The sequence below is a fragment of the Neltuma alba genome, unplaced genomic scaffold (genome assembly GCF_004799145.2).
Source record: "Neltuma alba isolate B1F8T4 unplaced genomic scaffold, ASM479914v2 tig00010505_pilon, whole genome shotgun sequence".
Taxonomy (NCBI): Eukaryota; Viridiplantae; Streptophyta; class Magnoliopsida; order Fabales; family Fabaceae; genus Neltuma; species Neltuma alba.
The window spans coordinates 450,490-522,578 of NW_021635382.1; the positions used below are offsets into that span (position 1 = coordinate 450,490).

Below are 72,089 nucleotides of genomic sequence, written 5' to 3' on the forward strand. Positions count from 1 at the left end.
AGAACTAAAGATAACATTTGCATTCATTTGAAGCAAGGATTTAATTACATTAGATCAAATAACTAGGTGGCAATCCTTACAACAACTGGATCCAATCCCTATGATGTCTTGATTTAGGGAGAAAGAAGTCTCTTTTCCTTCCTATGAGGTCTCATGCGTGTGAAGTCAATTATTACACGTTTAAAAGCCCAATTCAGATATAATTGATCTACAAGATCTGTAACAATATATAAACGGTGTCATTCCTATATTGATATTGTGCATTAAGTTATATTTGAATATCATAAAACTATCAAATGAAGAGTAATTCTGCAGCAAAATCTTTTTTAATCTCCAAGATTTGTATTTTTAATGAAAGGTCAACATGTAAGATTTTTAATTCAGCGATTCTTACGGATCTTTGTCCAACAGAGAAGTGACAAGCTAAGACAAAACAGGTCTTTGTAATTTTGAGAAATTATTGGCTGGCGAGACATGATGTTTCTGCTAAATAAAGCTTTCAATTAAGATTTCACACCACACGCAATTAGTGAGGATTCCTAAGATTGCCTATTTTAAAGTTGTCGAATTTGAAGATGAATATCAGTGGACAGCCAAAAGCTGTTGAATTTGATGAAAAATTAAATTGTGCGAGGTTTTATAATAAATTATTTTAAATGGGTATACTGGAACATTGGAAAACGAGTAACAAATGTAAGCCTGTTTGATATGGTTTTTAACCAAGAAAAAAGTTAAATATTAGCTTCAACCATTTGACATTAAAAAAACATTAAGTAGTTATAATTTTAAGAATTTTTTATGGAACAATAAAACTATTTGGTAGTTTGTTTTGAATAACTACTTCATCTAGTCCTATATATCTATAATCTTCAAATTTGGAGAGAGATGTCGTCTATTTATAATTTTTAATTGGGAACATTGTAATTAGGTCCCACCCAAGGAAATTAAATATAAAAAGGTCTCCTAAAATCATGAAATTATTCTAAAATCCAAGAGACTTTTTTGCAATAAATTTTATTTGTTTAATTATCAAATTACCCTTCTTCTTTTCTTCCAGTTTGCATTGACAACTGATAGAGCATGAGTTGACAACTTATGGTGCAAATATTAACAACTATCACGGCTGGTTTGATAACTTAAGATGTGATATGCTGAGAAAATGTGTTGTCAAACCAGCCACGATAGTTGTCAATCCTTGCATTCTAAGTTGTCAATCACTGCTCTTTCAATTGTTAATGCAAACTTCTTTTTAAAAAAAAAAGAAGAAGGGTAATTTGGTAATTAAACAAATAAAATTTATTGCAAAAAGTCCCTTGGGACTTCAAAATAATTTCATAATTTCAAGGAACTTTTTTATATTTAATTCCCTTGGGTGGGACCTAATTGCAATTCTCCCTTTTTAATTTGTGTTTGTTTTCACCATTAAATGCATTTTTTTTTCAATTTTTGTATTAACTATTTATTCTCTCTCATTTGCTACACTTTTTCTCATTTATTGTTTCTCTCACTTATCATGTTTATAAGTAAGGCCATACGTGTGTTATCAAAAAAAAAAAAAAAAGGGCACATGTGAAAGAAGAAGCACATTTCTTATCTATTTATTGTTTTTGATTAAATTTAAATGTATTTTTGTTAAATCCAAATTGGTTATGCGAAGCTTATTAAAAGAACTAGAGGGAATATCAAATATTTGCCTATATTTATTTGACAATCAAGATAATAACTATCAAAATTAGTCCTTGCTCGACCTATGCCTTTATTTGCTTGATACTTTTCTATTTAACTGGCAAGTACTAAGAGTTGTCATTGCGTAGAGTTTTAGTTCTGATCCACTGTTATAATAGTTAATAGAATATTCACTTGACTTGATTAATTAACCTCTCATTGGCATTTAGTGAAGGTGTGCATTCAATCAAAACCCTTTAGAGGAATACAGCGTAGATTATGCTTGCTCACTATACATTATAGTGTTTAGCTTAGTTTTAATTTAGGTGCATGAGCGATAGTCCATATCAAAAGCATTGATGAAATACAACACATAAAACATTATTGTCTATCCAAACCTCACACTTAAACTCTACTTTCCTATTACTTAACCTTTAATTCTTATTCTTACATTTTGGATTTTTGATCCAAGGACTTTAAATTTAATTCCACATGCTATTCCTATAATTTTGCATGCAAAATTTATTTCCAATATTGGATTTTGCAAAAACAAATCGTATCCCCACTACCTCTCTTGGCCCAAAGGTAGGGCTTACTATCTCATGTCTTTAAGATAAGACCTGGTTAACTAATTTGGGGGGATTTAAAAAGTTAAATAAATTACTTTAAAGTACTATGTTCATTGTTTTTCTCCAAATTAATGTGTTCAACTTATAAACTGATATATAATCTAATAATATATACAAGTATTTTAAGGAGATCATATAACATATACTATGATTAAGTAATTTTTTAGCTTTCTTAATTTTCTCAAATTAACTAGGTCTTATATTAAAGACCGGATGTAGTATTAGATATAAATGCTAATTTATTTTCCAACTCATTGGTGTATTGTTTACATTTTTAAACACTAAATTTCATTCTAAACTTATTGGAAGTATGAAATTAAGCAAATTTCATCTAACTTGTTCATCTACCTATTCTTGATTGAAAATAGGAAAAATTGTAAAATAATGTGGACTTTTTTCCCGTCCAATTTAACACTTGATTTGATGTTATTAACCTCCTAGTATTTGTTTAATCATCAAATCATAATTCTAAACAATTTTACAGAATTTCCAAACAACAAGGACACAACAACTACTTAATAACTTCCTTGTTCCCTTTGTTTCTCACTCTAATTCCTCCTTTTTCTCTCTCCTCCTCTTTTGAACAACCCTTTTAAGAGAGGTTAAAACAAGCTCCAAACAAGAAAACAAAGCTTAGATGGTTATTTAGAGATAGGGAATTATCTACTACAAGTTGTTCTTCCTTTTCCCCTTTCCCATTTCGTATTCCTCTCCTTCACATTCTCTCTTTGTTTTTCTGCTGAAAATGACTAAAATTAAAGGAAGATGAAGGGATAAGGGAAATTATTAAAGTAGTACAATATATTTAATATTTTAATAATACCATGAATTCTTAACCACACTTTTTTCTTCTTGAATTTGGTTCAAATAATTTTTAATAGAGAAAATTCCATATAAATACCATTTGAATTTTAAGATTCCAAATTAGCCATTCTAATTTCGCAAAGGACACATAAATCTACAGGTATTAAATTTGGATTCTCAAGTTCTGATAAATTACCTCCATGCCCTTTCAATCATTCCTTTTTTGTCTTCTTCCTCCCCTATAGGTTTCTTGGCAGAAAGCTGAAACTCCTACTACCCTCTCTCTCTTCCCCTCGAACGTGCAATCAAACTCTGATTGCAAGAAAGCGAGCAAAGTATTTGTGTTAACGACACTACTAAAGTTGTGAAAATGGCTTTAATAATGCAAAAGAATATAATTAGCTATTAATGGTGTTGCTAAAGTAGTGAAAATGGCTAGAGGTGCAATTTCATTGCAAGTGTGTGAAATGACCTAAATAATGACCTCCTTATTGAATTTTCCCTAAGTTTTGAAATAACTAAGAACAACTGTAAATGACATTACCAAAGTTGTCAAAATTGTTAGAGGTGTTGTCAATTTTATTGTAAGTGTAGAAAATAGCTTAATGACGCCCTGATTGAATTCCCTCTAAGTTTTGAAATGATTAAAAACAATTATAAATGACATTACCAAAGTTGTGAAAATGGATGGAGGTGTTGTTAATTTTGTTGCAAGTGTAGAAGATAACTTAAATAATGACTCTTTGATTGAATTTCCCCTAAGTTTTGAAATAATTAAAAACAATTGTAAATGAGATTACCGAAATTGTGAAAATAATTAGGGATGTTGTTAATATCATTGCAAGCACATGAAATGACTTAAATAATGACTTTTTGATTGAATTCCTCCTAAGTTTTGAAATGATTAAAAACATTTGTAAATGTTGTTATCAAAGTTATCAGATTACCTAGAGATTTTGTCAGTTTCATTACCAAAGAAGACAAAATCGGAATGAGAGAAAGGGCATGTAAGCAATTTATCACTATTTGTAAATCCTAATTTAATACTTCTATACTTATTTATCTTTTGTAAAATTAGAATGACTATTTGAGATTTTAAAATCAAATGACATTTGTATCATTTTATGGGATTTTCCCTTTTTAATCATTTCCCCTTGTAATCAGACCTCTCGACATGCCCTTCTTTTATTGGCCCTTGGCTTGATTTATTTGAAGTTTTAGGGCTAATGGTAAGAGATCTTGGTAATTTCTTGACACATATGGAATTTCATAATTAATTCCTCTCACAAAAAACTTAGATAACTCATCAGGAATTCATTATTCTCATAAAAGAATTTTCCTAAAATTCTAGAGTCCAAATTTGGACTCTTACTTCTATTCGTTGAGTTTTTTTTTTCAAATTATACTAATTAAGCCCAAAAAATAGTTTTAAGCTTGGAAGTTATTTTTTTAAAATAATTCCATGAATAAAAAAATTATTCTCCATATTTCTTCCATTTTTTTTGGCTCACTACATAATTTTTAATTATCTATTTTGGCTAAATTTCACCTTAATTAGCCACAAACAAACTTTTATTTCTCTAAATTCTACTTTATTGCTTGTTGAGGGATACCTAGCCTAGATATTCTTTTTTGGCTGCAAATATATTTCAGAAACACCTGAACTATTTTTCTTGAATTTATAAAATTTTCCTAAATTTTTATGTATATTAGCTGTAATTACTCTGCTGCTCAAAACTTTTCAAGATTTTGCGCCATCATGACTTTTCCTCTCAAATTTCCTTAGATTGACTTCTAATATCTATTTTAGCCCATAGATGCTATAAAATTTCCCTGTTTAGTCAATATTCAAAATACTATACATGATAAAGGATTAAAGGGCATGTAAATGATTTTGGTTCATAATTTAATTATATATTAGTTCCTACTGCAACTTCATTTATACACCAACCAAATAATAAAATATGTGTATGATCATTCTAGAGAAAACAAGTAATCTTGTAAGTTCGATCGATCTTCAAAAGACTGTTGAAATTACAAATACCGAAAAACATGTGGTGCTTTTCCATTTAAAGAGATGCAGTTTTTTTAATAGACATGTAATATGAGAAACTAAAGATCCTTTTTTAATTATAAAATTATAAAAATAGAAAGACTAAATATAGACAAAGATAACAATAACAAAGCCGCCCTTGAAAAAACATGCATGATTTACATTAACAAACAAAGGCCAATTTCCTTTCATCATTCAAGGTCTCTTATTGGCTTGTGCTGCTGCTTGGTACTTGGCTGCATATTTGTGAAATATGGCAAGTGCATTACTGGTGACTTGAGCAACGTTCAAGACCTTACCCCTTATTGTAGCCTTCATCTTACTCATCCTATGACCTGGGAAGTAATCCACACAAGTTCTCGCATCAGTAAGGGCAGTGCTCACCCACGTCTCGACATTACTTATGTGCCACAAGACGCCATCATTGATCAAAGTGTTTGGGATCTTATTCAACCGCTCAAGCTCTTTTATTGAAAACCCAAGCTGGTCCACACTATCATTGATCTGCTTCAAGCAATCTTGCAGAACTACATAGTCTCTACGATTGTTACTGTTCTTGAGGGCCTTGAATTGTTTCCCCACTTGGAGCAAGTAATCTCTTGTGTATAGTGCTCGTGAGAAACTCACAGATAAAGCCACATGAGCCAAGTGTTGTGGGCTTTGAATATTTGATTTGGCAAATTTATATAAGCAGCGAAGGCACAGATTTGGGTACAAAGTGGTTTGACAAGAGGCTTTTATGTAAACGATGGTTTGAGGATTATATCGACGTTGAGGTCTGTTGATTGATGGCTTAGCCGCAGCATCCATTGAGAAGAGAGATAAGAGGAGAATCATCACTAGCAACAATGTGAGGTTGACGAGTTGTGCCATCTTTCTCCGTTGATTGTTGAAGCCTACAATATTAGCTCTCTCTCTCTCTCTCTCTCTATATATATATATATATATATTCTACGAGGGAGGTGGGGTGAAGAGGGAATTTCAAAGTTCCAAAGAAGGTTGTAGTTGGAGAAAAGGCAAGAAGCTAGGGTGATTAAATAGAAGTTCGGGGATGGTGCATGCATCTTCTAGACCGTCCAAATGATATCTTATCAATGGTCCAGCTTTCGATTTAATTTTTAAATTTTTTTGATGCTAGAATAATGATTTTAAGATAACATAATGATATCATACATATTATATTACATGTTATGCTTTGTTTAAGACAAACCATCTAAGTGGCGTTTAAAATAAGTGTTTACCATGTAATTAATCTACTGGGAGAATTAAAGATAACATTTGCATTAATTTGAAGCAAGGATTAAATTACATTAGATTAAATAATTACGTACGTGGCAATCCTTATAACAATTGGATCCAATCTCTATAAAGTCTTGATTTTAGAGAGAAAGAAATCAGCTGTTTTAATTCCTATATGGTCTCATGGCATGTGCATTAAGAGCCCTTTAAGATTTAATTAATCTACAGGATTTGTAATAATATATAGAGGGCGTCATTCCTAGATTAACATTATATTCACTAATTTATATTTGAATATCATATAACTATTAAATGAAGAGCAATTCTTCAGCAGGGGGCGAAGCGGTCCAATTCAATGTGTTACTGTTACGCATAGTGAGAGACAAGCTCTCCTGTTAGGAATCGTAGAGGATTGGGAAGGTTACTAATCTTTCTTTCGGTGGAAAGCTTTCCAAAAAGCCTACCGTACTTGAAGTCCACCCGGTATTCTTGCCCAAAGAGTACTTTTAATAGGGTGTTGGCGTAGGCCGTTCCCGTTTCCGCAGCGGAGGTGATGTACCTCCCCCTCCTCTGAAACTCATCAAAGACCCACATATCATAGTAGTTGTCTGCCTCAGTGAAATCATTCCTTCTGGAGCTAGCAAAATATATGCGCAAGACCCTCGCTAGGAAGCTAAAAATGAGGGTTTTCTGCGTGCTTGGCGGCCCATACAGAAAGATCTGCCAAGATTTGTATTTTGAATGAAAGCCCAACATGGAGACTTTTTATTCAGCGATTCTCACGGGTCAAGGTCCAACAGAGAAGTGACAAGCTAAGACAAAAAACAAATGGTTGTAGCTTTGAGCAATTATTTGTTGGCAAGACACACTGTTTCTGCTAGATCAATAAGTTTTAAGATTCCAGAGCACGATTGAATAGGGTTCCTACGACTACAATTAACTAAAGTTGTCGAATTCGAAGATAAATATCAGTAGACAGCCAAAAGCTGTCGAATCTGATGAAAAATGAAATTGCTCAAGGGTTTATACTACATAATTTTACATGAGTATACTGTAATGACCTGAAAACAAGTAGCAAACATAAGCCTGTACGATGATTTTGAACAATAGAAAAAATGTTAAATATTAGCATCCACTATTTGACATTTAAAACAGCCATTAAGTAGTTATAAATTTTAGGAAATTTTAAAAAATACAACTATTTGATTTTTTTTTTAAAATAAGTACTACCTCTAGTCCTATTTCTACTATTTATAAGCTTTAAATTTAAGATATAGTGTCGTCTATTTTATAAGCTTTAATTTATGTTTGCTTTAACATCAAATGTGACTAATGTTTACATCATTATATGTGGGCGACACTATTGAGTGCCGCATAAGCTTCTCTACTAGTGTTTCTTTCCTTACCTCATTTTTGAGGGTTTCTTTCCTTTTTGTGGGAGTTTTCGTCCATGTCTCTGTGGTGTGATTATAGCTAGGACCTTCTCCCTCTTAGTCTAACAAGTGGGAGTGCATTCTCATTAGTACTAAAAAAGCTTTTACGATGCTAATTTATGGTGGTCATCAGGCAAAACACTAAAAAATAAAAAGCAATGGCGTTTTTGTAATTACATAGAAGTAAATTTTACTTTTCAGGACCCTAAAATATTCTCGTTAAAAAATCACTATAAAAGGTTTTTTTTTTACGATGGTATTTTAAAAAATTGTCTTGAAAAGTTTATCGGAATTTTAAAACCCTATCTATCATGTGATAGTTTTTAACTTTTCACAGTTAGAGCTCATAGTGAGCTCATAGTCCTCCATTGCCATCCCTACTTGATTTTCTCCCTCCTCTTACCTTTACTGGTGTTTATCCCTTACTTCTATCATCTCCAAGTTCTTCTGTTGTTGTCACTATTATCATCATGTCATCTTCTTCATCCTTATTTGTGACTTTTTTGCCCTTTCTCCTCCATTCTTTTTGTGAGTTTCACAGTTTTTGTTGTTTGATTGTTTTCTTTGATTAAAAATATGATATTTATTCTGAGTTTAAGTAGATCCAATTTTTGTTTCTCTCTTCGCGTAAACATACTTTGATACTTAAATGCTTGAATAGATCTAATTTTTGTTTTCCTTATTTTGTAGATTAGATTTTGACAGCTTGAAATTCACAAATTTATCAAATATGAATATTTGATTTTACCTTTATTAAATCTTAGTGGCTTTGATCTGGTGGTTTAAAGCCAAGCTAAGTGGTGCTATTATGGTGGGGGAAGGGCCCACTTTTGCTCTATCATAATGCTTTTGACTAGTGGCAAGTTATTGGTCAATTGATTCTCAAATCCCTTCCCTTAGGGCTTTGTTCTCCCATTCCATCCTAATTAGTTGGATGAAAGGGAAACTTTAAAAAAAACTTTTCATAGCAATTATTCATATAACTGCTGTGAAAGTCACACACCATAGTGGTTCTTAAACTGTCGTGAAATCCTCTATATGTTACAATGATGGCATAGATGTCACTCTCAAAAGCGCTATGAAAAGCTCATGTTAACCACCATAAAATGTCTTTTTTGCAGTAGTGTCTCTACTCAACTATGTGGATTGTTTTGATTGAGGGAGTCAATTAAATCATGAAGTGGTGGCGGAGATATAGGGTAAAGCTAATTGGCAAAATTAGGATCCTTCTTGAAAGATGAAAGCAAGGGAGAATATCGATCTGGAATGCTTTTAGCAAGCAGAACTATCACACCTTACTTTTATACACTTTAACGCATTATATGGAAGCATTCGGAACCACATTCGTTGGCCTTAAGGTTAGAAAATCAAGTTTTAGAGTTAGACTTGTACGATCATGGTTCACTGCACATTCCGAAATTTGAGGGGTCAACTTTGAAAAATCATAACTAATTCTAGAAAAATTGAAACGGAGTGGTTCCAATTTTCACATAAAGCTCTTTCAATTCTCTATAAGAAAAAAATAACAATATGGACTTAGATCTTTCCAATTCATATAATTTATTCATCAAAGATTACTGTTTATTTGGTCAAAACAGTGTTTTCCAGAAGTCTTGCCTCAACTTTGAACAGCCATAACACTTAGCATGCACATCCATTTCATGTGACCTACCACTTGTTTTAAAGCTCAAGATGTGCTCTAAATACTCACCATATTTCATGGAAAAATTCATTCATTTGCTCTATCTCATCATTGGCACCAGTTTGTGGCTTATTTAGGGACTCTCTAACTCCCTAACTTAATTCACATTTTCAAATAAATTCATTTCTTGCATTTCCTATGTTGTCATTGCATATACTATTTCCATACATAATCTCATGCCATCTTACATACCATAAACATTTTAAACATCATCAAATATACATGACATGATTATAACATCAACTAACATAATAGTTACATAACATAGCATGTTATGGAAACATAAGACATGCTTGGCTTCTTCCCTTTATCTTGCACTTCCACGTCTTGGCTTTTCCTTCAAGCTTGTAGCACCTATTAGGGGTTGTTAAGGGAGGGTGAGATTTGAGAGAATCTCAGTAGCAAACATTACCTATAAGCATGCAAGACATAATGCAAATGCATGACATGTTATCATAACATTAACATATGGATGCCATAGAAAGTAAGCCAAACATCACATGCTTTCATAACATATTGCCAAGGCACAATATAACATAAGTTTGCACTTAACTTTGCAAACATTTCATTATGGCTTAGTCACATTATGGCATCACAAGCATACCATGCAAGCATACATATCAAGCACACAATATAGGTAAGTTTCACTATCTTGTAACACAGCTTTCCTCTTGCTTTTCCTTTGATTCCCTTGTCTTTTCAACCCTATAGATTTTTGGTCAACACCATTAAACATCCTTATGGATTTTCCAAGGTCCTAAACACATCAATACATTATGCAAAACAATTATTAGAATCAAGTCATCAACTTATCTCTACTTGATTCTTTCTTGAACGTACTTAAACTCTATTTTTGAGTTTCAATTCCAGTCTTCCTAAAATTATTTTCACATGCAATTCCCACATAATTTTACATGTAGAATCCATTTCCAAGCTCAAAACAATCAAAATCCAATCCTAACCATTTAGAACAGTCAAGGCCGAACAAAATCACAAATTAAGAAAAATTTGTGCAGAACCTCCCATATTTTTCCAGATTTTTGCATGAATTTTGGGAGAATTATGGGGGTATTTATAGGCAACAATTTCTACTGGTTTTTCCCCCTTTGGGAAGAATTTTCAAGTGCCAAACATGGCCTAAAATTAAAGTTAAGCTATCAGCAAATCCTAACCATCCACTTGCATCTTGCTTTCCAAGTCATTTTTCATCAATGGTTGAAAATTTGCCCAGCACATAAGCCAGCTGTTCTGGTCATGATGAGCATGAATTTGGACCTTGCTGGATGCTAACTAAATGGTAAAAACTGATTAGGAAGTAATGGAATTGGTTAGGGTACTTTAAAAAATCATTTGGTTACATAATACCCGATTTCTTGCCCCCTATTAGGAAAAATACCTAAGGGCTTCAAAAATTCTATTTATTTTTATGATAAATCCCTATTTATTCCAAAAGTGTTATCTGGAAGTTTTGGGAATTTTTCAAGACCTTTAGGTATTTATTTCATATTTTCTCTGAAATCGGGTCTTTATTGATAGGAATTCGAAAGTAAATTCCCCATAAATTATTTCCTTCATTTCCAATGCTTGGAAAAAATTTTATAAATTCATATATATTCCCAAGGAACTTACCCATTTTTTTCTTGAATTATTGGAGTCCTTAGGTAATTAAAATAATTATATCACTTTAATTCCCCTTTATTTTTCCTATTTTTCCAAAAATAATTATTTTTGGGAATTTTCGCCAAAATTTATTTTGGGTCATTCTCACTCCCAAAACATCATATGGGCCTCAAAAACCTCTTGTTTGCATCTTTCCATATTTAGGGAATTTTTGAGAGTTTTGGGCATAATTTTCATTTTTGGTCCTTACTGGCCCGAAACTTTGCAAAAATTACGATTTTGCTCCTAGGTTGGCTTAGTCTCATAATTCATCTCATTGGGGGCTCCAATATAACTGTTGGTCTACATTCATTTCTATTTCTCATTCTTGGGCCTTGAGACTTCACTAGAGTCTCTAACTTTCTCTTGTCTCAGTCCTAGAAAACTTTCCTTTTGTGATTAAGTCCCTGAGAATCTCTTTATCCTTCCAGGGAAACTCTGGGACTCCTGACATAAGGGGTCTAGTAGTCTGTCCAATTCAAGTTAATTTTGTTACTTCTAGGCCCAAAAGTCAGGATGTTACAAGAAATTTTGGGATGGTGAGTTTAATGGTAATGTTTTGGAAATCCACAGATCTAGCGGCTTGGCTTGGGCGATGGATATGTGATAGGTGCCTCCAGGTTTTGTCAAGTTAAAATCAGTTTTGTTTTTATAGGTTCTAAGTTTATCAATAAGTCTTATGCCACATCCTATAAATTTTAACCCTGATAATAGGAATAAAAAATTAAGTTAAGGACCAATAGGGAAAGTGGATTGACTAACGAAGGCATGCATCACATAAAATCCAGATAGGGTCTAGACTGATATTTTCATAATATCCGGTATAAGTAGAGGAGACAACAAGAGGGTATTAAAAAAATTAAAAAATTTCCCAAAAATAGGAAAAATGGAGAATTGAGGATTTAGAATAGTATATGAGGTCCCAGAGGTGAAAAATCAGTGAAAATAATTTATTATAGAATTTCTAAAATTTATTAGTATTTTATGATCGGACAGGGATTTTTTACTATAATTAATTATTTGAGCTACTTTGGGGCCTCAATAAATTTGGAAAAAATATGAAAAAATTATTTATTATATTATTATGAATTTTAAAATTATCTTTAGCCTCTGGATGTGAGGGAAATTATTTTTAGATAATTATGATGAAACTTTATCAGTAAGACCCGATTTCAGAGAAAATTCAATACACGAGGATAGAGGTGGAAATAAATTCCAAAACAATTTATAAGACCTTTTTATATCAAAAGAGATTTTTTTTAATGGAGAGAAATAAATTTTTGGAGGACCAGAATTATTTTTGAAAATAGTAACTAATTTTTTTTTTTTTTTACCAAGAAAATAGTAACTAATATAGAGAGTTTTAACTTGAAATTGATAATTTTTTATTGGGCCATATTTTCCTTTCCTTTCCAACCAGTTTTGGACTCATTTTAGGCCAAGAAAACACAAAAATTTCGTACAGCCCATGGAACCTCATGTAAGAAGAGCTCAAACCCAAGAAAACTAAGAAAACTAACAAGAGAAGGGACACTTGGCATGATCTAAACTTGAAGGGTTGTAAGGAGGGACACATATCCCTTGAGATGGCAGAATTTTAGGCCATTTAGGAAGGGATTTAGCCAGCTTAAGAGCTCTATAAATGCCCCCTCTCAGGAGCAATATTTTGGCTAAAATTAAAGAAAACAAGGTTAAACTCTCCTACACTAAAAACTCAACCAAAATAGCACCTAACACCATGAAAAATTATCAAGCTTCAATTAAGGTTTTATTAAGGTACGTTAAGCTTGATTTTGGTTAGGTTTAAGGGTTGTTTTGGCTAAAGTTTCATGACAAAATCTTAAGCTACCATGCTGCCAAAATTTTGGTTAATATGAGAAAGGATTGGGGAAGGATAGAAACCTTGAATATGAGCTTGGAATGGTGTGTTTGATTGAATTTTGGAAGAAATCCTAAGCTATGCTATTAAGAGAACCTTTTAGCCATTTCTTGTTCTTGAGGTTAGAAATTGTTTCAATGTGATTTGATGATTCCAATGAGCTTAAAAGGTGATTTGGTGTAGGGAAACACTAAGAAAAAGTGTTTAAAATCATTAGAATCAAAAATAAAAACTAAGGATCGCTAAAACACACTATTCGACCAACATGAGTTAAAGGGGAAGGAGTGTGATTTTGTTAAATATGAATTGATATTTGGATTCTATGTGAAAAATTATGTAGAATAGCCCAAGAGATTGATTGAAACAAAGAGGAAATAATAATGTTACAAATCAAGGAAAAAAGGGTTTATATGAGTATGTTATTGAGTAATAGTATCTATACCTTGAATTATTGGTAATATGGAATGTGTTTATACTTGGATTGATAGGCATTGTGCAAGAAAACAAGGAGGAGCATTGAGAACTTGAAGAGGCCGAAATACACATCTAAGTAAGAGATAGTATTGAACTCACAATTTGATTGCTATCTTACTTGTTTGAATGCACATGTGTTACTTGTTCTATGTTGCCATGATGTGATTGAGCAAGCTACGTGATTGTGTATAAATTTCTATGTATAATATGCCTTGGTAATGTGCAATGTGGAATGGCTTAATGATATTATGTGTGTCTCTCTTTCCATGGCAATGAAAAGCATATGAAAAGTTGCATAATAATTTTAGTTTCATGGTAACATGTCACATTTTTACATAGCATGACTAGCATGATACTTGTGATTCATTACTACTGAGATTTCCTATAAAATCTCATCCTTTTATGTTCAAATATTCATCAACTAGGGGTTAGACCAAGCAAGGAGAAAGGCAAGGAGATTGTCTTGGGAGAAAATTCATTTTTATGCCTTTTGGAAGAATATATTGTAATTATATGTGAATTATTTTGGATTATTGTAATGATGAACCAAGATGTTATGCACATAAATATTTGATTAAGGAATCATGTTTAAACATATGATATGTACAAGAAATAGTCCTATGGGGTTAAAAGAGGAGAAAAGTTAAGAAAAAGCATAACAAGGGGATAAAATAATCCTAATAATGCCCCATTTTCACACCAATGTGATTCTAGACAAATGATTGAGATTTTGGCTGAAACTTGGTAGATGTATAGATTTTTTTTAGCTTTAAAACAAGTGATATTTCATCAAATTTGGATTTTTGTACAAAAAGTTATGTTGATCCAAAGTTAGGCATAAATTCTAAAAAGTAAAAAATTTATCATATGAATAGTATCGTTTTGCGTTAATTCTAGGATTGATTGATAAAAGCTATATACCAGTGAGTATTTTTTCTTTGAGGGCCATATTACGAGCTTTAAATAGAGCTTGGAATTATCTTATTTTGATTTTTTTATAATTAGTTATGATTTTTCAAAATTTGGCCTTGGTTAGGGTTATATAATAGTAATCCGAATTTAATGATTTTTAAATTTTAAATTTTTCTAGGGAAAATTACTGTAGAGTCCCACAGAAGACAATTTACTACCAGAAGGTCCCATGAAATCCCCAAATTCCTCATAAGTCCCCAGGGACCTCTGGGTAAATAATTTGAGTTGTGATATTACGTACTTGCCCTCAGTCATTGATAAAGGAAAGAAAAGAGGGAGAGACGCTGATTGGCTTCATTTAGTGCGGTTGTTTGTTATGCATGCACAAGGAAGAGAAGCTTTTGAAAGAAAGAAGGGAGTTATGCGCTGGTACTCCATCGCAGGCAAGCGACATTATTTCTTCATCTTCTTGGTACGTCTCATCATTAACAACATTTCTCTTCTTCTGTACACAACTAGTGTCAAGTTTAATGTTGGTCTGAAAAGTTGATTGTGTGTTGATATGTGGGTATTAAAGATGTGATTCAACTCACTAGAAATATTAAGGGAGGCTCATTTTAGTCATATGTGGTTTTAATCATGTTAGGTGTGGTTTTACTATGTGTGGCTAGGGTTAGAAAGCAATGCTTTGTTTTTCGGTGAATGAGGCTCTGTTTTTCGGTCACTGATGCTGTGTTGCTGATGAAGATGAGTGGAAAATAACAGATATTTATTATTGTAACCCCTCAAATGCGATGGTTAAATGTGTTGTTAATGGGTACATCGAAGGTTGTTAACATAACTGTATGACTTGTTATTAACAACCAGTCGCAGCTTTAATGCTGGTCTGAAAAGTTGATTGGGTGTTTATACATTGGTATTAAGCATGTGATTCAGCTCTCTAGAAATATAAAGGGAGGCTCATTTTAGTATGCTGGTCTGAAAAGTTGATTGGGTGTTTATACATTGGTATTAAGCATGTGATTCAACTCTCTAGAAATATAAAGGGAGGCTCATTTTAGTCATATGTGGTTTTAATCATGTTAGGTGTGGTTTTACTATGTGTGGCTATGGTTAGAAAGCAATGCTCTGTTTTTCGGTGAATGATGCTCTGTTTTTCGGGCAATGATGCTGTGTTGCTGATGGAAATGAGTGGAAAATCACAGATATTTATTATTGTAACCCCTTAAATGCGATGGTTAAATGTGTTGTTAATGGGTACATCGAAGGTTGTTAACATAACTGTATGAGTTGTTATTAACAAGTGATTGTGGCAGGTTGATATCCAGGATGGCAACTTCCAGTGCAAAGCAATTGTTTTGCTACCTCCATATAGGAGGACAATTTTTAATGGTGTAGAAGGTGAAACGCAGTATGTTGGAGGTGGTGTGAGAACAAGAATGATAAAGGAAGGGACATCATATGGAGAATTTAGAACAATGGTGGCATCAATTGTGGGAAAAGAAAGTAATGGAATGGTTATGAAATTCACAGTAACCTTTGATGAGTGTACATTTGTGGACCTTGTAGATGATGAAGGAGTAGAACATTTGATTAACTTCAATGGCGACAGTGGTCATGTATATATAGGAGAAAATGGAGATCAAAATTCACAACTAACAAGGGATGTTGTAATAGAAGAGCAACATGTGTAAGTTGTGTTATTTAAATTTTGAAGTAATATTAGCTATTGTCAACTGTTGTGCATAAGTTGTTATTATAGTGATCGAAGGTTGTCATTAACGACCCCTTGACCTGTTCTGTTATGTAGGATGGAAGACTTATTCGGAGGTTCAGATACATTGTCCATGTCTCCACCTAATGTGGTTAGTGAAGACCCACTATTGTTGCCATGTGGTTCAGAAATGATGCCAACCCCAATTCCGGAAATGAATTCAATAAAGTGGAAGGGTTTGCTTATCGGAGAAGGACAGATTTTTCCTAATGCAGTGGCTCTTAGGCAAGCACTGTATAGGTACAGTATTGCTGTGAAGTTTTCATACAAGTTTGTGAAGAACAATCAACAAAAGATCATTGTGAAGTGTATGGCGGAGGGATGCCCGTGGTATATGGGTGCATACTCAATGGGACAAAGACAAGATTCTGAGTTGTTAATAATTAGAACCTTAAGAAGTGAGCATGTGCATTATGCACAGGACAGCTTGGTTGTATCTCACTCTAGAGGGTCAAACTTAACATCATCAATCATGATAGATTCTTTCAGGTGTAATATAGACAAGAATGCTAATGAACTTAGAAGAGATCTGTATAGAGAATATGGGGTGCGACTGAATTATAGTCAAGCATACAGGGGTAGAGAAAGAGCGTTGAGGGAAATACATGGTCGTGCACAGGATTCATACATGGCGATTCCCTGGATTTGTGAAAGGCTCATTGAAACTGATCCAAACACAAGTGCTCGATGGGAAGGGTTGGATAGTAACAGATTTCAGAGGGTGTTCATTGCTTATGGATGCTCAATTAATGGATTTTTAGAAGGGTGTCGACATATACTTTATATAGACGGCTGTCATCTAAGTGGTCCTTACAGGGGGACATTGATTTCAGCTAATGCATATGATGCAGACAATGAACTATTTCCATTAGCATATGCTATAGTTAGTGGGGAGACATATGATGATTGGGCTTGGTTTCTCCAGAACATCAAAGACATCACAAGATCAGTGGAGACAACGATAGTTTCAGATCGGAATAATGCCATTATAGGTGCTGTGCGAACAATATTTGGTGGCGAGAGACATGCTTTTTGTTATAGGCATGTGAAAGAAAATTTTAGTGCACATTATTTAAAAATTAACCGAGGCAGGGGACGAGTTTCAGGTACTTCAAAGGACGTTGCATTGAAAATGCTGGATGGAATCGCCTATGCAAGGATTGAGGATGAATATGTTGCTGCAATGGGGAAACTTAGATCATTCTGTCCACAATTGGCTGATTGGGTTGACACTCAAGGAGATGTAGATCGGTGGGCTTTAAGCAAATTCCCGTTTAAGCGATGGGATAACATCACCACTAATGTTGCGGAGTCGTTTAATGCCTGGATTTTGAAGGAGAGGAAGCACAATGTGTCAGTTCTCATACATGAGCATATGGAGAAATTAGCCAAGAAGATGGTTGCAAGCAAAATGGCAATGGAAAATTGGACAAATGGCGTTGGGCCAAATATTGAGTCCAAGTTGCAAGAAAAAGTAGCAAGAGCGGAGAATATGCATACTGTATATTATGGAGATAACCGAGTTCAAGTTGATACTACATCTCCTACTGGAATAATTTGTGTCACTGTTGATCTCACAGCTCAGAAATGCACTTGTTTAGCATGGCAAATGAGCGGAGTACCTTGTGCTCATGCCTGTGCAGCGATAAAGCTACTTCATGGTAGTGTTTATGAATTTGTAGATGATTGCTATAAGCTGTCAGCCCAAGAGAAGATATATGCAAGTAGTATGAGGCCAATTGCGACACATGATTGTCCTCGTCCCGAAGCTCTCACCGTTATGCAGATGATGACGGGAACATTTTTACAGCCACCAATCACTAAAAGACCCTCAGGGAGGCCAAAGAAAAGAAGGATTGAATCTCAATTTCAAAGTAAAAAACTTTACCACTGTGGAAGATGCCATGAGCCAGGCCACACTGTGAAGACTTGCCAGAACCCCAATCCAAGTTGAGCTTTGCTGGTGGCTTGCTGATATTTCGTTTTGTGAATGCTTGTGACAGCATTTTTTTTGTAAATGTCATAACCAACACCTCAAGTTGTCCGTCATTATCCACACATGCAACACGTATGCTTTTTTGAATAGGTTGTAAATTTGGTGTAGTTATGTTGTACATATATATATATCAAATGGTAAATGACACCTGGTTGTAATCTGATATAACATCATTTCTGTATTTTTGATGTACTGGTGAATAGGTTGTAATGGACTTGTTATCAGACGCCATGCAGGTTGTCATTAGCAGTCTCAATTATGTTACTGATATAAAGTGACAATTTCTCCTACTTCCAGTGTTCAGTGATTTCTTAAGACATTCGAGCTGTGTTAAAGTCATAATATGATATGATTTGGTTAGAATTAGATCTCATATGGAGGTTGTGGTATCCCCAGCGTCAGTTGTCAGGGGCAATGCGAAGGTTGTTAACCAATTCTATTCGGGTTGTCAACAATCCCTGTTGAGGTTGTAAATGAATTGCTGGAATAAAAATCTGCTGTAATATGATTTGGTTCTTTTAAAGCTGTTAATGACTTTAAAATGCTCTCAATTTTTGCTATTAAGGTCGTTATATGTGCTCATAATATAATTAAGTTAACAGCTGTGTTATACCCCGAGTGAGTTGTTAACCAATTCTGTTCGGGTTGTCAACAATCCCTTTTGAGGTTGTGAACAACCCCTGTTGAGGTTGTAAACAGATGTGGCAGAGAGGACTCTGATATATGCCTATCATGTCACCGTGGTTACCATTTGTTTATCCAGTCTTATTCAGTCTGCATTTGTGGCCATGATGAAAACACATGAATGCCTTTACAAAAACTTGATAACCAGTAAAGGATATCAAAACACATTAACATATCTTAACATCCAGGATTCATACATGCTCAAAGAAAAGAATAAAATGTGAACTTGACGTTCAGATGTCACTATGCTGTCAAATAAATAAATGTAAATACAATATATGCTTGTCATTTATTTCTTCCTCTTGCTTTGGGGGTTTCCTCGCAGCAAAGACAGCACTTCATCGCCATGCAGGTTGTTCCGATGAGTCACGAGCCACCACAAGCATCCAACCTTCAAGTCATGGATTTCTTCAGGGGAGTACTTAGGCATTGTGTAGCCGTCATCACCATACTCAGTGCCGTCCCATGTTTGTAACCAGCTCAACACATGCACCCCACAAGAGTCCCTACAAAGGAAAAACAAGTACTTTAGTGAATGAACATTAGCTCCCAAAAGTTGAGACACAAGTACTTGTTGTGCTGAAAAATAACTCACGTGTCAGATTGCACATGAACTTTTGCCCATGTGACTTCCTCGTCAATCTTGTCCTCCTCCGCAAACAGTGATGGCTTCAGCACACGAAGCACTTGGCAGAAACAATCTCTCTGCAAAAAAGGGACAAACAGAAGAAACAAGTTTGACAGTTGTGAATGACAAGTTATCAGGAAGCATTAACAACCTTCGCTGTAGCCAATGACAAGTAATCAGCAGGCATTAACAACCAGGACAGTTAAGCAGACAAGCAACCATAACGCATTAACAAGTTATAGAATGAATGTAAAGTTGTGCATACAATCCCTCTCGCCATGAATTGCTTAGGATCTATCTGTCCTCTCTTCTTCCCTTGCTTCCTTTGTGGTTTCTTCCCTGTTTTCATTGCTTCTTCTTCCTCTCTTTGTAATCTCAACATCGTCAAATTGTCCACCAACGAGTCAAGGGCATAGAAACGCATGGTTCTTACATCCATCACGTAACAGAACCAATGGTAATTGAAAAGGGTGGGGCCAAATATGAAGTCACAGTCTCCAATGTTATATCCTATGTGCTCCGGTAAGATTTCATGTTCATGTTTTTCCAGGCTCCACCTAAGAGGATTAGCGGCCATTGTTTGCATTAACTCTGGTGAAAAAATGTGCCTATTGACACGACCGTGGTTCTCTTTTTCATCTCCCACCAAGGTTCTCACCACCATAGACATGAACTATATCACACATACAAACAGTTAGTCATGATCATAATGACATTCGCAGTTCTCTATCTATATAAACAACTGTCTTACCCTGTCGTTCATCCATTTCCTGTCTTGTAGGCAGCAAAGCTCGGCACGTGTCAAGAAGTACCCATACATCTCTACAATGTACCTGCAGCAAAAGGAACAATGAGCACAAGGGTTGTATGTGTAAAATTGTTGTCAATCAGTTGTCCCAATTACAATCAGTCCCAACACTTACTTGGCACCTTCATCTTGATCACATCTTCTCGTGCACATCTGGAATAATTCCTCTTTCTCGTCAGCTTTTCTCTTGCCACGGCCTTTTTTCACCTCCTCTAACCAGGGAGATTTGATTGCACGGCTTCTCACCCGTGTTGATCTTCTTACATCCATTTGCCCTTGTGCTTGCTGGTCCATTTCATCCTTTTCCTCCATTTCATCGCCTACACCCTTATCCTCTTCTGCTGTTGTATCACTAGACTTGTCTTGTGTTTTTTCTTCTCCATCATCCTCTGATCCAGAGTGACTCCCTTCTCCTTTCTCCTCAGGTTGAGATTGACTCTCTTCTTCACGCGAAGCACTTTTGCCCTCTTCTTTATCATCTCCTTCTGGTTCACTCTGTTGTTCCTCTTGTGACAGAATTGAATCTTTTGGGCTTCCTTTACCTTCTTCACCGATTTCTTCATCTTCAGTTGCCTTCTCTTTGTCATCTTCGCTACTTACTGCTTCCACCACATCTTCCTTGTCAATCTCATCCGTCAACCTCAACTGCAGGGAAACCAACTCTTCTCCAATTGTCGACACCAACCCTTCAACCATGGTCATCAACCTTTCATACGTTCTCTTGATTTCCTGCAAAACAACAGTAATGAAAGTTATCATTACTCCAAATTCTACACAGCACCAAAATAAGCTTCACATGATTTACTTACAGGGTGGGTTAGCTTTATTCCTGTGTTGGATGCACTTGTTGAAGCCCCACCGACACTCGGAACGCCATGCAGTATGCCTCTGTCGCTATTCTTTTCTGATTTCACTCTTGCCTTCACTTTTTCCTCATCCCAATAAGTAATGGCATTTTCATTTTTTGCTGCCTTTTCTTTTCTGAGAGGAAAGTGTTGTAGGCAATAAATCTGCATGTGAAGTTAATGATAACTTAGATATACAACAACATCATCCAAACAGGCCACTGACAACATAAACAGCGGAAAATCACAACCTACACACTGCCCAATAACAACATACACAGTGACCAATCACATACACACTGCCCAATAACAACATACACAGTGACCAATCACAACCTACACATAAGCCTGTCACAACATACATTTGCGCCATTCACAACATGTACAGCATCCAGTGACAACCCATACTCAACAGAATGACAACACCAACAGATTGCAATTACAACCTATACATAACCAGGTGACAAACCAACACATCCTAATGACAACCTGAACACAGGAAAATAACAACCTCCACACCAGCCAGTCACAACATATCCATAACCAGTTCACAGCGTACATTTCTCCAACTGACGACATAGAGTAGTAAATAACAACATACACAGTGACCAATCACAACCTACACATAACCTTGTCACAACATACATTTGCGCCATTCATAACATGTACAGCATCCAGTGACAACCCATACTCAACAGAATGACAACACCAACAGACTGCAATTACAACCTATACATAACCAGGTGACAAACCAACACATCCTAATGACAACCTGAACACAGGAAAATAACAACCTCCACACCAGCCAGTCACAACATATCCATAACCAGTTCACAGCGTACATTTCTCCAACTGACGACATAGAGTAGTAAATAACAACATACACAGTGACCAATCACAACCTATACATAACCCTGTCACAACATACATTTGCGCCATTCACAACATGTACAACATCCAGTGACAACCCATACTCAACAGAATGACAACACCAACAGACTGCAATTACAACCTATACATAACCAGGTGACAAACCAACACAGCCCAATGACAACCTGCACACAGGTCAATAACAACCTCCACACCATCCACTCACAACATATACATAACCAGTTCACAGCGTACATTTCTCCAACTCGACGACATAGAGTAGTAAATAACAACATACACACTGTCCAATCACAACCTACACATAAGCCTGTCACAACATACATTTACGCCATTCACAACATGTACAGCATCCAGTGACAACCCATACTCACCAGAATGACAACACAAACAGACTGCAATTACAACCTATACATAACCAGGTGACAAACCAACACAGGCCATTGACCTGAGTAGCATCCACTAACAACCCACGCTAAACCAAATGACAACATGCACACCATACAGTCACAACCTACACATCAGCTAATCACAACCTACATTTTTGTCATTCACAACATGCACAGCAGCCATTGACAACCCACGATAAACCGAATGACAACACGAACAGAAGGCAATTACAGCCTATACATAACCAGGTGACAAACCAACACAATCTATTAACAACCTGCACACAGTACTATAACAACCTTGACACCAGCAAATCACAACCTATACATAAGCAGTTGACAGCGTACATTTCTCCAATTGACAACAGAGTAGTAAATAACAACATACAGAGAAACCAATCACAACCTACACAGCACATTGACAATAAACTAACATCAAAGTAAATGAATCATACCCACACTTACCATTAGGAAGTACATGCAACCTCCCACATTTTTCGTCCCATCAGCTTTTCCTTTCTTCTTTCCTTTCTTGAACTCTGCAATTGAGTTGCAGAATTCTTTCAAAACTAAGCTGCTCCAATCATAGTGTTCTAAACTATCCTTTGTCACCACCATGACTTTCAACACTTTATCACTCACCCATACACTAGAGCCAGGACACAAGAGGACTCCTAGTGCATACATAACAAAAAGGAATTCAAACTTTTCTTCCTCTTTTCCTTCAATCAACCATGTTCCTATTGTTTTGTATGGCACTTTCCCGTAGTCACTCCTTAATTTCTTGAATGTTTCATCTTCATTCTCCACATTTATTTTAATATCTTCCCCCTTAAATGGTAGACCCATCAATTCATTTACATCTTCGGGCCCCACTAAATGCGTCTTCCCTCGAATTGAAATTTGCCTACTTACAGGGTCAAACACACGGATCAATTCACCACAAAAATCTCTATAGATCTGTGAGCAGCATATGTCAACCAATTTATCAAAACCAATTCTTTTCAGTCTTTCCATCTTATCTTTACTTTTCTTTAATTGCTTGCAGACTTCCATAAATTGTCCCGGAGCACAGCGTGTGTGAAAGGGAACAATATAATTCTTCCCTTTTGGTGGGACTCTCATTTCTTTAGCCCTTTCACCATATTGTTCTTTCTCCTCTTCTGTTAAGTTCCCCCAAGCCTTTTTCACAGAGTTAGTGCCCTCTTCAAAAGACTTAAACTTCTTCTTGTTCTGCTCATAAAACTCTTCAGTGAATAATATGTATCCGGAGAAATTCCTAGCCCTTTGTCCATCTTTACTCTTACTCTTTTTAGTCATTTTGTTTGACTGCAAAAAGGAAAAAAAATACTGTCATCAACATATATTTTAAAATAGTAAGTATCTTCAACACCACCAAATTATTCACTAATCAACAAAATCAAAATATATCCCTTTGGATGACAGAAAGCAATGAACGGCAGTAAATAATATGGATCACAAATCAATCCACCAGAATGAATTTCCCTTCATTGGTTATAGTATAGAGCCAATAGGTGCTATATCCAACAAGCAATTCCCTTTCTGACCTTATGGCCAAATTAACATTCCACCATGGAGCCCACCATAAAAAGCCAAACAAAACCTTTATTATTTTATTGCCGAACAAATCAATTACATAAAGTTCTCCCTTTTAATTCAGCAATATTAACAATAACTGATTGCTGCATTTAAAAAGCTCTACCAAATCAAATTTTTGACAATTTTAACCAATGTTCTTCAAACTGATCTCTAATATAACTTAGTACCAACCAGCCCCAACTTTTGCCCCTAACTTTGATTCGCATGTCAGATCATTGTAATATCAACATACTTCACATTTCTAATATCACAGTGAAAATACAAGTCACGGTTATCACTAGTTCCATATATAAACACACGAAACAACCGAACATTCCAAACCACTTCAGGTCATCGAGCAGCTTTTACGAACAATCAACAATTCAAATGTTCAAACATTCCAAACCAAACATTTTTCAAAATATGACCAAGAAGCTCGAAATTGTCAAATATTCTAACCGAGAGAGACTAGTTGTCTGGAGATTGAGGCGTTAGTAGAGAGACCACCGGACTGTACCAGAGAGTTCACGACGTCGGAGCAGACGGCAACCGAGTGCGGACCAGAGAGGGATGGAGTGCTGAGCAGAGTCGGCCGGACCGTGCTGGAGATTGAAACCGTTCAATGCGTCGGAGAAGACGGCGACGGCGGGCGGACGAGAGACCGACAGACTGCGGACGACAGACTGACGGCGTGCAGACCCGAGACCGATGGACCGCGCAGGGGATTGAAGGCGTCGGACCAGAGAGTGACCGAATGCGGAGCAGCAACCGACAATGTACCAACCAGAAACTAACAGACCTTGCCGGAGATTGAACCTGTCGGAGCACACAAGGATAAAGCACCAACGACACGGCGGCGGAGTGAGCGGGCGACGGAGTGTGAGCGCGCGGCCGATTTCGCGAAGATGAAAACCGAAACAATTTTGAGTGTGCTTCGGTTACTTTCTCTAATCAAAAGGGCAAGAAAGTAATTGCAAGTTTCAAATTTTTTGCTATAAGGTCCCTTAGGACCTCATATACATTTTCTGATTTCATGGGACCTTCTGGTAGTAAATTGTCTTCTGTGGGACTCTACAGTAATTTTCCCATTTTTCTAACCTAAGGCCATAAGAAATGATTCCAAATAGCTCTATTTAAGATATAATGTGCTCTAAAAGAAAGGTGTGATATTTTTTATATCAGAGTAAAGGTTCTAGACTACTGTTTGTTGTGTGATTTGAAATTCAATTGTGTTATATTGGATTGTGCATTATAAATCGAATTAAGTATAGGATTGAAAATGGCTTGCTATGAGGATTGTAACCTCACCACTATCACACCTTACTTCTAGAATGACTTGGAATTCAATTAGAATCATTTTAGACCACATTGGATGGTCTTGAGCTCAAAAATCTCATTTAGTATGTTACTTTTTAGAAATTACTGTTCATTGTACGTTTTCCAGATTTCAGGTTCAATTTTGAAAAATCATAACTAATTCTAGAAAAATCATATGGAGGTGTTCCAAAATTCTATTGAAAGCTCTTTTAATGCTCTTTAAGGAAAAAAATATCCAATTGAACTTATCTTTGGCCAATTCATACAGTTTAATCAATAAATATTACTGTTCATTTGGTAAAATCTGGAACTTCTAAATTCTATGCCTCAAATTTGGAAATTCATATCTCCTTGTGTACACATCTAATTGAGGTGATATACCTCTCATTTTAAATCTTGGGATGTGTATTATAAGCCTATCAAATTTTGTGGCTTAATTCGTCTATTTGATAGGTAAAATCGAAGCTCAAATCTAACTGCTCCAAAACCTACGTTTTATCCCTTAACTAACTTTTGCTTTAATTCTTTTTATTTCTTTGTCATGTAAAACTTGGGCTTACTCACTACAAAAAAATATGTATTTTGTAGCAGTTAAAATAAGACATTTCTAGCGATTTTAACCGCAACAAATAACATTCATAGCGGTTACAAAAACCGCTAGAAAATCAAGTGCAAGAAAAAATTTCTAGTGCTTATGGCAACCGCTACACAGTATGGTTAAAACGCCAGAAACTTTCTAGCGGTTAATTAACCACTAGAAAAATCTAGCAGTAGGAGATGAAATTTCTAGTGAATAGAAACCATTGGAAAAGGCAAAAAAATTTGTAGCAGTTATATAACCGCTAGAAAGTTCTAAACCAAATCAAATTTTGCTGGGAGAATTATACATTGAACATTTACCCCATTCATTCTCATACATTTCCATTCATGTCATAGTCATTCTAAACATATACATTAAATCATGGGCATTCATAAACATAATTTACAATATAGGAGAATTATACATTGAACATTAACCTCATTCATTAACATCAATAATTCTCCACTTTCTTCTCCTTGCTTCTCATGCCATTATTGCTCATCATTGATTGACCTAAATGGCTGGTTAGGGAGGGGTGAGATTCGGGAGAATCTTAGTAGCAAACAATACCATATTAATCATGTTAGATGGATGCTAATGCACTACACACAACTTATTTATTCTCTTATTAATTAATTACATATTAGCATGCTCAAAGCTAACTTCTTGGTGCATAGCCATGGAGACATAATCTACTCATCATGAATAGCAATTACAATAGCCAAAACATGTCACAATAATATTCCAATAACATGTACACAGCAACACACAAGCATACAACATCAAGCAATGAGAATAGGTGATGTAAAACAAGAAAGGATTGAAAGGGATGAGAGGTTACAGAAGAGGAAGAAGAAGAGAGGAGAAGTAGAGGAGCAGGGAGAACGAGAGAAAACTGATCGATGAATTCTAAATGCCAAGTCTGATCACAAACTGAAACCCTAAACTATAAATAAACGAAAGAAATAAAATAAATAAAAGAAATAAAATGAGGGGAGTGGGGAAGTGGGGTGAATGGAGTAACTACCCACGATCTAAAATAAACAATAATAAAATAATTAATTAGTTAAATTAAAATCTGCATCATTTCTCCCCGGCTTGGAAAAACTCGCCACTGGAGAGTTGGACAGCTGGAAGTCATCAAGGAAGGCGGGGTCCATACGATGAAATTCATCCTCAGTAATCCATGTGGCATCTGCATCAGTGCAGCCTTTCCAACGAACGAGGTAACGACTAATGGGACCTGCTGGAGTGGATATCGTTTGCTCATCCATCACGGCATCAATGGCTGGGGCAGGCGGCGCAACCCTGGGCAACGGTGGAGTTGGGGCTTGGTAGGTCGAGGTACCTGCAGAATCATTAGAACACAAAGGGGGCGGCTCGAAAGTGCCCCGGTAAGGAACAAGATCCTCAACATTAAATACTGGACTGATAGCCATATCTAGAGGTAACTCTAATAAGTATGCATTGGGCCCTAACTTCTTGGAAATGCAAAATGGGCCAGAGGCACGAGCATGCAGCTTCTTGTAAGGCCTCTTGGGGAAACGCTCAGGCCGTATACGAGCCATGACAAAATCGCCAACATCGAACTCCTGGTGACGTCGATGGACATTAGCAGCTACCTTATACCTGTCATTATTTAAAGTTAACTTACGCCTAACCTCAGCATGAATATCGTGAAGGCGATGTGCAAAGGTCTCGGCAGACTCAGAAGGGCGAGCAGACAGGGGAAGGGGAACAAGGTCAACAGGCTGCTTTGGGTTGTAACCCTGAACAATTTGGAATGGGCTTTTGCCAGTGGATCTATTGACCGAGTTATTGTAAGCAAATTCAGCTATAGGTAAGACTAAATCCCAGTTACCAGGCTTATCGCCAACTAAACTACGGAGCAGGTCACCTAAGCTATGGTTAGTCACTTCAGTCTGTCCGTCAGTTTGAGGGTGGAAAGCAGACGAGAACTTCAGTTATGTACCGAATAGCTTCCAAAGGGTCTTCCAGAAATAGCTGACAAACTTGACATCCCTATCAGAGACGATAGTGGTAGGCAAACCGTGAAGACGCACAACCTCTCGAAATAAAAGCTTTGCCAGATGTGAGGCATCGGTAGTCCTACTGCACGGAATAAAATGTGCCATCTTTGAGAATCTATCAACCACAACCAAGACAAAGTCGTGTCCTCTCACTGTCTTAGGCAATCCAAGCACGAAATCCATGCTAATGTCCTTCCAAGGTGCCTCAGGAACAGGAAGAGGTGTGTACAATCCAGTATTCCTCTTCTTTGCTTTAGCCGTATGGCATGTACGACACTGGGAAAGGATTCGAGCAACATCATGCTTAAGGGAAGGCCAGTAGAGCCTATCTTCAACCAGGACCGTAGTCTTTTGAACGCCGAAGTGTCCGGCTAACCCTCCAGTATGCAATTCCCAAACAAGAAAATCGCGTACTGACGTGCGGGGAATGCACAATCTTATCCCACGGAACAGGTAGCCATCATTGATAAGGAAATCCACATGATCGTGGCGGTTGCCATCTTTAACCTCGTTATAAATGATGCCAAAGTCAGGACACGAGGTGTACTCATCCCTGAGCCGGTCAAAGCCCATGACACTAACCGTTAGAGTGTTGAGAACGTGGATTCTTCGACTAAGAGCGTCAGCTACTTTGTTCTCTACCCCTGGGCGGTGCTTGACCACGAAGGTAAACTCCTGAATGAATTCCCTCCACTTGGCATGTTTGGCATTCAAATGCCGTTGGGAGCTAAGGAACTTGAGAGACTGGTGGTCTGAGTATATGACAAACTGTTGGGGAAGGAGGTAGTACTTCCAATGCTCCAAAGAGCGAACAATGGCGTAGAACTCTTTGTCATATGTGGAGTACTTTTGCTTGGCCTCATTGAGCTTCTCACTGAAGTAGGCGACAGGGTGGCCTTCTTGGCTGAGAACGCCTCCAATCCCAACCCCGGATGCATCGCACGCAACTTCAAAGCACTTGTTGAAATCAGGTAAAGCCAGAACGGGAGCACTCGAGAGTTTCTTCTTAATAGTGCTGAAAGCTGTGGAGGCCATGGGAGTCCAGTTGAACTTATCCTTCTTCAAGCAGTCAGTAATTGGAGACATAAGTGTGCTGAAGTTTCTGATGAAACGCCGATAGAAGGATGCAAGCCCATGGAAGCTACGTGCTTCATGCAGTGTCTGCGGTTCTGGCCAATCTTGAATAGCTCGGACTTTCGCAGGGTCGGCAGATAAGCCTTGTTCCGAGACGATAAACCCGAGAAACATAACTTGGCTATGGAGGAAGGAGCACTTTGGTAGGTTTAGATAAAATTTCTCCTTCTGCAGGGTCAGAAGCACCTGTCTAAGGTGGTGCAAGTGGTTGTCTCTGGACTTGCTAAAAACCAAGATGTCATCAAAATAGACAACCACGAACTTTCCCAGATAGGGCTACAGCATATGCGTCATCACTCGCATAAATGTGCTCGGGGCGTTTGTTAAGCCAAATGGCATAACGAGCCACTCGTACAGTCCATCTTGTGTCTTGAATGCGGTATTCCACTCATCTCCTGGCCTGATTTGAATCTGATGGTAACCACTACGAAGATCAAGCTTGGAGAACCACTTAGACCCAGACACGAAATCAAGCATGTCCTCTAACCTAGGGATCGGGAACCTGTACTTGACAGTTATCTTGTTTATGGCTCGACTATCAACACACATTCTCCACGAGCCGTCTTTCTTCAGAGTTAGAAGGGCAGGGACAGCACAAGGACTGAGGCTATGCTGCATATAGCCCTTCTCAAGCAAGCTGTTAACATGACGATTGAGCTCTTCCCGATCTTTAGGGTTCATCCTGTAGTGTGGAAGGTTGGGGAGCTGTGATCCTGGAACCAAATCGATTGCATGCTGGATGTTCCTCATGGGTGGCAAGTCAGGAGGTAACTCCTCAGGTGCAACATCTTTAAACTCGTCCAAGAGTTGGGTCACTTCTTTTGGGAAGTTGTCAGGTATTGGTGCAGGAGGAGAAATGACTTTAGAAACAACAGCAAGGATGACATCACCCTCTCTACTTTCTTCGATGAATTGCTTTTCCGTGAGGAGGTGAAGGTTGATAGGTTTAGAAGTGGATCCTTTCGTGGGGATTAGACCTTTTGCTTTAGGCTCTGGCTTTGCAGGACGGAGTAAGATGGTCTTGCCCTCATGCTTGAAGATGTGGTTGTTCGCTCGGCCTTGGATAGTGACATCATGGTCATATAGCCACGGGCATCCTAAAAGAATATGAGACACATCCATAGGAATCACAACACATAAAACATCCTCCTTGTAGTCACCCAACTGGAGTAGGACTCGACATTGCTGAGTGATAAGCATTGAAGTGTTGTCAATCCACGCAACTCGGAAAAGGCTTAGCAATTTGCTCTGTCTTAAGTCCAAGACGCGCAACACCTCGACTAGAGATTACATTCCTTTCACTTCCACTATCAATAACCAGTTTGCATGACTTATCACCGCACTTCACGAAGGTGTGGAAGATGCTGTTCCGTTTCCATGAGTCATCTGGCGTTGGGACAGTCAAGAGGCATCGCATCACTCCAAGATGACCTGATGGCATGTCATCACAATTAATTTCTTCGTCCACATCAGAAGGAATATCGACAGGGTCGATGATGACATCTGGATCGCTCTCGAGTAGTGCATCGTCTTGAGATTCGATAAGCAACGCACGTTGCGGGCACTTTGAAGCGATGTGTCCCTTAGAGTGACACTTGAAACACTCTATCAATGAGCTACCTGTGCGAGCGTTCGAGGCTAATGACTCTCTTGGCCTAGAAGCGCTTGGTCTTAAAAGTTGCTGACTTACCCGCTGATTGCCCGAAACAGTGGAGCTGCGTGTTGGACGAGACTCTAATCCAGAGAAGCTGGGACGCCTGAAAGAGGGATACTTAGGTAGTGAGTCAATGTCGATAGCCTTATGATATGCTTCCTCTAAAGTGTAAGGACGGTTTACTCTGAGCTCCCTCTGTATGTCATCCCTAAGGCCGCTGATGAACCTCTCAATAACCACAAAACTCGGCTCATTTAAGTCATTGCGGATCAGAAGGTCATCGTATTGAGAGACGTAGTCGGCTGCCGATGAGGTTCCTTGCTTGAGGTTGTTCAATTGGTTGAAGAGCATGCTTAAGTGACTGACCGGCACATACTTTTCCTTAAGCTTCAACTTCATCTCCTCCGAAGTAGTGACAGGAGGTTGCCCTAGGCGTTCAAGGTTCGTTTGGACGAACTGCCAATACTTCCTTGCAGATCCTACGAGCTTCATCTTGGTAAAACGAACGCATTGTATGTCACTCATATTGTACCACTCGAAGTAGTCGTCCATGGTGGCTAACCAATCGAGGAAGGAATTCACATCTAAACGACCATCAAAGTCAGGTGCCTCAACTTTAACCCTCTTCGTCGCATCATCCTTGTAGTCTTGCCTACACAATTTTTCTCAAGGAATCCAATTATCCACTTACATTTATGAAAATCCAATCCCTCCTTATAGATCTCATTTTGGCCGAATAGGGTGTCTTGGAAAACCAAATTTTCATTTTCAAATTTAATGCTTCCAAGCTTCCTTTCTTGGTGTTTTCCTACACCATTTCATCATTTAAACACATTAGAAGCATCAAATTAAATCAAATCCAACTCTAACCCCATTCCCTCTCCTTGGCCGAATTGAATAGTCATGAATAGGGGTTGGATTTTCTTTACAAAACTCACTCAAAACTAATCAAAACCTATCCTTTTCAAGTGTGTAATCTATGCTTTAAACCCTTGATTAAATATTTCCATAATTTTTGAAAATTTGGTAGCATCTCCCCATGGAAAATGGCAATCTAAAACTACATAAAATCATATATAAACAGCCCACAATTATTAACAAAGGGCTTAGGAGCTTACCTTGGTGATTTCTTGAACTTAGATGGACTTTCTCTTACTAGAAGTAGCTCTTTCTCTCTCTAAATGCAAGAGCAACATAGTCTTCCCTATGGTTCCTTGTTTGGCAGAAATGTGAGGGGTCTTGATGGCTATTTATAAGCCAAGCATTAACTAAATGCCATCAAAGTTTAAAAGAATTACAATGCTTAGGTGTCAAGCTAAGCTTCCTTCTTGAATTTCTTCTTTCCTTAATTTAATTCGAAATGAAATGAATTTTAGAAGTCAAAATCCTCTTCACTCCTAGCTTGACAGGTGGCACAATGAGAGCCAAGCAAAAATGAGTGTGCTTCTCACCTTTTTTAGCACTATTTTGATACTGAAATAGCTCCATCTTTTTCTATATCAGTGATATGAACTTCCTAATTAATTTCTGTTAGATCCATAACATTTCTTTATCAATTTTCTCTTCCTAAAGAGCCCTCCTTTACTCCCATACTTAATCTATATCATTAAAAGAAAGGAATACTGATTTCTTTACTATTTTAGTTTTCTTGCTTGGGAGTTACTTTTTTGCGTCTTTAGGCTCTTTAAAACTTTCTTGATTATTTCATAACCTTTTATAAATCCCATAGGAGTTTCATGAATTTTCTTGTGATTTATCTAGTCTCATAGGTATTTATTTGGAATTTTTCCAAATAAAATCCCAATTAGCATAATTGGATTTTAAATTCCTTTAAAGATTTACTGGGGGTATTTTGGGAATAAAATCACTTGTACAATGTCTTATAATTCTCAAGACACTTTATCCTTATTTTTTCTTAATTTTCTAAGGCTCAAAACTATTTTTTATTTTTGACCAACTTTCCTAATTAGTCAATATTCAATAATTACTGAAAATTCAATAATTATTACCTCCCATCATAATTTCATCCTTTGAGCCATGAATACTGTCTAGGGACCTTTTCTCTATCTTACATAATTATTTGCCAAATTTTGAGAATTTCTAACATGTTTTTCCAAATTTTCATATTTCTTTCTACTACTCTGGCCCTTAAATGTCCAGGGATTTCCTTACTCGTAGTTGTAAAATTTTTAGATGTGACAACCACTTACTAACTAGAACTAACCATGATAGAAATGACTAAAACTAGTAAACATATCCCATCATGGTTATTTAGAAACAATCACATCAATAAGGGCTAACCATGATAGAAAGGCATTCGGCCTCAATTAAGGCTATCATGGTTAGAAAAGAAATAACCTGTATCAGTAATCAACATACACTATCATATAGCACATTTACATGCAAACATTGTTAGGAGAGATTAGTCATAGCTAACATGGTTACAAAACAACACACCCTCGAATGATAAATTATAATAGCAGTTCAGGTTTGACTATTTCAGTCAATACTAACAACAACTAAACTTGTGAAAATTGCCATTATCACATCATGGATCCATAATAATGCAATCACATGCAACCTAAGGGCTTCAGGCCTACTACTAGCACTCCAATCCAGTGTCCAGACAAAATAAGCCAAAGACAAAAGGTATAATACGTTCATTAAGACAAACGACATAAAAATATAAGAAGGTAAAATAAATCCCCAAATGAATACAGTCTTGATGCGTGGTAATATACGAAAATATTGCATAAAATAAGGTCCAGAAGTTCTACACTGTCAGCTACAACTATTAAGTCTCAAGAGCCTTCCCCGGAAGTCCCACTAACGTATTGTTTCTTGAAAATGGTAAAACAACAAGAGTGAGACAACAGTCTCAGTAACTAAATCCCTGCCTATCACACACCCTAGCATGGGCTAGCGAGATGTCAGGTGGGATACACAGAGTTAATAATAGTTGGTAGACATTTATTTAACATTTAAACTCATAATAATCATATAAGACAAATATTTCCACCAATCTCATATAGTTGATACATTTCAAAAGAGATAACATACTTTTCATTTATTTAAAAGATATAAACATCAATAAATATCCCATGTCATATGCAATTCCTGAACCCAAATCCATCCTTATATCCTCCTTATTTCTGCCGACTGGACCCATGGGCTAAGTTCTTTCCATTTGACTGGCAATCCTGATAAGCTCACCACACGAGTAATGTGGACTGGCCAAAGACCACAGAGCACTGAGTGGACTATAGGCCCCCCTCAAAGAACTAGTGGGGTGTCGTAGTGTCACATCTAGTAATATGTTAATTAGGAATAAGGATATTTCTAAACATTTAAAGGCCAAAAATGATAACAAAAAATAGAAGAATTTTAGTGGAAAATAATTATTATGATTTTCTAAGTTAATTATGAAAGTTTGACTAATTAAGGAAAATTAGTCAAAAATAATTATGAAAAAATAGTTTCAAGTCTCAAAAAATTAAGGAATAATAGGGATAATATTCCTTGAGAATTAAATGAGGATGCATAATTAGTTTTGTGACCAAATTACTCTTAGAAAAATTACAAAGGAATTTAAGGGTGATTTAAAAGTAAACTTAGAGTTCCAAGATTGCCCTTACTCTTTTTATTAGCCACCAAGGGCATTTTAGTCCATTCAAGCCAAATTTTTGGCTATAAATAGAGCCTCTTCCCTTTCATATTTTCAGGAAACATGAGTTTAAGAGGGGAAACTCTACCAAAATTTAAAGAGAAAAATGTAGGGGTGAAGGCCAAGAAGAAGGAACAAGATTCAAGCTCCAAGATCAAGGTATGTGATGGTTGTAGCATCTAATTTGATGCCTATTTCGAATAATTTACTCTTTGTATCTAATTCTAAAATTTGGCATGATTAAAGTAGACTCTGTAAGCTTTAAATCCATAGGTATAACACTTCATTTGGATATGTGTACAATTTATGGTGATTTTTCAAATTTAGGGTCTGAAATCTGGAAACAGTGTTTAACCTTTGAAAGAGTGACGTATTCCGTACAATTCTGATATTGTTCAGCATAGAATTGATTCCTAAACCTATTTTTTCTTTAAAGAGAACTTAAGGAGCTTTCAGTGAGACTTGGAACCAGTCAGTTTTTATTTTTCTAGAATTAATTATGAATTTTCAAAGTTGAGCAAAAATTCTGAAATTTCTGCGTGAACAGTACCCGCGAAGCAAAATTTTCAGATTTGATCTTCTTGAATCTAAGGCCATCTAAAGTGGTCCTAATTGACAAGAAAGGGATTTTAAGGATGGGAAATGATGAGATTTATGTTAGAAAAGTTAGAAAGAAAACCCTAAAATAAAGAGAAAGGGTTGAGGTTCAAGAGAGCTAGTCTTGAATATTGTGTAATCTAGTGGTCCTAATAGATTGTGTGATCAATGTGACTATGTTTAGGATCTTAGAACATCCAAGAGGACATTTGGTGATATTAACTGAATGCCCACATGGTTGGAAAGTCAAGAAAGTCAAAGGAAAAGTAAGAGAAAAGCTTGAAGTGCAAGGTAGTGAACTTACCTATTGTCATTGCTTTATGTTGTATGCTTGTGTATTGCTGTGTACATGTTATTTGAATGTTATTGTGACATGTTTTAGATATTGTAATTACTATTCATGATGAGTAGATTATGTCTTCATGGCCATGCTTCAAGAAGTTAGCTTTGAGCATGCTAATATGTCACTAATTAACAAGAGAATAAACAAGTTGCGTGTAGTGCATTAGCATCCATCTAGCATGATTAATATGGTATTGTTTGCTACTGAGATCCCCCCAAATCTCATCCCCTCCCTAACCAACCATTTAGGTCAATCATCAATGGGCAATAATGGCATGAGAATCTGCAAGGAGAAGAAAGTGGAGAATTGTTCATGTTAATGAATGATATTATTATTCAATGTGTAATTCTCCTATTATGTAATTTATATTGTGGATGCCAATGATGCCATGTAATTAACTATAATAGTTATGGTATGAATGAAAGTGTATGAGCATGAATGGGAAAGAGTAAGCCCATGGTATGTATGCCAAAGAAATAAAAAGAATTAAAGTAAAGAGATATATATTAAAGGATAAAACGTAGGTCCTAGAGCAGTAAGTTTGTAGCTCCAGTTTGACCTATCAAACGAATGAGTTAAGTCACAAAATTTGGCAGACTCATAGCACACATCCTAATCTTTAAAATGAGAGATAGATCACCTCAATTGGATGTGTACACAAGGAGATACGAATTTCTAAAGTTGAGCCACAGAATCTAGAAGTTCCAGATTTTATGAAATGAACAGTAATATTTATTGATTAAACTGTATGAATTGGTCAAAGATAATTCCAATTGGATATTTTTTCCTTAAAAAGCATCAAAATAGCTTTTTGTAGAATTTTAGAACACCTCAATACGATTTTTATGGAATTAGTTATGAGTTTTTGAAGTTAAACCTGTAATCTGGAACTTAAATAGTAAATAATAACCCGAATAATTATGTTGAAATTTTAAATCAACGGGCTTGTGTCGTGATCTGCTTAAACCATAACACTTACGAATGAGTGCTCTGAGGGGTTAAAGGCAGGACGTTTTACATCTTCCCATGTACAATTCGTTTCTGTTTTGACCAGAACATTAGGAAGGGATTAGATTTTGTAAAATTTGATTTAATATTTGAATTCTACATGAAAAATCATGTAGGAATGGCTAAGGAGGTTTCTTGAATCAGTGGAAAAAAAATTAGGCCAAAAATCCAAAGAAAAAGGGTTTAATGTTTAAGTAATGTGGAATGTGTTTGAATAATTGTTGAATGATTGGCATTGGTGTTGGTTTGATAGGTACCATGCCAAATCCTCAAGAAAACATCTTGAACTTTAAGGAAATCAAGGACCAAGTACCAAAAGGCAGCATTGAATTACATTTTGATTGCTTTCATGCTTACATTGATGTGTTAATGCGTATGTGTGCAATGTGTGCCATGATATGACTAAGCTTTATTGCAAATGTTGATTGCGATGTTTGGATTATGTTGCCTTGACATTATGTCCACTGAATATGTGTATGATAGCTTACTTTCCATGGCATAAAAGCATGAACACATAAGCAAGAGAAATGAACAAAAGCATTGCACATAGTGTTTGCATAAATGCATGATAACTGTGATTTCGTACTACTGGGATTTCTTTGAAATCTCACTCTTATGTTTAACACCGCCTAGGAGGGAGTTCAAGCAAGGGCAAAGGCAAATAAATTGTCCCGGAGGCGTAATGAACAATTAATGTACCCTAATGTAAATTTTGGAACTTGTTATGTAATATTATGACTTTGAAAATGTTTGTTGGATAATAGCTCCTAATGGGAGTGATTTAACCTTAGTCGTATAGGCAATCAAAAATAATAAAGAAAGGGTATGCAGTATACTGATGCAACCTAAGTGTCGAATCACTTGGTCTAATAACTCTCTGAATTTCTAAGTAAAATTAACACAATTTACTTGTAGAACATATAGCAGAAGAAACACATTCAGATCAATACAAAAAAAAAAGTCTTTGTTGACTTTCAGATGCAGTATTAAAATGAGAATGAATGTAAATGCAAGCGGTACTATGGAACTCAAGAAAAATACAATCAGAATATCAATTCTCCCAAGAGTTTCACTTCATCTTCATTGCTTTAATCTGATCTGGAGCTAAATGTACTGAACAAGCAAGGGACTCAACATTCTTAATCAAATAAAACTTTTATTCGAATGAATCAATTAATCAGACCACAATATTTAGTTTCACTGAACTGTAATAAGGATATAATTAACTTCTAATTCAAGAATGGACTACCAAGTCTTTACAGTGTTCAATTACACAGCATTCATCTAAAAGTCTAAAACAGAATACAACCGAATTCTCTCCTAAATACTCCACAACTAGCAAAGCAATTGAAAGAGATAGATGAAAACAACTCCCTTTTCAATCCAGTAGCTCGGATTTAGTTCTACTCTTGGAAGAATTTGTGGATTTAGCTACGCATGATGGTTATTGCCTCCTCTTTGATGTTCAAATATAGTTTCTCCATGAAAGCTTTCACGTTCGGCGATTTACACTCCAGAGGATACCGATCAGTTGGAAGAATAGGAGCTCAATTTCCACTTGCTAACTTCCGGAAAAAACACCCCCTTATTTTCTGTCTGAAGAATATATATCTCATGTCTGCCCCATTAAAACTCTTTTTCTGTTATTCAGTTCTGTCTTAGCTGGCATGGAGTGACTGTTTTCAATTCATTTTCATTTTCCCGCTTCCTCCGTTAATTCCCGCATCTGAATATTTCAGCTTCCTTGGCGGAATTCCTTCTCCTTTAGTGATGGAAATCAGTTTCCATTAGTGATGGAGTCTCATTTCCTTCGAACTTCCTTTTCTTCTCTTCTGGAAAAAATGTTTCTGTCACTCTGAAATTACAATTCTGCCCCCCCTGAATTCAAAATATTAAGACAGAAGTAATATCTAATAGTAAAATTTAATAAGAAGAATTATTAAAATATTACAACTGCTTAATTCTTTTATTCAGGTGCATCAACACTTTATTTGTTTACTAATGGAATTAAAGTTCAATCCAATTCTTAAAATAGCCTAAAATATACATCCCAAGCATATAAAAATATGATTTATCAAATTCCCCCCCACTTAAGTTCTGGCACTCCTGGGACAGAATGATGGAATAAGGCTAAGTCTCAAGCACATTATTAATGAAAAAATGCTAAATCATGCTCAGGAATGGAGTACTTGTGTTCATCAACCACTTCCTTCAAATGTCATCAATAAGGAACTATCACATGCTAAAAGATCAATTCACAGTCATGCAACTCAATCAATGAAAGCAAATAGAAGATAAGATTTCTCATAGGATAAAGTGTTTCCCTCACTCTCATAGATCAAGGTAATTTCTCTCAGGACTATCTAGTTTAGGCTTCACCATGATTTAAGAAATGAATCAAGGCTCAAAATTCTTCCACCTGGTTTACTCATCCCTTTTTACTTGCCATGAATAAATTGCATGAGGATTTGAACTTAATGCATGAGGAAAGTTATTTATGATGTACACTTTTCGGAAATAGATCAATTAAGCAAGGAACTCACACTTGAACAAGTTTTAACATTATTCAAAGAAATCCACTCAAAGCTCAGCTAATTTTCATGACAGAATGACAAACAAGTAAGTGGCCTTCCAGTTCACTACAAAGTCAAGTCACTACAGCAAGGAGCGGACCAAAGTTGATAAAATCCTTGACTTCTTGATAGCTAACCAAGGGTCAAAACGCTGGTTTTTATGATTACAACTACACTCACTCCCCCTACACCTAAAACAGACATTGTCCTCAATGTACTACAAAAGGAAAACAGAATTGAACTGAAGAAAGTGTGTGCTTCCACATGTGTGACTGAGTGTCCCGCAGCAGGCAAGAGAAGAGTAATAAAAACAGCTTCCACATTCTTTTTTTTTTTGTTTGAAATCCTCAATCCCCCCACACTTAAATTCTGTAATGTGAAAAAACAGAGTGATACTAATGGTCGTGTGAAATCAAAAAGGAGAGGGAGAAAAGAGGACAACCAATCTGATTATGGTGGCTTGCCATTGACATGATAGTGCTTCAGCAAGTGTCCATTGACCTTGTGAATTTGTCCAGTTTGCTCATCCAAAATCTCTATCATTCCAAAGTTATGGGCTTTAAGCACCACAAATGGTCCATCCCATCTTGTATGGAGTTTTCCTTGTTTGAAAGTAAATCTTGCCTTATAGAGAAGTACCTTATCTCCTTCCTGAAAAACCTTTCTCAAAATTCTTTTGTCATGTAAAATTTTAGTTCTTTCTTTATACAAATGGGAATTCTCATAAGCTTCTAAACGCAACTCTTCTAATTCCTGAATTTGCAATTTTCTTTCCTCAGCTGTAGCTTCTAAGTTCATATTACAAGCTTTTACCGCTCAATAAGCTTTATATTCAATTTCAACAGGTAAATGACAAGCCTTTCCATAGATTATTCTGAATGGAGACATACCAATAGGAGTTTTATAAGCTGTCCTATAAGCCCACAAAGATTCATCTAATCTAAGACTCCAATCTTTCCTATTTGGTTTAACAATTTTCTGTAAAATACCTTGAATTTCCCTATTGGATACCTCCGCTGCACCATTTGTTTGTGGATGATAAGGTGTTGCCATCTTGTGCGTGACTCCATGTCACACCCTGATAATTTTATTCTAACTGATGAATGATTTGTGACTGACTAAGGCCAAGTAGTATAGTAGACTGGTAGAGGATCCAGGCTATGAGGAAAAATCAGGATAGGGACATAACGGTCATTTCTGAAAAGATCAGTTAAGAAAGGGCAGTATTGGAAATAATGTCCAAATTTCCTGAAAAATTCCCAGAAAATTATGAAAAATAGAAAGGAGGGTACAGAATAATGTTTGAGGCTTAGAAGATGAATATGAGATTAAAAATAATTTGTCAGGAAATTATATGTAATTATTGGAATTTTTGGCTAATTAAGGAAAATTAGCCAATTTCCATTATTTAAAATATATAGAGGCCTCAAAAATTCAAGGAAAAATATGGATAAATTATGTGACATATTATCCTAATTTATAAAATTATTTCCCACCTTTGGATGTACAAAGGTTAGCTTAAAGGATATTTATTACCGAATTATTATCGGTAGAATAGTGATTTTTGACAGAATAAAATTTAGAAAATTATAGAGGGAGATAGAACTTGAGAAAAATCATGGATTACCCTTGGAATGAGGGGAATTTAATGAGGTGTTGAAATCGGAATTTTGTGACAGTAAATTGGACAGGATTGTTGGAAAATCGGGCCGGAAATACACAAATAATCAGTGGATTGCACTGATTATTGGATGAGTCATATTTTTTCCAATATTAAGAGCAATAATTCGGCCAAAATTAGAAGGAGAGGACAAAGTTGGAATTTTCCACATTGTTCAAGGGCATAAAGGGAAATAAGAGACAAAATAATAAAATAATATTTATTTTCCACATGAAAATCACATGGTGATTAGGTGTCCCTACATGTGTCACTTTCTTATGGTGAGTGCCCTAAGATTTGTCCACGTGTAAAGTAGAAAAAAAATGAACGGCCGAGATCGCATCTTTTTCCCGAAGGGCATTTTCGGCATTTTGAAATATCAAGGCCTATAAATACCCCCCCCTTTCATGAAGAATTCGGCCAAGAGGTGTTTGTTGGGAGAGAATTTTGTGTTCTTGAGTTCTAGGAGAGAGAAAGGAAGAAAGAAGAGAGAGAAAGAGAGACAGCAAGCTTAAACACCTCTAATCGCCGATTAAGCGCTAATTAAGGTATGTTTATCTCCCTAAGTGTTAATTACTTTTAGTTGATTATTTATTTGAGGAAGATTAGGATTAATTACCTTGATTAATTATGGTTTAGTGATAGCTAAGATTAATTATGTTATTTGATTAAGGATTAGTAAGTGATTAAGGTTAGCTACCCTAAGTAATTAGTGATTAGTCATGTTGATTAAGGAATGATTAAAGCTTGATCATATTGATTAGAGAATGATTAATGATTAATCATGTTAAATAAGGATTGATTAAAGCTTAATCATATTAGAGAATGATTAATGATTAATCATGTTGATTAAGGAATGATTAATGGTTAATCATGTTGATTAGAGAATGATTAATGGTTAATCCAAAAAGGGATTAGTGATTTAATTTTAGAGGATTATGACTATGTGACTTGAGGACCTTAATTAAATATTGGATTAAGGATTAAGGGTTAGTGATTAACCAAGAAAGCATGATTAATCATGGATTAAGGAAGAATTCCAAGACCTTAATTGAGGATTAAGGCTTGGTCAAACCAAGGTCAAAGGTCTAGGAAAGGTATACAGAAATTATAAATTGAAAGATACAAGGGTAGCATTATATTGAGAAAGAATGGTATACTGGATATGGAATTTACCATACCCTTACTATATGGTTGATAGGCAATTCTTCTGGAAACCTAGGAGGATCTCCAGCAAGGGATCAAGGAGGAAACGTTAAGCAAGGAATTGAGGTAGCGTGAACTGCAATTATTTTGTTGATCTGCATTTGGTGTAACTGCTATGTGTGTTTATGTGCCATGAGAATGTTTATGTACAGATGATGTGAACTCCTTGCAATGTATGCCTTGGCTCTTGCATGATTGAGTTTTGACCAGAATGATTATATGCTCCATGATATGATGACATGGATACAGAATAGTTATGGCATGGCATAAAGACTAGAAATGTTATTTTACTGCATGTAGCATGACATCTTATGCATGTTGACTTGATGGTTGTATGTTCAATGCTACTGGGATTTCTATGAAATCTCATTCCTCCTATAACATGATATCCTAGGTGCCACTACTGCTAAGGAGAAAGGAAAGGAAATAGTCATGGCTTGAAGAAGTTATGAATTATGTAATGTATTATACGGTTTTGAACTTTTCTCTTTCAAGCCATGTAAGCATACTATGTTCATAAATACATGATATGATACCCTTTTTGGAATGTATATTAATGATAGAGTAGCTTTATAAGTGATTATGGTATGATTATAGTGAAAAACGAAATGCTGTCAAAATTAGTGAAAAAGGGGATAAAAATGGTCTAGATTTGACCAAACTTTGACCAACGAAGACCCTGGTCAAATGGTTGAATTTTTCCCTGAAATTTGGTATGCAAATAGATCTTATTTTTCCCTTTAAAATAAGTGGTAAAGCGTCACAATCGGAGCTCTGTGTAAGAAGTTATGCCTTTCCGAAGTTAGGCAAAAATCCTGGAAAATAGAAAAATGACCAAATGAACAGTACTTTTCGAAATTGAAAACGAATGCGTTTCTGATTAAAGCGGAACCTGAGGTCATTTTTCCTTGATAGATGATGTTAAGAGCTTCGAGTGAGACTTGGAACGACCTCATTTCGATTTTTCTAAAATTAGCTATGATTTTTCAAAGTTATGCCAAGTTTAAGGTTACGGTGAATAGTAATGCGGGAAAAGAAATTTTCAAATTCAGGTTTTTCAACCCGGTAACCTTAGATTGCGCTTCTGAATGTCTTAACTTGGCACAACATAAGGTCGTAAACGTAAGGTGTTACACTCCATACTTGGACAGCAATGTCTCCATAAGTTTGTTTGCAAAGTGAGTGCCACGGTCACTAACCAAAGCTCTAGGAATCCCAAACCTGCAAAATATATTAGATTTTAGAAACTTCAATACTCTTTGAGCATTATTTTTCCTAGTAGCTACAGCTTCAATCCAATGGGACAAATAATCAACAGCTAGCAAAATATAAGAAAAACCATGTGATGGAGGGAATGGACCCATGAAATCAATGCCCCAAACATCAAAAATTTCACAAAATAACATGGGTTGTTGAGGCATTTCTTGCTTTTTAGATAGCCCACCAAATTTTTGACATTTATCACTGTTTTTACAAAATTCATAAGCATCTCTGAACAAAGAAGGCCAATAAAACCAGAATCCAAAATTTTCTTAAAGTTTTTCTTGCACTAAAATGACCACCACAGGATAAAGAATGAGAAAATTCTAATATAGAAGGAATATTCTCATTTGCAACACATTTATGAATCAGTTGATCACTACACAATCTCCACAAATGTGGAGCATCCCATACATAATATTTTGCTTCTCTTTTCAATTTTTGGACCTGAAATTGATTCATGAATGGAGGAACCACGTCAGCCACTAAATAATTGACTAAATTTGAAAACCATGGCTCTTTAATAGTAACAGCACAAAGCATATGATCAGGAAATGCATCACAAATCAAATCTGAATCATCCATCCGTTTCGAATTATTAGGTAACCTACTCAAATGGTTAGCAACTAAGTTTTCTGCCCCTGCCCTATCTTTTATTTCAACATCAAATTCTTGTATTAATAGCATCCATCTAACTAACTTGGGCTTTGATTGAGGTTTTTTGAACAAGAATCTTACAGCAGGATGATCAGTGAAAATAACAACTTTAGAATGCAATAGATATTGCCTAAATTTGTCCAGACAAAAAACTATGGCATATAATTCTTTTTCGGTGGTAGTATAATTGGTTTGTGCCTTATCCAATGTCTTAGATGCATATGCAATGACTCTTGATAGTCTTTCTACCCTTTGTCCCAGCATCACCCCCACAGCAGGATTGGATGCATCATAAGATAATTCAATGTCTAAGTTCCAATCAGGAGATGCTAAGATCAGTGGAGACATATGCTTAGCTTTTAACTCGTCAAAAGCAATCCTGCAACACTTATCAAAGACAAAATCAGCATCCTTTTATAGTAATTGAGAAAGAGGTAAAGCAGTTTGACTAAAATTCTTTATGAAGCGCCTATAGAACCCAGCATGACCCAAGAATGACCTTAATTCTTTTAATGTAGTTGGATAAGGTAATGAAGAAATCACTTCTATCTTTGCCTTATCAACTTTGATTCCTTGCTGTGATATCAAATGCCCCAACACTATCCCCTTGTCTACCATGAAATGGCACTTCTCAAAATTAAGAATCAGATTCTTTTCTACACATTTAGCTAAAGCTTTTTCCAAAGTTAGTAAATAGTCATCAAAACAGTCTCCATACAAGGTAAAATCATACATGAATACTTCAACACCTTGTTCTAAAAGCTCACTAAAGATAGAAGTCATACACTTTTGAAAAGTTGTAGGGGCATTGCATAATCCAAATGGCATTCTTCGGTATGCAAAGGTCCCAAAGGGGCAAGTAAAGGTTGTTTTGTCTTGGTTTTCTGGTGCTATAGGAACCTGAAAGTATCCACTAAATCCATCCAAGAAATAGTAATGAGATTTACAAGCCAATCTTTCCAACATTTGGTCTATAAAAGGGAGGGGAAAATGATCTTTTCTTGTAGAATCATTTAATTTTCGATAATCAATACAAACCCTCCAAGAATTTTGGACCCTAGTTGGAATTAATTCATCTTTCTCATTCTTTACAACCGTGATGTCACTCTTTTTAGGAACAACTTGGACAGGTGAAACCCATTCACTATCACTAATTGGAAAAATAATACCAGTACTTAGCAATTTGGTTACTTCTTTTTTTACCACATCCAATATTAAGGGATTAAGTCTCCTTTGTGGCTGTCTTATGGCTCTAGAATTCTCATGTAATAAAATCCTATGTGTGCATACTGTTGGGTTTATTCCAGGTATGTCAGCCAAAGTCCATCCAATTGCTCTTTTGTATTTCTTAAGAACAGAAATCAGTTTTGTTTCCTTAAGTTCAGTCAAAGAATTAGCTACTATTACTGGTAGCTTTTCATTTGCTTCTAAGAAAACATATTTTAGATTGTGGGGTAATGGTTTTAATTCAACATCAGGGGGTTGTTCAATGGAAGGAATAAGCTGTTTAAGTTCAAGGGCACCGAGAAACTTCCCTGTTGTTTCAGTTTCATCATATCTGGATTTGGTATGCTCTTCACTGTCTATAGATATATTCCCATATTGAGTCAGATTCAGTGCTGTATCTTTCTATGTGGTAATTCCTGCATCAATAACAGCACAAGACTTAGGTGAGGAAGTGTTTAATTTCCGTGAAAAGAAATCAGTCAATGTAGTTTGTCTCAAATTACTCCCCTTCTTGGTAATAAGGTTAGTTTGCGTTGGGGATACAGAATTTGTGCATTGCGTTCTACTTTTCACTTCTAAATTCCTTGAGTCGAATTGTTGCACTTGCTGTCTCAACCTCTGAAATTGATGTGCGGAAGGTATAGCCATGTCACAACACTATGCATCTTCACTTGGGGATTTAGATCTAGTTGCTGTACAATTTTCTAGCAAGCTATCAGATGCACTTGTGCAGCTTTGAAATACTTCTTCACTTCCAAATGTAGAGTCATTGTCAAAAAACCCTGTAATTCTGCAAAACTACACAAAATATCCTTCCCAAGTGCGTTATATTCAGAAAATAAAGGAATAGAACTATCATTCGATTCTGAAAAATAAAAGTGAAATGCATTAGAGGTGGAAAGTGAGCTATCAAATGTCAAGCATCTAATACTACACACATCACTCTCTAAGCCATGAGAGAAGATAGAGTTCAAATGGGTAAGGGCAGAATTAAATGGGCAAACATTGCATTCTTTTTCTTCATTTTCAGCATATTTATGTAGAGTCATTCCATGTTCTTCAATGGCACAATCAATGGCAGTATCAATCATATTTAACCCCAATAAGGAATAATCTTCAAATGGATGTTTCATGGCCTCATAAACATTAAACTTGACAACCTGATCACCAACTTCCATTGTAATAAAACTATCCTTTAAGCTAATCACAGTGTTTGCAGTTCTCAAAAATGGTCTTCCTAATATTAGAGGTTCTTCAAGATAAGACTCATTTGACATGTCCAAGACATAAAAATCTGCTGGAATTACAAGACCCTTGACCTTGACTAAGATGTCCTCTAAGAATCCATAAGGTTTCCTAGTACTCCTATCAGCCAATTGAAGTATTACGCTAGTGGTTTTGATGTTTGTGATCCCTAATGAATTATAGACTGAATGAGGCATCACATTTATGGCAGTACCCAAATCCAAAAGTGCACTACTAAAATTCAATCTTCCTATTTGGCATGGGACTGTAAAGGAGCCTGGATCAGCACATTTAATAGGTAATTGAGGCTTGAATAATGCTGAAACATTAGAACCTAGTTGGACTCTTTTATTGGGTCTGCAAATCCTTTTATGTGTGCATAATTCCTTCAGAAACTTAGCATAACTAGGCATTTGTTTAATTAACACCAACATAGGTACATTAACCTCTAGTTTGCTAAATAGATCCATCATTTCTTTTTCCAGCATTTCATTTTTCTTTTTCTTGGCTAGCAGATAAGATTTAGGAAATGGTAGATCTTTTAAGTCAAAGTTTTTACTTGAATCTCCAGCCTTTTTTTCTGTACTCGGTATCATGCATTCACTGGAATTCAGTTTATCAGCTTGCAGATGCTGAGCAGTTGCAGAACATCCAAAATCGTTACTGGTGGAATCATGCTCTATAGATGCTGTCCGGTTTTTCCATCCACTGTCTGACTTTCGTTTAGATTGCTCTTTAAGTGTAGCTGCCTCTGATTCTTGATTATTTAGGGGATTTATCTTCAGTACAACTTTACGTGTGCCCTTCTGGTCCTCCAAGTGATCATTTTGCAGAGAAATTTCTTCATCTTCCTCAACATTCCCAATTTTCTTCCCACTTCTCAAAGTTATAGCATGCAGTGCTTTAGGATTGATTACACTAGTTGAAGGTAAAGTGCCTCCCATTTGAGCTTGTTGATTACTCATGCTATTGGATAGTTGTGTAACATAAGAGGAAAGATTGGAATTCTTCATCTTGACTTCTTCCAGATCCTTGCAAATAGACGTGAGCTGGGAATTTATGGTTGCTCTGTCACTGTCCATTTTCTGCAGTACTGATGTCAGTGAGGAATTGTAGAAATTTTTGTCTTCCTTCATTTGATTCAGTAGAGATTGCTTGTCTACAACCATTTGGTTGTTCAACTGTGTTATCAAGTCCTTCAAGAGTGAATTAGTGTCTTCATTCTTGTTAGAATTATCTTGAATAGGTACAAGCATTTTGGATGGTTCAACCAGATTCTGATTTGGGGTCTGAAACTGTGATGGTCCAGTATTGTTGGATAAAAACTTATTATTAAAGTTCCTATTGTCACTACCCCCTACAGTAAATTAGGATGGTCCCTCCATCCTTCATTGTATGTGGCAGAAAATGGGTCCCTTTTTTGGTACTAGTTAGGCTTGCTTTGGTAAAAAGCATTAACTGCTTCAAATTTGGAAGGACAAACAGCATGAAGATGCATAGAAGATCCACAATAGTCACAAGAAGGAGCTACAATTTGATTACATGGTGCCACTGGTCGAGAAGGAGTATGATGAAGAGTAGAGATTTCAATTTTCAAACTTTCCATTTGTGCCACTAGACGCTGTAAAACAGAATCAGAAGTATGTCAATTACTCACTTCTCCTACATCATATATGTCTCTTGAACTAAATTGCTGATTGTTTCTGGCCATTTTTTCAAGAAGATCCCATCCAGTTGTTGGTGTTAGATCTAAAATAGATTCATTGGCAGCAGCATCAGTTGTAGCTTTTGTTTGTGGAAGCATGCCTTCATAAAAATATTGGACCAACCATTGTTTTGGTATTTGGTGGTGAGGGCAGCGAGTTAACATTCCCACAAATCTAGACCAGTAATCATACAAAGATTCTCCTTTATTCTGTCTAACACTATAAATCTCCTTCTTCAAAGTTGTTGTTCTGGATGCTAGAAAGTATCTTTCCAAAAATAACTTTTGTAATTAGGACCATGTGAGCATAGCATAATGTTGGGGAAGGAACCTTAACCACTCCTTAGCATCACCCAGAACTGAAAAATGAAATGCTTTCTTCAGCACCTCTTCAATTGATACGGTGGGTGGCTTGAAGGAAGAACATGCCATATATAAGTCTTGTAAATGTTGATGTGGATCATCCCCTGCATGACCATAGAATTTAGGAATTGCATTCAGCAGAGAACTTTTAATTTCAAAATTCATAGAATTATTCCACAGACCATACGGATCATAATCAACAGCAGAATTATTCAACTCCCTAATACTTCTATTTTCAGCTTCAGGATTAACATTTAAATGCTCAGGCCTGTTTTCAGCTTCCTGTTCTTGAACATGATTGGTATTATTGGGATCATTAGGCCTCGGGTTATTGGAATCAAGATGTGGATTCATGATAAAATGTTGATCTACAAAGTGTCCTAAAGAGGATTCTGTATCAGATATGTGCGTTGGAATAGAGCTGGCTGAATCAATAGATGAAGGTGTAAGAGGAGCAGGTGATGTTTCTGGTAGAGCAATGGTTGGCTGAAGCTGTTTGGCTTTTTTCAGATTTCTTAAGGTTCTATTAATTTCTATATCCAAGGGATAAAATTCAGTCAAGTCACGGCTCATACAAGAGTATTTTATTCAGATGGAAACAAGATAATGACAGCAAATTAGAATTGTCAACAGAAAACTAGAACAGAACAGAGTAACGATGAATATTCAGGAGTTAAAAGGCCAGCAACGGCGCCATTTGATTTAACCTTAGTCGTATAGGCAATCAAAAATAATAAAGAAAGGGTATGCAGTATACTGATGCAACCTAAGTGTCGAATCACTTGGTCTAATAACTCTCTAAATTTCTAAGTAAAATTAACACAATTTACTTGTAGAACATATAGTAGAAGAAACACATTCAGATCAATACAAAAAAAAAATCTTTGTTGACTTTCAGATGCAGTATTAAAATGAGAATGAATGTAAATGCAAGTAGTATTATGGAACTCAAGAAAAATACAATCAGAATATCAATTCTCCCAAGAGTTTCACTTCATCTTCATTGCCTTAATCTGATCTGGAGCTAAATGTACTGAACGAGCAAGGGACTCAACATTCTTAATCAAATAAAACTTCTATTCGAATGAATCAATTAATCAGACCACAATATTTAGTTTCACTGAACTGTAATAAGGATCTAATTAACTTCTAATTCAAGAATGGACTACCAAGTCTTTACGGCGTTCAATTACACAGCATTCATCTAAAAGTCTAAAACAGAATACAACCGAATTCTCTCCTAAATACTCCACAACTAGCAGAGCAATTGAAAGAGATAGATGAAAACAACTCCCTTTTCAATCCAGTAGCTCGGATTTAGTTCTACTCTTGGAAGAATTTGTGGATTTAGCTACGCATGATGGTGATTGCCTCCTCTTCAAATTTCGAATGTAGTTTCTCCATGGAAGCTTTCACGTTCGGCGATTTCCACTCCAGAGGATACCGATCAGTTGGAAGAATAAGAGCTCAATTTCCACTTGCTAACTTCCGGAAAAAACACCCCCTTATTTTCTGTCTGAAGAATATATATCTCATGTTTGCCCCGTAAAAACTCTTTTTCTGTTATTCAATTCCGTCTTAGCTGGCATGGAGTGACTGTTTTCAATTCATTTTCATTTTCCCGCTTCCTCCGTTAATTCCCGCATCTGAATATTTCAGCTTCCTTGGCGGAATTCCTTCTCCTTTAGTGATGGGAATCAGTTTCCATTAGTGATGGAGTCTCATTTCCTTCGAACTTCCTTTTCTTCTCTTCTGGAAAAAATGTTTCTGTCACTCTGAAATTACAATTCTGCCCCCCCTGAATTCAAAATATTAAGACAGAAGTAATATCTAATAGTAAAATTTAATAAGAAGAATTATTAAAATATTACAACTGCTTAATTCTTTTATTCAGGTGCATCAACACTTTATTTGTTTACTAATAGAATTAAAGTTCAATCCAATTCTTAAAATAGCCTAAAATATACATCCCAAGCATATAAAAATATGATTTATCAGGGAGCCAAGCATGTATGCCTATGTTTAAACATATGAAAGTATAGTAGAATGTATGTTTCAGCATGTGTTAAGTCCCAAATGATTAAGGATGGGTAAAAGGTTAAGAAAGAACCAAAACAAATATAGTTAGGGGATGAACTTTCCCTAGAAATGACCAAACTTGGTACATATGAAATAAATAGCAAGTGTTCGAATATGGATTTGAAATTTGGCAGACTTATAGGTCATATTTTTAGCTTTAAATCATGTGGTAGATCATTAAATTTGAAATTTTGTGGAAAGAGTTATGCCCTTCCAAAGTTGGGCAAAAATACTGAAAATTCCAGAATTTACCAAATGAACAATGCATAATTGTGTGGAAACTGGTATTGATCTGTGAGAAATTGATACCTATGAATATTTTTCCTATGTAGAACTTTTCACAAGCTTCGTGTGAGTCTTGGAACCACTCCGTTTCAATTTTTTTACATTGAGTTATATTTTTCAAAGTTGACCCGATTTTTAGGGGTTACATGAATAGTAACCAAAATCAAAATTTTAAATCTTGGTTTTTACCTACTTTTAGCATCATGTAACAATTCCGAATGGTTCCACATGACGTATAATGGGGTTTAAAATGAAGGTGTGACATCACATCCAGTAATAAGGTAATTAGGAATAAGAAATATTCCTAAATAATTAAGGACCAAAAATGACGAGGAGAAATAAAAAAATTTTGGTAGAAAATAATTATTATAATTTTCCAAGTCAATTATGAAAAATTGACTAATTAAGGAAAATTGGTTAAAAATAATTATGGGAAAATATTTCCAAGTTTCAGAAAATTAAGAAAAACTAAGCATAATATTCTTTGAGAATTATATGAGATTATATAATTGGTTTTATGACTAAATTACCCTCATAAAAATTACAAAGGAATTTAATGGTAATTTAGGCTAATTTAAGGGATTTTATTTAGAAAATTCCAAATAAATATTTCTAAGAAGAATAAAATTTTGAGAAAATTCCTATGATACCTCGAGGAATTATAAGAGATTATGGAATTAAAAGAAGACTCTCAAATATCTAAGATTTTTCCTAATTCCTTTAAAAAGTGAAAAAATCACTAAATAGGAAGGAAATCAGTTTTTCTTTTTATTTAATTATTGAGAATTTAATTTTGAGACAAAGAGGGCATTTTGGTAAGATAAAAATAAGGAGAACAAATTATGAATCGAACAAAAGATAATTATAGAGGTCAGAGTACTATAATTATAGAAGAGAAATTAAACCCGGAGTCAAAGTGCATTGATAAAGTGAAAACTAAAGTCTTGCACTTCAAATGGCTCACATTTTACCATGTCTCAAGCCCCTAATGGAGAGGATTTGAATTTTCCAAGTATCATACCTCAAATGGAGAGGATTTTGACTCTTGGTAGTTAATTAGTTTGGATTTAGTTAATTAAGAAAGAGAAAGTAAGAGTAAAAGGGGTAATGGCACTTGGATTTTCATTAATGATGGTAGTTGGGATATTTTGCTCATCAAGAGAGTTCTTCTCTCCCATTTTTCAGACCAATATGTTGGCCAAAGTGAGAACAAGAGGGAAAAGAGAGAGTTTCAAATGGAATCAAGGGAAAAGGTGCCAACTTTGATCATATAAGTAAGATTCAAGGTTAGTTTTTGGTTCTTAATTAGTCATTCCTTACCTTTTTTGCTTGAGTTGTATAGTTAAAATTTATGGTTCTTCCCTTTTTCTTGTGCTGGCCGAATTGATTATTATATAAGGAAGGGAGTTTGGTTGTTAAAACTTGGTGGAACACTTCAAAGCATAGTTTTTTCAAGTGGTTTCAAGTGATTGTAGGTTGTTTTTGAAGTGATTTCCTTGTTATTTTTCAAGAGGGACCTTTCAACCATGGTAAGAACTAGACCATAGGATGTGTTTTTCTTTGTTTTGATGCTTCCATTACGTTCAAAATGGAAAATGGTATAGGATGAACCTAAAGAACAAGTATCGGAAGTATTAGAATCAAAGTTGTAATTTTTGGATAATAAGCCCTATTGGTTCGGTCAGTTCAAAACTGGAAGAAGGAGTTTTCCCCCCCTTAAATCCAAGTAGATATTTAGAATCTACATGAAAAACCATATAGGAATAAGTCAAGAGGGAATTTTTAGTGTTAAAAACACAAACTCTAAAAATTCAACAACAAAGAAGGAAGATTTAAAAGGGTTTAAGAATTTCTTGAGTTATGTTGTTGATTTTTGTATGGAATGATTGATGATCTTGCTGCCCCTTTTGTGGTTTATCATGTTAGGGTTTGACATTTGTGAAGGAAAGGAAGAAAAACAAAGAAAGCTAAAGTCTTTGGAGCAAGGTAGTAAAGTTTAACCTAACTATTAACATAAACTTTATATTGTTAATTATTGCATGATTAATTGCTATTATGTGGATGAGCTTTGCTAATTGTGATGTGGCTGCTCTTTGCACTTTATTGCTTTGGCCTTTGCATGATTGAGATTGCCAAATTATGAGCATGCTAGTTCACCAATAGTAGCTAATGTGGTTATGCATAATAATGATGTTTGTTGATGATATAGTTGGTTAATTTTACTATTAAGATTTCATTGAAATCTCATTTCTTCCAAATAAAATATAACCTTTTAGGAGCTGAATCCTCAAAGGGCAAGCTGCAGATAAAAGATTAATTATGGTGCCAAACCATAAAAATTTTGTTAGCTTTTGCTTATGTAATTATTTTGTTGTTCAGTGCTGTAATCCTAACAGCACCACCAATTTGGAGCGATATTTTGACTAGTTTCCCCAATATTTTAAGTCACAAATTTTGGTATGAATGTAAATCACGTCCTGAGCTTCATTTTGATAGGTAGCATGTTAAAAATGGCCAACTACATGATTTATAATGATTTTTCAAATTTACGGTCTAGAATCTGGAAAAATTTTTTTTTACCAAAAAGACAGTGGTGACTTCCACGAAAACCTAACACGTTCTCAAATGGAATTGTTCACAAGTTTATTTTTTCTTGAAATACCATTTAAAGAGCTTTTCATAAAATTTTGAACCACCCCATTTCAATTTTTCTAGATTACGTTATGATTTTTTGAATTTGAACCAGAAAACTGGATTTTTACCAAATGAACAGTGAAAATCCGTAAATGAACATTTTTTGTGAAAAATTGAGCCCAAGACCATCCAATGTGGTCTAAAATGGTTTTGATTGAATCCTAAGTTGATTTGATAGTAAGGTGTAACATTTTTGGTATCAGAGTGAAGGTTCTAGTGTAAAATAGAATGCTCTGCTTAAGTTTATTTATTAGACATTGGGGTTAGTTGAGGAAGAACTGACAAGTTTGTATAAGAATCAAGATGGAAACCATAATGGATTGGGATCCTAGATCTGAGCCGTCAGTCAATAATTGGGATATTAACATAATCAATCTTAACCAAGAGGAGGATCTGATGGAATTGACTATGGGAGACGCTAGCCCAAGCCATTTGTCAGTGAGCTCTAACGACTACACCGAGCACTATCCTGAGCTGCTAGGAATTTCTACACAATAGTTACTGTGCCTTCTAATATTAAGGTGTAACAATGGCAGACTTGGAACCACTACACATTCCACTTGTAAACCAAACCCAGGGAGTCCCCCTAAACTCGATGCTAGGTTAGACCCTACGATTGAGTGTCCTAGGCGAGCATCTTTCAACCACTCCATCAGGTCATCCTCTTTGATATGACCTTTGATCATCAAATTTTTGCTCCTGGAGGGTGTCTCTCCCTAGTTTACTTAACTCTCAGGCTTAGCATCCCAAGCCATGGTATTCTCCATCTTGATTCCTACAAAATATGTCAATTTCCCCTTCAACTGACACATTATCTAAGTAGAGCGTTCTATCCTATGCCAGTACCTCTACTCTGATACCAAAAAATTACACTTTACTTCTAGAATGATTTAGAGTTCAATTAGAATCATTTTAGATCACATTGGATGGTCTTGAGCTCAAAAACCATGTTTAGGACGTTACTTTCGGATTTTCACTGTTCATATGGTAAGTTCTAGATTTCTGGTGCAACTTCGAAAAATATAACTTAATCTAAAAAATTGAAATAGAGTGGTTCAAAATTTTGTGAAAAGCTCTTTGAAATCTCTTTCTAAAAAAAAAGTCTTATGAACCAATTCCTTTTGAGGAAGTGCCAAATTTTTGTGGAAGTTACTAGTATTATTTTGATAAAAATCCTTTTTTCAGAATTTGAACCTTAACTTTGAAAATTCACCAAAAATCACACAGTTGTCCATTTTTAATGTGCTTCCTATAAAATTGAAGCTCAAGACATGATCTTTAAGCATACCAAATTTCATAGCTAAATTCATTTAGAAACGTAACCAAAACACTGCTCTAAGTTGACAGCTTCCTTAGGGTTACAACATTACCACAATCATACTTATACATAACAAAAATATAATTGTTTCCCATGATTCACCACCACATTTACCCTTGAATTTGCAGCTTCCTTTTAGATGATTCAGGCCCTAAAATTTTGGATGATTTTTGGGAAAGTGAGATTTCAATGAAATCCCAGTAGCAAGATTAATAACCACAACATCAAACATGCATCATCATTAAAGTATTTCAACATTAGCTATCATAGGAGAACTAATCTTCTTATAAATAGGCAACCTCAACATGCAAGGCCATGGCAACAAATGTAAAGAGCAACCTCATCACAATCATCATAGTTCAACCACATGATAGCAAGCATTCATGCCACAATAAACAATGCAAGGTTAACATAAGTAGTTAATTAAGTCTTATTACCTTGATCCAAAAGCTCTTTGCTTCTTTGATCTTCTTCCTCTCCTCCACAAATATCAAATCCTAATATCACAATCCATAAAAGGTGTAACATCCAAAGTTTTAGGCCTAGAAGTACCAGTAATAGCCTGAATTAGGTAGGCTATCAGACCCCTGTGAGCAGAAGTCCCAAAGACGAGAAAGGAAGTTAAAGCAGTTTCAAGGACTAAACTGCAAAGAAAAAGTTTTCAGGGGCTCGAGTATAATTAAGGTTAGAGGCTCCAGCAAAGTCTCGAAGGCCCAAAAAGAGAAAAGAGCTAGATACCGGCCAATGGGTAAGTTAGAAACCTCAAAGAGATGGTTCTATGAGGTTAGGCTTAAGCAGGGGTAAAACCGTAAATTCAAAAAGTTATGACCAGCAAGGGCAAAAATGGAAGAGTGTATAGAAAATTCCAAGAAAATCCCAAAAAAAATGGGAAATAATATTCTAAGACTCTTCTATGAAGAGAAAAGATGAAAATACCCCTGAGGCAGCTTCAACAGAATTTATAAGGTTATTATCGGTAAAAAGTATACCATGTGAGGTAATTATTTAAAATAGCAAGAGACCTCAAAAATGTATACAAAAATGAGGTTAAATGGTTGAAAGGTTGTACTAATTTATAAAATTAGTCCCGTAACCAAAAGGCCAGAAGAGTGGCTTTAAGAAATTAAAGAGCCGGTTTTACCGATCAAAGGGTATTTTGGTAAATGAATTTTTATGCAAGGCTTAAAGGAAGTGTTATGGGCTAAGAAAATTCATAGATACTCTCTAAAATTAAAGAGAATTTATGGATCTGATAGAAAATAATTACAGAGGCCAGGGCACTGTAATTAGAGAAAAGAAGTTAAACCCGGAGTAAAAGTGCACCGATAAAGTATTAATCAGAGTCTTGCACTTTACTTGGGCCACAAGTCGCCACTTGTCAAGCCTTTAATGGATGGTAATTAAAGCTTTCTAAGTGTCAAGCTATCAATGGAGAGGATCTTGACTTTGGAATTTAATTACATTATGATTTAAGTTAATTAAGAGAGAGGATTAAGATTAAGTAGGCTAATGACACTTGGCATAACATTAATGATGGTTGGTGGGATATTTTGTACACATTAATGAGCTCATCTCTCCCCTAAATCAGATGGGAATTTCGTGCAAGGCATGAAGAGAGGGAAAAAGAGAGAGTTTTGAGGGAAAACCAAGAGAAAGGCATCAACTTTGGTCATACAATCAAGGTTCAAGGTGAGTTCTTGGCTCTAGATGTGTTCTTGCCTTGGTTTCTTTCTCTTTTATGGTTGAAAATATGTCTTCTCTCCCTTTTGATGGCTGGTCGAAATGGTTGATGAGTGGGGAAGGGAGTTTGGTTGTTAGATCTTGCTAGAACACCCCAAAGTATGGTAGATCCAAGTGGATCTATGTGAAAATTGAAAGAATTACGTGCTGATTTGATGGCTTTTTCGAATTAGTTACTGTTCATATCTGGTTCTGAAATTTGGCATGCTTAAATTACACTCTATGAGCTTTAAATCCATGGGTAGAACACTCTATTTGGATATGTGTACGATTTATGGTGATTTTTCAAAGTTAGGGTTTGAAATCTGGAAACAGTGTTGAACTTTTGGGAGATTGTCGAGTTCCGTACAATTCTGGTACTGTTCTGAGTAGAATTGGTTCCTAAAACTATTTTTCCTTTAAATTTAACTTAATTAGCTTTCTGTGAGACTTGGAAGAACTCAATTTGGAGTTTTCTAGATTTAATTATGAATTTTCAAAGTTGAGCAAAAATTCTGGAGATTCTGCGTGAACAGTACCCACGAACCAAAATTTCCAGATTTGATATTCTTGAATCTAAAGCCATCTAAAGTGGTCCTAATTGATAGGAAATAGATCATAAGGATGTAAAATGATAAGATTTATATTAGAAAAGTTAGAAAGAAAACCCTAAGACTAAGAGAAAGGGGTTGAGGTTCAAGAAAGCTAGTCTTCAACTTTATGTAATCTAATGGTCCTAATGGATTGTGTCATCATTATGGTTATGTTTAGGACCTTTGGAACATCCAAGAGGATGTTTAGTGATGTTGACCGAATGCCCACATGGTTGGAAAGTCAAGGGAGTCAAAGGAAAAGTAAGAGGAAAGCTTGAGGTGCAAGGTAGTGAACTTACCTATTGTCATTGCTTGATGTGGTATGCTTGTGTGTTGCCGTATACATGTTATTGAATGTTATTGTGACATGTTTTAGCTGCTGTAATTACTATTCATGATGAGTAGATTATGTCTCCATGGCCATGCATCAAGAAGTTAGCTTTGAGCATGCTAGTATGTCACTAATTAACAAGAGAATAAACAAGTTGCGTGTAGTGCATGAGCATCCATTTAGCATGATTAATATGGTATTGTTTGCTACTGAGATTCCCCCGAATCTCACCCCCTTCCTAACCAACCATTTAGGTCAATCAATGATGGGCACTAATGGCATGAGAAACAAGGAGAAGAAGTGGAGAATTATTAAGGCAAATGAATGATATTAATATTCAATGTATAATTCTCCTATGTTGTAAGTTATGTTATGAATGCCATCAATTCAATGTATGTGCTTAGGATGTTTATGGCATGAATGAAAGTATATGAGCATGAATGGGAAAAAGTAAGCCCATGTTAGGTATGTCAAAGAAATAAAAAGATTAAAGTAAGGAGATATTAAAGGATAAAACGTAGGTCCTGAAGCAGTTAATTTCAAGCTTCAGTTCGACCTATCATATGAATGAGTTATGCCACGGAATTTGGTACACTTATAATGCATATCCCAAGCTTTAAAATGAGTGGTAAATCACATCATTTGGCTGTGTATACAATGAGATATGAATTTTCGAAGTTAAGGCGCAGAATCTGGAAAGTCCAGATTTTACCAAATGAATAGTAATTTTAATCCAATAAACTGTACGTTTTCAGTGAGGATGAGTTCAGTTGAATATTTTTCCCTTAAAGAGCATTGAAAGAGCTTTCCGTAGAATATTGGAACACCTCCATACGATATTTCTAGAATTAGTTATGATTTTTCAAAGTTGGACCTGTAATCTGAAAACTAGACAGTGAACAGTAATTTTCCGAAAATTAACGTCCAAATTGAAATTTTTAAGCTTAAGACCATCCAAAGTGGTCTGGAATGGTTCTAAATGAATGCTAAGGTATTATATAAGTAAGGTGTGACATTTTTTTGGGTATCAGAGCAGAGGTTCTGGCATAGGAAGAAGAGAACTATCTGCAAGAATTTAGAAAAGCCCAGTTCAGGTTATAGCTAGTAGTAGAATACTAGCTAAGGTCCAACTAAGGTTATGGATTGGAGTTGAATGCTCTAGGGAAAATAAGTAATAAGGATCTTTAAATGAAGTTGGGGTCCTCTGTTAGAAAGGTACAGATAAAATAATGATAAGGAGTTATACGCAGAGGAAGGTAGCCACTGTGTAAAGATAAAGAGACTTCCCTCTAAAGAAAAGGGGATAATGGCTTATAAGTCAAATAGAGGTATGAGTCTAAACCCTAGAAGAAAAGGGGTTAAGTGGCAACCTAAGTTAGATGCAATTACTGTAGCCTTGATACAAGGTTAAGGCAGCACGATCAAAGTAGTTATCTTTGATTCCTAAATAGATATAAAAAGGTCAGAAGAGCTAAAGATTAATTTCTGCCACTAGTAATCCCTGAGGATAAGGGAAAGCAAAAGTGCTAATGGCCTAGAGTTGTGAGCCAGACCCTTCCTTTATTGCTTGAAAGGAAGTAGTTGACTTAGTTGGGGATTACAGTGAGGCTAGGACATGGAAGTCCTTCAGGCAGCAGTTAAGGTTACGATAAACAAAGCTAAGTAAAACTAGCAGAAGTAAGAGAAGGTATGTTTTGTCATGATGAACCAAAGAAAATGGTGGCGAATAAGAATTCTGGTCATGACGAATAGAGATAGTGACTCTCAGATGCTGAGATGGTATCTTGGCATGACTTGATGGACTATGAGGTCCCTGAGAGTAAGACTGATAGAGCTCAGAGAGAGGGTTGTAGCCACTATTTAAAAGCTATCAGATTCCCCCTCAAGAGGAAGAGTAATGATGAGTTGAACAAGATAGTTAGGGGTTAAGTCTGTACACCGCTAAGAGGGTGTAGTGGCGACCTAAGCTGGGCAAGCTCTTAAAGCCTCGTTAGAGATGGGGCACTATGATAGAGTAGCTATCTCAAGTTCCTGAATAGATAAATCGGAACATGGAGATAGTAAAGTCAACGTAGATAATCCTAGTGGAATTCTTAGGGATTAAAAAGAAGAGAAAGAGATGAGAATGAGACAGATAGCCATGCGGGGAACTAGCATTATGAGATTGGCATGTTCCCTATGATGTTAAGAGATACTCAGTCACGTGGGGTTAGGTTGAGAGGCACCCTTTCCAAGGGATAAGTTCTTGGCCAGGAATCTTCCTAGAGAAAATAGGAATTGGTCCTCCAAGTCAGAATTGACACTGCTCTAGATGGAGCAAAATGCCCTATCCGATCAGGGAAAGGGAAGCAGCCGAGGCAAGGCAAGTGGAGTTGACCTTACCTAATGGAAGCACGACTAGCCAAGAATAAAGCTAGGGTTCAATGTCCTTGAGCTTAGCAGAGAAGGGCAAATAGAAAGAAAAAGAATCTCAAAAGTCCTCTCCCTATGACTTCCAGAAGCAGCTGCGAACAGAGAAAGAGGCTCCCTCTTGTAGGGATAAGATGTCGAGTCGACATGCTATGGACATAGCAATCAGTAAGAGCTTGCACTCCTTGCATTAAAATATCAGAAATGCATGTTAGAGTATGCTCATACTGAAAGAAAAAGCAAAGGAAAGAGAAGTTTCATAAGTCCTCTCTCTGTACCGTTCTAAAGTAGTAAAAGACGGTAAGAGCAGCTGGAAGAGTAAGAGAACTCCTAAGACGGATTTGGCTTAGGCCCCTAAAGAGACAAATAGGTGGCCTGGGGAATTGACAGGAGGCTTAAGAAATGGTATTGGTTCTTGGAAGAGTTTTTGGGGAATTATTAGTATGGTGACCAACTGAGTGGAGATGACTTCACTTAGTCCTATGGTCTAAGTCTCCTAGAGATTGGTACGTATTTGGGAAGATGAAGACCAGGGACAAGTTGAGGATGTGGAAATCTCCTTCAGTTGTAAACCAGTACTGAGAGAGTACCCATGATTTCCTTCCAGATAACCTTATCATTAATTAAGCTGGATTCAATTTCCTTCCGATTAATAGAGGAAAGCCAAAGTTAGAGGAGTTAGAGCCATAAGACCTGAAAAAGAGACACTCAGGCTAGCTCTAAATACAGGAAGAATCCATGTGACACAGAGACAGACTGAGTATTGACAGGTAAATCCTTAAGATAAGGAGAGAGATAAGAATGTAAGTGAACAGACCTGACTAAAGGTAGAATAAGAAGGGCCTAAGATAGCAGGGTACTAGGGTTTAAGCCTATCAACACTATTTAGTTAAGCGTGCTTAGGTGAAAGTAACCCAATGATAGGTAACCGTTGGGAAGTTCAGGTAGAAGTCCTGACTAAGGTATAAGCAGAGTATTGGTTCAAGTAACGCTTGGTGTGAGAGAAAACCTAATTAGAAAAGTAATTGGTGACTAGGATTGGTCCAATTGAGGTTAAGATATTGAGGTTTTTCTTTAAGAAAAATATATATAGAAGAGAAGTAAGGAATGACCAAGAGTAACCTGAGAGATAGGTGGTCACTACTAAGAGACTTCCCCTCAGGACAGGAATGGTTGGGCTAAGACAGCTTGACCAGGGAATGAGTCAAAGTTGTAAGACGCCTCCTGAGGGTAATGGCTAAGAATATGGTAAGCCAATAAGGAATTGGAGTCTAGACCCTAATAGGGAAGCAGGGTGACAACCTAAGCCTCGGGTAATTAGTTAAAGGTGCCTGACTGGAAGGTCACACAGTAGAGATGTTTTAATGATTAATGCCTGCTGTGTAGTATGGTCACTTTATGATTAGCATTTGACCATAGAAACAAATGGTTAAGGATACAATAAGCTAGTCAGAGGTATAAGTCAATGCCCTAGTAAGGGAACTGAATATCAACCTGTACCTTAAGTAATCAATATGACCTCGATAGAGGCATGGTAACAGAATGAGATGTTTAAGGCTTGTTCAAATCCTTGAATAGAGGTGCAAATTCCTAAGGGATAGTGAACCAAGAGGGACAGAGATTATATGACGACGAATAAAAGGTCAATGATGACATTGGTGCCAGACCTAGATACCGCACAGCAAGATGATTAAACATTTACTATTTGATGTGATGTGATGAGAATATAGTGATCAATACCTGACTAGAAGAATAATTGGTCAAGAGATAAAGAAAGTCAGAAAGAGTAAAGTGACGCAAGATCCCTCTTGAGGATAGAGATGAAAGGAAATGAATAAGAACATGATAGTGGATGGTTGCGTTGGGAACTGATAAACAAAGAGAGATAAGCAAGTTCCTTGTGATACCTAGAGCTCGATGATGCTTAGATATATGATAATGTCAGGGACTAAAACAATATTCTTTTATGTCCTTAAGGTATCCAAGAGCATGCAACCATGGCAATTAGGCCATTAAGGAATCTAAGAAATGAGATTCCTATAGATAGATGCCACTGCTTATAAGATTGAGTAATCCAGTAGAGAGGCTCTCTTTGATAGAGATATGGTATTCAAGGAATGTACCCTGGCCGAGATTGCATGAGGAAAGTCTTGACCATGAAGTACCTCTCTAAGATTGGGAAGTGGTTCTCCGGATCGGAGTGACGCTGCTCTAGTAAGAGTAAGCTATCCTCTGAAGGAATGAAACAAAAAGCAAGTGGTTGAGTTGACAATGCTCCAGTTAAAGCAATCTGTCCTCCCACAGGAAAAGCAGAAGTAGCCGAGATAAGGCACAGGAGGACCTTACCCCAGAGAGAGAGAGTGAAACTGGTTAAGACAACAGAAGTGTGATATGCAAACAGATGCTCCTCGAGCTTAGTAGGGTACTATGGAATACTGAAGGATAATGAGAATATGATGATATAAGTCCTCTCCTGATGCTTCCAAACTATTAAGAGACAGTGAAGACTACAGAGTCCTAAGACAAGGCAGACTGGCATTGATATAATAGCAAGTTAATGGGCTCTAGAGATGAGCCAGTGCCTAGGGATTCGAAAGGCACAAAGAAAGGAAAGTGACTTAAGGAAGCTAAAACGAAGGGCTAAAGAAATAGGGAAAGGCTAAGAATTTCAGGAGTTGACAGAAAGGATTGAGCAATGCCTAAGAAGACAATACTGATATCTGTGAGCAGTCTTGGGGAATAATCAGTCAAGTTACTAGCTGAGTGGAGGTGACTTATTTTATTACTCAACTCCATGGTCCAGAGTCTCCTAGAGATCCTAAGATGGCTCAGATGGATGATAGTATTCCAGGGTCATAGTGGATCCTGAAGAGGCTTACGGTAGAGCGCAGTAGCTCCCAAGGTTATAGTAGACCAAGCCTAAGAGAAAGTAGCTGAGTCATTAAGGGTAAGAGTATAGTACCTCTTTGGGAAGACGATGACTAGAGATGAGTTTAAAATATTGAAATCTCCTTCAGCGGTGGACTAATATAGAGAGAGTACCCTTGACTTGTTCTAGACATGTCTATTGCCGATTAGACTAGGCTCAATTCTGTTCTAGTCAATGAAGGAAAGAAAGGAGATATGCCCTTAAGGTAAAGAGGAATGATAGGGTACATAGCAAAGAATAGATAAAGGCTGTATTAAGAGAACCCGAAATGCCATGGTATTGTAAAATACCACGAAGACAGGCACACTATCATGGTATTATTGTGAAAGAATGAGCCTAAAGTATCAAAAGAATGTGAGTAGTGGTGACCAAATGCTTAAAAGCAAGGGCCATGCTCATATGAATGACAGAAAAGTTTAGAACGACGAGTTATGTAAGTATGAAGCCCAAGGTAGAAACTCGGAAATGAGGTATAATGAAAAGTTGAAAAGGTCAGAGTTAAGTATAAGCAAGGATACTCTCCTCAGGTAACCTCTCATTAAGGGTAAGAATAAAGGTTTGACCCGAAATTTCGAGGACGAAATTTTTTTGAGAGGGGGAGAATTGTAACATCCAAAGTTTTAGGCCTAGAAGTACCAGTAATAGCCTGAATTAGGTAGGCTATCAGACCCCTGTGAGCAGAAGTCCCAAAGACGAGAAAGGAAGTTAAAGCAGTTTCAGGGACTAAACTGCAAAGAAAAAGTTTTCAGGGGCTCGAGTATAATTAAGGTTAGAGGCTCCAGTAAAGTCTCGAAGGCCCAAAAAGAGAAAAGAGGCTAGATACCGGCCAATGGGTAAGTTAGAAACCTCAAAGAGATGGTTCTATGAGGTTAGGCTTAAGCAGGGGTAAAACCGTAAATTCAAAAAGTTATGACCAGCAAGGGCAAAAATGGAAGAGTGTACAGAAAATTCCAAGAAAATCCCAAAAAAAAATGGGAAATAATATTCTAAGACTCTTCTATGAAGAGAAAAGATGAAAATACCCCTGTGTTCAATAGAATTTATAAGGTTATTACCGGTAAAAAGTATACCATGTGAGGTAATTATTTAAAATAGCAAGAGACCTCAAAAATGTATACAAAAATGAGGTTAAATGGTTGAAAGGTTGTACTAATTTATAAAATTAGTCCCGTAACCAAAAGGCCAGAAGAGTGGCTTTAAGAAATTAAAGAGCCGGTTTTGCTGATAAAAGGGTATTTTGTAAATAAATTTTTATGCAAGGCTTAAAGGAAGTGTTATGGGCTAAGAAAATTCATAGATACTCTCTAAAATTAAAGAGAATTTATGGATCTGATAGAAAATAATTACAGAGGCCAGAGCACTGTAATTAGAGAAAAGAAATTAAACCCGGAGTAAAAGTACACCGATAAAGTATTAATCAGAGTCTTGCACTTTACTTGGGCCACAAGTCGCCACTTGTCAAGCCTTTAATGGATGGTAATTAAAGCTTTCCAAGTGTCAAGCTATCAATGGAGAGGATCTTGACTTTGGAATTTAATTACATTATGATTTAAGTTAATTAAGAGAGAGGATTAAGATTAAGTAGGCTAATGACACTTGGCATAACATTAATGATGGTTGGTGGGATATTTTGTACACATTAATGAGCTCATCTCTCCCCTAAATCAGATGGGAATTTCGTGCAAGGCATGAAGAGAGGGAAAAAGAGAGAGTTTTGAGGGAAAACCAAGAGAAAGGCATCAACTTTGGTCATACAATCAAGGTTCAAGGTGAGTTCTTGGCTCTAGATGTGTTCTTGCCTTGGTTTCTTTCTCTTTTATGGTTGAAAATATGTCTTCTCTCCCTTTTGATGGCTGGTCGAAATGGTTGATGAGTGGGGAAGGGAGTTTGGTTGTTAGATCTTGCTAGAACACCCCAAAGTATGGTAGATCCAAGTGGATCTATGTGAAAATTGGAAGAATTACGTGCTGATTTGATGGCTTTTTCGAATTAGTACTGTTCATATCTGATTCTGAAATTTGGTATGCTTAAATTACACTCTATGAGCTTTAAATCCATGGGTAGAACACTCTATTTGGATATGTGTACGATTTATGGTGATTTTTCAAAGTTAGGGTTTGAAATCTGGAAACAGTGTTGAACTTTTGGGAGATTGTCGAGTTCCGTACAATTCTGGTACTGTTCTGAGTAGAATTGGTTCCTAAAAATATTTTTCCTTTAAATTTAACTTAATTAGCTTTCTGTGAGACTTGGAAGAACTCAATTTGGAGTTTTCTAGATTTAATTATGAATTTTCAAAGTTGAGAAAAAATTCTGGAGATTCTGCGTGAACAGTACCCACGAACCAAAATTTTCAGATTTGATATTCTTGAATCTAAAGCCATCTAAAGTGGTCCTAATTGATAGGAAATAGATCATAAGGATGTAAAATGATAAGATTTATATTAGAAAAGTTAGAAAGAAAACCCTAAGACTAAGAGAAAGGGGTTGAGGTTCAAGAAAGCTAGTCTTCAACTTTATGTAATCTAATGGTCCTAATGGATTGTGTCATCATTATGGTTATGTTTAGGACCTTTGGAACATCCAAGAGGATGTTTAGTGATGTTGACCGAATGCTCACATGGTTGGAAAGTCAAGGGAGTCAAAGGAAAAGTAAGAGGAAAGCTTGAGGTGCAAGGTAGTGAACTTACCTATTGTCATTGCTTGATGTGGTATGCTTGTGTGTGGCCGTATACATGTTATTGAATGTTATTGTGACATGTTTTAGCTGCTGTAATTGCTATTCATGATGAGTAGATTATGTCTCCATGGCCATGCATCAAGAAGTTAGCTTTGAGCATGCTAGTATGTCACTAATTAACAAGAGAATAAACAAGTTGCGTGTAGTGCATGAGCATCCATTTAGCATGATTAATATGGTATTGTTTGCTACTGAGATTCCCCCGAATCTCACTCCCTTCCTAACCAACCATTTAGGTCAATCAATGATGGGCACTAATGGCATGAGAAGCAAGGAGAAGAAGTGGAGAATTATTAATGCTAGTGATTGATGTTATTATTCAATGTATAATTCTCCTATATTGTAAGTTATGTTATGAATGCCATCAATTCAATGTATATGCTTAGGATGTTTATGGCATGAATGAAAGTATATGAGTATGAATGAGAAAGATTAAGGCCATGTTAGGTATGCCAAAGAAATAAAAAGAATTAAAATAAAAGAGATATTAAGGGATAAAACGTAGGTCCTGAAGCAGTTAATTTCAAGCTTCAGTTCGACCTATCATATGAATGAGTTAAGCTACGGAATTTGGTACACTTATAATCCATATCCCAAGCTTTAAAATGAGTGGTAAATCACATTTGGATGTGTATACAATGAGATATGAATTTTCGAAGTTAAGGCGCAGAATCTGGAAAGTTCAGATTTTACCAAATGAATAGTAATTTTAATCCAATAAACTGTACGTTTTCAGTGAGGATGAGTTCAGTTGAATATTTTTCCCTTAAAGAGCATTGAAAGAGCTTTCCGTAGAATTTTGGAACACCTCCATACGATATTTCTAGAATTAGTTATGATTTTTCAAAGTTGGACCTGTAATCTGAAAACTGGACAGTGAACAGTAATTTTCCGAAAATTAACGTCCAAATTGAAATTTTAAGCTTAAGACCATCCAAAGTGGTCTGGAATGGTTCTAAATGAATGCTAAGGTATTATATAAGTAAGGTGTGACAAAAGGACAGCAACATTACAAATCAAACCACGCAAAAAAAAAAAATCAATAGCAAAACTCATGTAACCCCTTATCCCTTTAATTTTTAGTCTTTGATTTTGGAGCTTTGTTTCTTTAAACCCTAAAATTTCTTTCTTAGTTCATTCCTATATGATTTTTCATATAGCTTCTAAACATGCACTTGGATTTAAGAAAAGAAATTTCCTTCCTCAAGAACCAAGCTGGCTAAAACATAGGGTTTGGTTTTCCAAAAATCACAACTTTGATTCTAATGCTTCCAATACTTGTTCTTTAGGGTTATCCTACACCATTTTTCATTTTGAACACAATGGAAGTATCAAAACTTTGAGAATATCATCCTAAGTTACAGCTTTTATCTTAGCTGAACCCTATCTCTGGAAAACCAACCATGAAATCTTTTCAAAAACATATGGAACCACTTGAAACAATCTTGAATCAAAGTGTTTTAGCTATGTTTAACATCAATACTTCCTTCTCCTAACGATATAAATTTCGTCCAGCACACTTCAAGGGGGATAACTAGAAATTTCAACTATCAAACTCAAGAAAATCAAGCAAGAAACAACATAAGATCATCCACTAACCTTAACTCCAATCTTACTTGACCAAAGGTAGTGTCTTTCTTCTTGCCTGAGCTTCAAAAATGGATGGCTATGGTCCCTTCTTCTCTTGGCCAAATATTGCATCTGAAATTAGGGGAGGATGATCTCTCTTTAATGCTAAAAATATCCCAACCACTATATTTCATGATAAGTCAAGTGTCACTTGTCTATTCCTTCTTGTAACCTCTGTCTTAATTAACTAATTCCAAATGTAATTAATTTTCAAAGTCAAAATCCTCTCCATTTAAGGCTTGACACTTGGCAATTTTAAATCCTCTACATTAGTAGCTTGACAAGTGGCAATTTATGGGCCAAGTAAAGTGCAAGACTCTACTTCTTGCTTTATCGGTGCACCTTTGTTCCAGATTTAATTTCTTTTCTATAATTACAATACTTTAGCCTCTTTAATTATTTATTGTCAGATCCATAATTTATTCTCCTCATTTTTCTCTTCCCAAAGTGCCCTCTTTAACTCAATCTCAAGTTCCCATTAATTAAATAAAAAGAAAAACTATTTTTCTTCTCATTAATGATTTTTCCACTTGTCAAAAGAATTAGGAAAAATCACGGATATTTGAAGGACTCCTTTTAATCTCATAATCTCTTATAATTTCTTGGGACATCATAGAAATTTTCTTGGAATTTTATTCTCCTTAAAAATATTTATTTGGAATTTTCCAAATAAAAGGCCTCAAATTAGCCTAAATAGATCATCATTGCATCATCTTATTACATCATCCTTACCTCATTCTTCTAGAAGGTGCCAAGTGTCACAAATGTGGTGGAGCAGAAGGGAGATTAAATCCTAGCCATTGGATCAAACTTGTTCCCTAAGTTTCCTCTGAATGTACTTGGCCTACATTTCTTCGGCTTTCTTTATGGCCTTTCGGAGCTCAGAAAATTCTTTTATCTACTCCATAAATTCTCTTTAATTCTAGAGAATATCTATGAATTTTTTTAGGCCATAACACTTCCTTTAAGCCTTGCATAAAATTCATTTACTAAAATACCTTTTATCGGTATAACTGGCTTTTTAATTTATTAACGCCATTCCACTGACTTTTTGGTTGTGAGACTAATTTTATAAATTAGTACAACCTTTTAACCATTTAATCTCATTTTTGTGTATATTTTTTAGGCCTCTTGCTATTTTAAATAATTACCTCGAACCATGTATTTTTTACCAGCCATAACCTTATAAATTCTATTTAAGCTGTCTCAGGGGTATTTTCTTCTTTTCTCTTCACAAAAGAGCCTTAGAATATTATTTCCCATTTTTTTTTGGATTTTCTTGGAATTATCTGTATACTCTTCTATTTTTACCCCTGTTGATCATAACTTTCTGAATTTACGGTTCAGTCCCTGCTTAGACTTAGCTCCATATAATCCTCTCTTTGAGGTTTCTAACTTAACCTTTGGCCTGTATCTAGCCTCTTTTCTTTCTCTGGGCCTTCGAGGCTTTACTGGAGCCTCTAACTTTAATTACACTTTAGCCCCTTAAAACTTTCACTTTGCAATTAGTCCCTAAAACTGCTTTAACTTCCTTTCTTGTCTTTGGGACCTCTACTAATAAGGGTCTGATAGCTTATCCAATTCAGGCTATTTCTGGTATTTTTAGGCCCAAAAGTTGGGATGTTACACAGACGGACGGTCAGACAGAGCGAACCATAAAGACACTAGAAGATATGTTGAGAGCTTGTGTGTTGGATTTCAAAGGTAACTGGGATGACTATTTGCCGTTAGCAGAATTTGCTTACAATAACAGCTATCACTCCAGTGTACAGATGGCTCCGTATGAAGCTTTGTATGGTCACAAGTATAGATCCTCACTGTGTTGGACAGAATTAGGGGGCAAAAGCTATATGGGCCAGACTTAGTCGAGTAAATAATCGAGAGGATAAGGTCGATTAGACAGAAACTGCTCACAGCCCAAATCAGACAAAAAAGTTATGCAGACGTTTGGCAAAAGTCTTTGACCTTTGATATAGGAGACCATGTGTTCTTGAAGGTGTCTCCGACAACGGGAGTAGGAAGGTCTTTAAAGTCAAAGAAGTTGTCACCAAAATACATCGGACCTTTCCAGATTCTATCGAAGGTAGGACAGGTGGCATATAAGGTTGCCCTACCCCCGAACCTTAGTCAGATACATGATGTCTTCCATGTATCCTAGCTAAAGAAATATCAGCCAGATCCCTCTCATGTTTTGAAATATGAGGATGTTGCACTGCGATATGACCTAACTTGGGAGATCAAACTAGTAAAGATCATTGATCGTCAAGCAGCTACGGCAAAAATCCATCCCAATGGTTAAAGTCATCTGGGAGAATCTGGCACAAGAAGAAGCAACCTAGGAGAAGGAAGACGACATGAAATATAATTATCCCGAACTCTTCGAATAAGGTACATTTTAAATTTCGAAGACGAAATTTATTTTAAGGGGGAGAGAAATGTAACATCCTAAAATTTGAAACCATAGTAATGGGAATGTAAGGTATAAGACATGATTGGTAAGCATAAGGTGTGAATAAAATATAGAAATCCAAAATGGGATGAAACCGACTTTATTGGGTCCCTAGGGGTAAAACGGTAATTTTAAGAAAAGTTCTCAAAAATTCCCTAAAAATAGAAAAAGGTGGAATTAGGTTTTTTTGAGTAACTTATGATGTTTTGGGAGTGATAATGACCCAAAATAAATTTTGGTTAAAATTCCCAAAAAAATAATTATTTTTGGGAAAATAGAGAAAAACAAAAGGGTAATTAAAGTGATACAATTATTTTAATTACCTAAGGACTCCAAAAATTTAAGGAAAAATATGGATACACTCCCTAGGAATATATTTGAATTTATAAAATTATTTCCAAGCATTGAAAATGCTGGAAATAATTTATGTGGAATTTATTTTTGAATTCCTATCGGTAAAGACCTATTTTCGGAGAAAATGTGAAATAAATACCTAGAGGTCTTGAGACATTCCCAAAACTTTCAGATCACACTTTTGGAATAAACAGGGATTTAGCACAAAAAGAAATGGAATTTTTGAAGCCCTTAGCTATTTTTCCTAATAGGGGGCAAGAAATTGGGTATTATGTGACCAAATGATTTTTAAAATTACCCTAACCAATTCCATTGCTCCAAATCAGTCTTTACCAATTAGTTAGCATCCAACAAGGCCCAAATTCATGCCCATCATGACTAGAATAGCTAGCTTATGTGTTGGGCAAATTTTCAACCATTGGATCAACTCTCTTGAAATTTGAGTCAAAGCATGTGTGGCTAGGATTGCCCCCTCATTTGGCCAACCTATGCACTTAATTTTGGGGTAGAAATAGCTACCTAAGGGTAGGTTTTTCGGTAGCAAATGAGGTCTATAAATACCCCCATAATTCACTCAAAATTCAGACAAAAATTGACAAAAGAGGGGAGGTTCTACACAATTATTTTCTTGGCTTCCAAACACCCTTCAAGCCACTTCCAATCCAAGGCTAATCATCAAGCTTTAATCCAAGACTCCTTAAGGTATGTTTAGGCTTTAATTTGATGCATTTTCAATGGCCAAATCGTGACTAAAATTGAGGGGTAAGTGCTATTTCATTTCTGTTTTGCTAGAAGTTATGGGAGAGGATAGTCATTTGAGTTATGAGCTTGTGTTGTTGTGTTTGGTGTTGTTTTGGAATGGATTATGGAAAGGAAACCTCTTAGGGTGCAAGAAAATTATTTCAGCCAAACCAAGAACTCAAGGATGGGATTTGATTCCATGTGTTTTAATGGTTCCAATGGATTTGAAATGTGATTTTGTGTAGGCTTGTGCCATAAAAGTATGTTTTAATTCATTGGAATCAAATTTGGAAATTTAGGAACCTAAGGGGGAGATGTTCAGCCATTTTGAATTCATGGACTTAGATTGAATTTTGATGGTTTTGATGCTTCCATTGAATTCCTTAGGTTGTACTAATTTATAAAATTAGTCGCGCAACCAAAAGGCCAGTGGAATGGTTTTAATAAATTAAAAGGCCAATTGTACTAATAAAAGGGCATTTTAGTACATGAATTTTTATGCAAGGCTTAAAGGAAGTGTTATGGCCTAAGAAAATTCAAAGATAATCTCTAGAATTTAAGAGAATTTATGGAGTAGACAGAAGAATTTTCTGAGTTCCAGAAGGCCATAAAGAAAGTCAGAGAAACGTGGGCCAAGTAAATTCGGAGGAAACTTAATGATTAAGTTTTGATCCAACGGCTAGGATTTAATCTCTCTTCTCCTCCACCATATTTGTGACACTTGGCATCTTCTAGAAGAATGAGGTAAGGATGATGCAAGAAGATGATGTAATGATGATGTAAAAGTTGAAACGCCCTGCCTTTAACCCCTTAAAGCACACATTCATAAGTGTTATAGTTCAAGCAGATCATGACGTAAGCCCATGGATTTAAAATTTCAACAGAAAGCTATTTACTCGGGTTACTATTTACTGTTTAACTTCCAGATTACAAGCCCAACTTCAAAAATTCATAACTAAATCCATAAAAATTTTATTAGGGTGTTCTAAAATTCTACAGAAAGCTATTTTGATGCTCTTTAAGGAAAAAAAAATCCAATTGTACTTATCTTTGCCCAATTTGTACAGTTTAATCAAGAAATATTACTGTTCATTTCGTAAAATCTGAAACTTCTAGATTCTGTGGCTCAACTTTGGAAATTTGTATCTCCTTGTGTATACATCCAATTGACGTGATCTACCTCTCATTTTAAAGCTTGGGATGTGTATTATGAGTTTGCCAAATTTTGTGACTTAACTTGTTCGTTTGATAGGTCAAACTGGAGCTATAAACTCACTGCTCCAGGACCTACGTTTTATCCTTTAACATCTCTTTACTTTAATTCTTTTTATTTCTTTGGCACACATACCATGGGCTTACTCTTTCCCATTCATGCTCATATACTTTCATTCATGCCATAACTATTATAATTAAATGGCATTATTGGCATCCACAACATAAATTACATAATAGAAGAATTACACATTGAATAATAATATCATTCATTAACATGAACAATTCGCCACTTTCTTCTCCTTGCTTCTCATGCCATTATTG

At 36.0% G+C, this 72,089-nt stretch overlaps 3 protein-coding genes and 1 non-coding gene across 4 annotated transcripts; 2 read left to right on the forward strand and 2 right to left on the reverse strand.

Moving 5' to 3' along the window:
• Window positions 1-5,346: 5,346 nt before the first annotated feature.
• Window positions 5,347-6,024, reverse strand: LOC114756792 (pectinesterase inhibitor 9-like). Its single transcript, XM_028945737.1, has one exon. It carries the CDS (start codon window positions 6,022-6,024, stop codon window positions 5,347-5,349), a length of 678 nt encoding a protein of 225 aa, XP_028801570.1.
• An 8,626-nt stretch (window positions 6,025-14,650) lies between these two features.
• Window positions 14,651-18,177, forward strand: LOC114756798 (uncharacterized). The gene is made up of 3 exons (XM_028945740.1): window positions 14,651-14,921; window positions 15,766-16,139; window positions 16,260-18,177. Exons 1-3 carry the CDS (start codon window positions 14,826-14,828, stop codon window positions 18,175-18,177), a joined length of 2,388 nt encoding a protein of 795 aa, XP_028801573.1. The 5' UTR covers window positions 14,651-14,825.
• A 960-nt stretch (window positions 18,178-19,137) lies between these two features.
• On the reverse strand, window positions 19,138-20,074 carry LOC114756801 (uncharacterized). The gene is made up of 3 exons (XM_028945745.1): window positions 19,797-20,074; window positions 19,499-19,608; window positions 19,138-19,409 (listed from the first exon to the last, which is right to left on the reverse strand). Exons 1-3 carry the CDS (start codon window positions 19,968-19,970, stop codon window positions 19,193-19,195), a joined length of 501 nt encoding a protein of 166 aa, XP_028801578.1. The 5' UTR covers window positions 19,971-20,074; the 3' UTR covers window positions 19,138-19,192.
• Window positions 20,075-48,056: 27,982 nt separating this feature from the next.
• Window positions 48,057-48,163, forward strand: LOC114756802 (small nucleolar RNA R71). The gene has a single exon (XR_003741505.1). It is a non-coding gene; the product is annotated as a small nucleolar RNA R71 (small nucleolar RNA).
• The last annotated feature ends 23,926 nt before the right edge of the window (window positions 48,164-72,089 follow it).

Excerpts from the sequence above, each read along its gene's own strand:
- LOC114756801 (XM_028945745.1), bottom strand. The coding sequence starts at position 19,970 with ATGGATGTAAGAACCATGCGTTTCTATGCCCTTGACTCGTTGGTGGAC. Across the intron at positions 19,609-19,796 it reads AATTCATGGCGAGAGGGATT|AGAGATTGTTTCTGCCAAGT; the intron begins GTATGCACAACT and ends CCTTTTTTGCAG. Across the intron at positions 19,410-19,498 it reads GTTCATGTGCAATCTGACAC|GGACTCTTGTGGGGTGCATG; the intron begins GTGAGTTATTTT and ends TTTCCTTTGTAG.
- LOC114756792 (XM_028945737.1), bottom strand. The coding sequence starts at position 6,024 with ATGGCACAACTCGTCAACCTCACATTGTTGCTAGTGATGATTCTCCTC.
- LOC114756798 (XM_028945740.1), top strand. The coding sequence starts at position 14,826 with ATGCATGCACAAGGAAGAGAAGCTTTTGAAAGAAAGAAGGGAGTTATG. Across the intron at positions 14,922-15,765 it reads ATTATTTCTTCATCTTCTTG|GTTGATATCCAGGATGGCAA; the intron begins GTACGTCTCATC and ends TGATTGTGGCAG. Across the intron at positions 16,140-16,259 it reads GTAATAGAAGAGCAACATGT|GATGGAAGACTTATTCGGAG; the intron begins GTAAGTTGTGTT and ends TCTGTTATGTAG.